General features: G+C 41.2%; 1 protein-coding gene across 6 annotated transcripts; it reads right to left on the bottom strand.

The window, feature by feature from the left end:
• Positions 1 to 1,995: 1,995 nt before the first annotated feature.
• Positions 1,996 to 54,116, bottom strand: LOC131426002 (uncharacterized). 6 transcript variants are annotated; one of them, XM_058588382.1, is made up of 4 exons: positions 53,299 to 54,116; positions 6,227 to 10,309; positions 5,280 to 6,150; positions 1,996 to 5,177 (listed from the first exon to the last, which is right to left on the bottom strand). In XM_058588382.1, exons 2-4 carry the CDS (start codon positions 10,294 to 10,296, stop codon positions 4,707 to 4,709), a joined length of 5,412 nt encoding a protein of 1,803 aa, XP_058444365.1. In that variant the 5' UTR covers positions 10,297 to 10,309; positions 53,299 to 54,116; the 3' UTR covers positions 1,996 to 4,706. The 6 variants fall into 6 exon arrangements, with proteins under 6 accessions (XP_058444365.1, XP_058444362.1, XP_058444361.1 ...); XM_058588379.1 differs by lacking the exon at positions 53,299 to 54,116 and adding an exon at positions 18,255 to 19,076 and having other exon boundaries at positions 5,280 to 6,147; XM_058588378.1 differs by lacking the exon at positions 53,299 to 54,116 and adding an exon at positions 18,255 to 19,075.
• Positions 54,117 to 58,115: the final 3,999 nt, after the last annotated feature.

Here is a 58,115-nt window from a genome sequence, read left to right as displayed (position 1 = left end):
GGCACGGTTCTACCACAAGACTGGGTTTAGTAAGTGTACATCGAACATGGTTTAAATCCTAGCCGCCTCACGACCGGTATTCTATATCCAAACATCTTTCAACAAACACTAGTATTCTCGCTCTATACCTATTTTTTCACTCAAGCAATGGGTAGGGGAGTATATTTATAAACACTTGATGTCTTCTCTACTGTGTCAGTGGCTGCCTGACTATCGTCAGCGACAGACCCTATGAAGGCTGATTGCTAGTCTGCCCTTTGCTACCTGAAAAATACAAGAATTCATCAAAATTCAAATTTGAATATTTAACATTGCGTTCAGGATTTGATAGAGCAAGCCAAGGTTTCATCACTGCCAAAACGATGAACAAAGCAATGTACCGTGAAGAATGCCTAAAGAAGCAATTTTGTGTGACTATTGAGTGTGGTATGTACTCTTAGGACTAATTACAGAAAATTGACATACTGTGATAAGATCTGTAGAAGCACTGACTCATCCAAAACCCCTCGGAAAAAGCCTTAAGGTCTACCAATGTAACCGATGATTTTGGTGAGTTTATTGATTGTGGTCTATGCTTTTTGTGTTTCCAAATCTAATCCAGTTTCCACTCTAACTGCTGTCGAACCGTTCGTTTGAAGTCAGTTTCGAACCTAGTTTCAACGTTGTTGAACTGAAAATCGAGTTAGTTTCGAATCTGGTTTTTGTATCAGGTTTGTTCAAACCCCCGTTGCTAAGTGCGAAGTCAACACAGTTTAGTGAAAAGTGTTTGTTTGATGAAACTACTCTGGGTCAGTTTCAGTTGAATCACATAAAATTGAATCACAAATGTTTTTAAATCCATAATGCATACAAGTGAAAAACACCATTGCATATGATTTTGCATACATGAATTATTATTGTATGCAAGTTTGAGCACAAGAGTCCATGAGTGATTTTAAAAACATCGATTGTTTCGTTGGCTGTGTGGCACGTAGCGCTGTCCTGTTGAAACCAAACATTTTTCATAAATAAATTTCATGAATCAACCTTTCAAATAAATGTGTATAATCATTGCAATCTATCAACCCGGTTATTTATTATTGCATTTTTTTAATTCCAAATTTTTCGTGGGACACTCTGCAATTAACTTCAAATTACTCGAACACACTTTACCCTATAACTCCGGAACCGGAAGTCGGATCCGGATGAAATTTAGGAATTCCATATGGGACCGTAAGACCTTTTATTTTAATCTAAGTTCATCAAAATCGGTTCAGCCATCTTCAAGAAAACCTAGTGAGATTATTTGACAACACACACATACACACACACACACACACACACACACACACACACACACACACACACACACACACACACACACACACACACACAGACAGAGCGAGAGCGAGATATTTTGTGATCTCGACGTACTGAGTCGAATGGTATATGACACACGGCCCTCCGGGCCTCGGTTGTACAGTCGGTTTTCACAGCGATTGCATAACCTTTCTCTATGAGAAAGGCAAAAAAGAAACACATCGACACAAATTACGCAACAACAATATATGAACTCACCAATGAATGCAAACAGGATCACGTATTTTATATTTGTGTACTAGCAATCTAATAAGAATACAACATACAAATTGCACTTTTGAAAAAGTTCACAGGAATCATAAAACCTACCACGCTTTTTGAGACTTTGAAGACAACGTATTTGCAAGAAGGGGGAGGAATTAAATGATCTTCAATGTTAACGACAGTGATAGAATTAGCAGACACAACAACAACGTCGTAAGAAAGCACCAATGGGAATTTACGAGAACACAACTGGCAGCCTAAACCTGAACATCGGTTCATGGGAACGCAACCACAACTCGGAGTTTAATCAACTCGTTATCCAATATTTGATTCGAACGCCGTTCATCGTCGAAAGGAATTTCTTTCCATTGGCCATCACGGCACATAACCATCGCCAGGCATTATTTTCAAAAGTTTATTGATATATCTCAATCATTGATCTCGTTTATTCATATATATAATATATAAGTAACTATGCTTTCAAGGTTTCTTAAGTTTTGTCTTTCTTCCACTTTGTCGTAGGGGGTTTGTTTTTTCTTCTTTTGAAATAAAATTAGCAATAATAATATTATCAATAATAATAGTAATAGCAATAATTTATGTAATTTTTTTCTCTTCCATACTTTCTTCTGCTGTGTGACCTTCTTAGTAGCCTTAGGTAAATGTTTGGTTTACCATCCAAAATAAATCTAACTATTCACAAAAGTCTACCACTCTGACCGTAACTTCTGAATCAGAATGTCAGTTTCGTTTGTTTGTTAACAAGTTTTACTCTGATGTGATTTCTTTTTTTTTTGTTACTCTATGTAGATTGGTGAGGGTGTGGGGGGGGAGTGTACGAGATAGTTGAGTTTTTCAAACGTGCAGCAACTCTGACTTAACGCTAAAATATGCGCTACATTACACAAATTACAAATGTCATTCCCATTTACGTTGTAGTAGTAGAAGAAGTAGTACTAGTTTGTTTGTTGTAGTTGCTGTCATTTCGCTATGTTTATGGTGGAACACTTAGTTCCTTCCTTGTTTTCGGGGGCTAGACTTTTGATTCAATAAAATGAGCAACCGTAGAGCGGTGTGTTATTATTTTTTTTTTGTATGTTTCTTTCTTTGACTTTGACCTCGCGTCTCGTTCTCCACGTTCTCATCAGATGGCACCTGAAGTTTAAATTTAAGTGTCCTACTGACCGACCGTTCGATTCTTCGTGTTCATTGCGTCCAATTCGACCAATGATTCGAATGGTTTTTGTTTTTCGCTAATATGTCTTTGGGAGCAAGCTGCTTTATCGTTTCCGCTTGATTTTACTTTTCTCTTAAATGTTTCGTTAAACGTTATACATTGCACATTGGTTTTATGCTGTTTTGCTGGTTCTTCTTTTTTTTCTTCGTACATGAAAAAAAAATGGTGAGATGCGCTTCCTGCGACGGAAGACGCACCCCTTTTGCTTTAATTTTGTTTTAACACTTTGGTTATCTGCTGTATTTTCTTTCTCCGCTAGTCTCCCAGTCGATAAAATCTAAAAGAAGGGTGCTTCAATAAAATTAAAATAAAACAAACAGAAAAACACTAACCTAAACTTGATGGTGCTCGATTTTTTTTTCTTTCTTCTAAATAAATATTCTACATATAAATTCTACTTATCCTAATAAAGAGCAGCAAAACTAGAGAGTGAAAACGGAGGTAAAATTTAACATCACTAATCGATGATGGCGCACTTGTTCAAGAGGCAAAAAGAAGGTGGGGAGCAATGAGGATCAGTATTTTCCTTAAACGCTAAGCAGAAATGTTTGTAGTAGTAGTAGTAGTAATTGTAGTAGTAGTAATAGTAGTAGTTTATCGAATCGTTTTCGTCAGGCTTAGCCGGATTGGCGATTCCGAGCTTACTTAGGCACTAATGTAGGTTGATAAAAATCTGTCAGTTTCATTTACAGGAGGCACATTTTGCTTTACACATTGCATTTAAAATAAACAAACCAAAAAAAAAGCAGGACTAAAACTTGGCTCTACTTAAATACAATACAATCTTAGCTTGTTTTGCTTAGCTTAGAGTAAAATCAGCCATTCACAATTGTTTCTTGTTTTTTTTTAAACGGTGTATGTGCATACTTTAAAATAAGCGGTTTGTCATAGCTGTTATATTGTATTTTAATTCTACACAATAAGGAAAAGCAAATCAATCAATTGATACGGGTTTGCTACTTAGAAATATTTCGTGGTTAGCAGTACACCTAATACGAAAGGAAATCAACAGTCTTTTAAATATTGGCCTTACTTTAAGGTTCATACGATAAACAAAAGATAACAGATAAACAAAGTTGGTGATTGGCTAAAACCTTATGGAAAAAAAAGGAATGTAATGCGTTTCTTTTTTAGCATGGGAAAATTTTGATTCTACGTACGAATGTTATTCTTTTCTATGTATGCTGTTCGTGCGTGTGTGTATTTTAAAGTACAAGTTGTCACACACCCAGCCAAACAACAAACAAAAAAAAACAGCTACTACTCGGTTTAAGCCACTTCGGTTTCCGTCGTCACGGATTAAAAGGCCTCGCTTCCCTTTTGCTACCGTATGTTACAGTGATTGTTTTCTATCCTAAAAATCTATCCGTTTCATCCCGCGGCGGGCGCAATTTACACTCCCTTATCAAGGCTACTGTACTTTTGATTTTCGATTTTTTTTTGTTTTCATTAAATCTAGGTGTTTTAAAAAAATTGCGTTTTATGTTTTGTTTGGTTTTCATTGGCGTTTCGTTTTGCAGTTTGGCGAAAGAAAATTCCATGCCTACTATTCGAGCTGTCAGCCAGCCATTTGAATGCGAGATGCTTGACATTGAAAACTTGCATGCAACCCCTTATTACGCATGCATAAACGTCTACAGTCTAAACGAAAATCACGGGAAATCTAAGTATGTACAATGCATTCGATTCGAAGATCAAATGTTTCGTGGATTGGAAATCATTCTTTAAAAAAATCGTTGTTTCTGTCGATTAAATCTTTAAGTAGGAAGGGCGGAGAGGAGGACCCAAATCGCTTCTTGACTCAATTGTTTTTGTGAGTTTGTAGGTTGGATAAAAAAATACGTTCAAGATAAAGTATGACTAGAGTTTGCTTTTGGATTCATGGTAATAAACCGGGGCGGAGCCCTCACTTTTCCACGCCCAGTAGCCGGGCCGCATCGGAAGCGGATCCGAGCAGCATTCGGTTCAGGATACCCTGGTCGCTGATGCCGAGCAAATTGCCGATCAAATCGGCCGAACTGCCACCACCGCCTCCCAGCAATCCCTTCGCGGAAGAACGGGTGATGGCCTGTGGCAACTGTTGTTTTTGCTGGGACTGTGGTACTGCAGGCGGCGGAGTCGGTGCCATCTCCGGTTCGTCATCGCTGAAGTCCGACGAGGCCACATGTCCATTTTTACCAGCAGCTTCGGCGACACCTCCGCCTCCGTTCAGCCGAGAGCACTTGTGTTTGCGCTGGTGTCGCAGCATACTGTGCTTCAGGGTGAACCGACGGCGGCACACGTCACACTGGAACGGTCGTTCGCCAGAGTGGGTGCGCATGTGACGCCTCAGATCTTCCGTCGACCAGAAGCGACGCAAACAGAAGGCGCAGATTACCTGTGATGGAAAAGAAAAATGAAAAAAAAACCGAATCAGTAAAAACTCCAGAGGATTTCCGGCAGTGACGAACGGTGGCGTCCAAACTGACCTGCGACCTACCTTCCGATTGGCGTAGTCGGGATACTTTCCACCCCGACCGCCTTCGCCATTGTTACCGCTTTCGTCGTCATCCGGCGAACCGGACGGGGCTTCACTTTCCGCTTCCAGGGTGACCTTGTTCATGAGCAGGGCAAATTCGTGCACGTGGGATTGCTTGATGTGATCCAGACAGGACACTCGGTCGGCGAAAGAACAGTCGCACAGGTGGCACTTGAAGGGAAGATCCGAATTGACGGCCGGGATCGTGGAGTTATCGTCCGTGGATGGTTCATCTTTGATTTTAGCGGCCGGTTCCGGTGACGGGATCGGTTCGAATTCCTCCTCCTCTTCCTCCTTCGCCACCGTTAACGCCTTGACTGCTGGTGCTGCTGGTTGGTGGTCCTCCTCCAGGCGGACAGATTGAGCAGATTGTGGTTTTGGGCTGGCCGGTCGAGATGATGGCGGTGTTCCTTTGGATTTGGCAATAGCTTCGGCAACGGCCACCGGAATGGGTTCCGGTTTGGGATCCAGCAGATCATCAATCGGCACCGGAATGGACATGGCCGATTCGACGTCTCCGTGCTTCCGCAACAGATGACGGTCACAGTTGGATTTGGTGGTGAACAGGAGAGTACACTGCGAACATTTGAACGGTTTCTGACCGGTGTGGGTAAGGATATGACGCCGTAGCGAGCTGGACCACGGGAACATACGCTGACAGTAGGGACAGCTGACCCGATTGGGAGCCAAACTGTAGGCGGATTTCTTCTTCTGCAAATGATTCGACGGATTCGGATCATCCGTTCCGGAGTTGTTGCTTTCGGATGCCGAGCCCGATGCGACCAGGCCTTCCTCGTCGCTCTGATCCTGCGACAACGGAACATCAGGTCTGCTGTAAAAGAAACCTTTCATTAATAATATTCCAACGATCTTCGCTAGTCTACCGTACAAAAGAAGTCGAAATTTACCTAAAATAGTTCTCGAATGCCACGTTGGTGGCGTTGTCGACCAGTTTGGACACCGACACCAAATCACTCTCGTCCGCACTACTTTTCGGTTGTTCCTTTTCCTTGTCCACTTCCTTCCGCTGTCGGATCGCCTGTTCGAGAATTCCCTCCGCCACAGCTTTCGCTGCTTGCTGCCGTTGTTCTTTGGTTTCCTCCAGTTTTTGCTTCAAAATTTTATGCTGAAACACGGGACTGTCATTCCTGGTAACCTGAACCGGTCGTGGTAATTCCTGTTCAGACTCGTTGCCTCCCTTGCTGCTCAGATCCTCCGGGTGATCTCCTTCGTCGATTTCTAGCTCCTCATCAATCACAAGCTCCTGTTCGTCCTCTTCCTCTTCCTCCTCTTCATCTTCTTCGTCGTCTCCCGCTCGGTGGTGCTCGCCATTGCCCGCCTTTACCGCTGAATGTTCCGCCCTCGACTGTGCCTGATGTTGGTGGTGGTGGTGTTGGTTGTGGTGCATCGGAGCTCCGGCTCCGAAAGGATTCTGCCCTTGAGCAATGATATTCTGAAGCATGCTACTCATTCCGGCCGTACCTCCGATTTCGCTGCCACCGTCGACCACGGGTCGGTGGTTCGGATGGTGGCCGGCAGCGGCTTTGCCTGACTGTTGGGCCAGAATTGCATATTTGACCTGATCGGAAATACCACCGAAAGCGGCCGCCATCGACTGATGATGCGGATGATGATGTTGATGCAAAGCCGACCCGGGGTTCGAAGTCACGGCAGAGGCTGCAGCAGCAGCAGCAACCGCCGCAGCGGCTGCGGCAGATGAATGTCCACGACCTCGCATCATGTGATGACCGCCACGTTGCCGTTGGGACCAAAATTGTGGATGTTGCTGTTTGATGTGACGTTCCATGTTCGAACGCAGTGTAAAACGCGCGGAACAATGCTCACAGGCAAACGGACGTTCGGTGCGATAGCGGCGTTGTTTTTGCTTCGGCATCAGGACGCCATTTTTGATAACCATCTTGACGGGACCGTTTCCCATCGGGATCGACGCAGACATGGACGACGGGGGAGGTGGTGGTGGCGGGGGAATTTGCTGTTGCTGATGATGCTGATAAAGTACTTTTTGCTGTTGTAGAGAATTTGGCAAACTTTGTGGCGATTGCTGAGCTCCGGAGTTTTTAGCCGATAGAGGTGTTGTGGTGACGAACGGAGCTGGTCCGGATCCGACCGTGGATTCCGTACTGCTCTTGGGTGATTCCGATGGCGAGTGGAACGGATTTCCGATCAGACTACCGCCGGACATCTGTGGCAACAGGGGAAATTCTTTGGGGAAGAAATTTTTCAGATCACCGAGAGCACCGGGAGCGCACAGCAGAGGATTCTGTAGGAACAATGGATGTAGGGGAAAGGCAGCGGCCGCCGGAAAACCGAACCGGCTGTACAGTTGGCTTAGTTGGAAGTAATGGGCCGGATCCATTTTGGATAGCGCTTCGCTGAAGAGTTTCTGTTGCATCAGCTGAAGTTGGTGTTGGTTTTTCTCCAGCAACGATAGATCCAGTTTTGGGATTTTGGCGGCCTGTTGTTCCTCTTCGTCTTCATCCTCCGCGTCATCGTCGCCACGTTCGTCGTCATCGTCTTCGGCATCGGAACGAGGATGATCCGAGTCTGCATCGTTTTCGCGGCGAATGATCGGTTCCGGTTTCTTGCTCAAATCCAACACATCCATGCTTAGATCGATCGGATGACTCGGCTCCGAAGGCTGTTGGGAAACCGGAGTGTCCGGTGTTTCCTTTTCGTAGTCTTGTTCCTGCGGCGGAGTCAATTGGTTAAGCTTTTCCAAACTTTTCACCTGAATTTTGGCCGGCGTAATCGGCATCGGTGTGCTGTCGATCTTAGTGACTAGACTCATCGGTATTGGCATCAGCATTTCCTTCAGGTGCGACACCGGAGTGCTCCGGTCGGACGGATGATCATCCACGTCCCGATCGAAGTCCCCGGGTGGCGTATTGAACATTTGCATCTTCTTCAACGGATCCTCACAGGACGAATCCTCCGAGGGATGATAGATGATAGCCCGTTTGACTTCGTCACGGGTCGCACGGCCATGGCGATTCCGCAGGTGGCGTTCGCAGTTCGCTTTCGTTGTGAAGGCATAATTGCAGAGGGCACACTCGTACGGTCGATCTCCGTTGTGAGATCGCATATGTCGAATCAGAGTCGCCTTGTCATTGATGATGTAAGGGCACATGTTGCACCGGTACGGTCCCGGACCGGCTGCGGATACGTGAATCCGGTTGTGACCCTTCAACGCCCGTAGGTTGGGAAAGACGGCGGCACACAGCCGACAGGGAAATTCACCACGAAGTTTCATTTTACGAAACTCCGCAGTGAAAGCATCCTGAGCTTCTTCTTCATCCTTCAGCAGCGGAGGGTACGGATCCTTATCCAACTGGCGGAAGAATCCCCCGGACGAGGTGACGTTGATAATCGACTGGATGTCGGCGAGATCTTTGTTGTCCTGCTGCGGAGGATAGTTGGCACCACTGTGGTGGTAGTAGTTTGGCTCTTGTTTTATCTCACGGGACATGATCGGTGAGGAGAACGATTTGTCCAACGATGACGGAGTGGTGGGTGCCTCGGAAACATTCGATGACATGTTCGTCGACATAGACTTATTCTGCAGGTCCAGATTGGCAAAGAAATCATCTCGTTTGAGGTCCTCCTCCGACGATGCCTCACTCGTTTTCCATTTGCGTTTCTCCGTTCCACTGGAACTGTAATCCGAAGCGCCACATTCCCGCACATGCATCTCCAGCGTTTTCGAACAGGGAAACGCTCGGTAACACTTGGTACATTCGAACTTCTGACTGGTCACCGGTGTCCGGATGCTCTGCTCGCAAACACTCTTCGCTATCAGTGGGAATTTTTCACTTGAAAAATCAACAAACGTCAAATCTTTGAAACCCGGAGTTATGTTTTGGTAGTTGTTGTTTCCGCACCGGTGCGCATTCAGGGCTTTGTAGCTTTTGAACACCATATCGCAGTGACGACACTTTGCCGGAATATGCGGATGTTCCCGGTCCATGTGACTTTCCAAACTGATCATACTGGAAAAGTCATTCCGGACACAAACCGGACAGCAAAACTTCTGAACCCCTTCGGTCACACTGCCGTCCAGGATGTTATTATTGATAGTACGAATCTTGCGCTTGTAGTGGACATTTTCGTCCGAATTCTTGCGCTTTCCTTCCCCTTCGTAGTTGTTGTTGTAGCTATTGTTGTTATTGTTGGACATCCCACTGCTTGCCCCGCTACTTCCGCCACTATCCGTAGAACCATCACTTTCGTAGCTTTCCCGTTCCGACTGTTTGTGGGTTCGCATGTGCCGATGCATATTGCCATTCGTCGTGAACGTCAGATTGCAGTACTTACAGTTGAACGGTCGCTCTCCGGTGTGCACCAGCACGTGGCGATCCAGCGACGATGCGGACGACAGAACCTTCGAGCAGATTTTACACACAAACTGACCACCTTCTCCGTTATCACCGCCGGTTGCCGATTTGCTGTTGTTGTGTGATCGGATGTGTTCCGTGAAGTCATGTTTGGTCGATGAAATCGTGTCACAAATCGGACACACATACTTCTTTCCGTCATTCGTTTCCCTTTCGTCATGATTCTGGTTGTTGTCAACGACCGCCGCCGCCAGATGCTGCTGCAGCAAAGTGTTCCCAGCCGACGCCGGATGTTTCCCACTGTAGTTGTTGTTGTTCAAACTGTGAAACTTCCGGCGCAACATGTTATCCATCAACTGGTGCAGGTTTTCCCTTCGGGCACTGTGACGGGCCTGGAACAGATGGACCGAACGGCGTTGATCCTCATCCGAGTCGACATTGTCGGAGTCGGCACTAGTCGTCGTGGTGATCGCAGATTTATTCAGTAAAATGTTGTTGTTGTTGTTGTTATTGTTGAGGAACGAAGAATTGTTCGCATCGGTGCTGCTGCTGCCGGTGCGGTTCGAGGAGCTTATATCCATCGCTTCCTGGGACGAGTCGGAGTGCATCGATAGACGACGATCCATCGCTGGTTGAGATCTGTCGGAGAAGCAAGCAAAAAAAAAGAAAAGAATATTAGATTGATTCGACTTCGACTTCGACTTCTGTTTGTCAAATCTCTCATCCATCAATGGCAAACCTAACAGAGGAAAAAAGAGTGACATCCGTCCATCGGTTCGGAGCAGTGCGCATTATCATCATCAATCGGGGCTCTAACGTAAAGATAATGAGACGTTCATCAGCCCTTCCCGCCGTCATGCCCCGTGCCACATTCTTTTCTCCCGTGATCAATCATTTATCAGTTCGGTGAAGGCTTAAAAGCTTCAAGTTTGCTCTGATAAGAAAACCGATGATGAGACGCAACAACTGTTGCAATCTTTCAATTTCCCGAACCAAGGGTTCTCTTTTGGGGCAGTCAAACCATTTCTAAACGGCGCGGCGCGGCTCGGCTCGGTGGAAAGAAAAGTGAGAGTCTCGAACGGTCGAGATCAAAGCCGAAGCCGCCCCACAATGGGCCGGAAGAACCCGGGACCCAACTGAAAGGAAGGAAGGAAGAGATTGTAAAAATTTAGATCATCAACCAACGGGCTCAGACAACGTGCCCAGCCACAGTCGAGCACACACGCACACACCTTTATTGCAATAACGAGACGACGGCCACGGCAACGGGAGAAGATAACCGAACACCGAAGGGTAAACAAGTTGTGTTGCTGATTCATCTACGATAAACGATCGAGGTGGTGACCAGGTGAAGACGGACGGTGGGGGCGATTTTAAACAAGAGCTCCGAAAACAAATCTATTCTGTCAGCCGGGTGAAATTGATGGTGATAAAATGTTTTTTTTTGTCAATCTTGTGACAACTCTTAATTGAACATAACTCCTGGTGACCAATGATTATTGAGTCTAATTTCGTGTTCCGATCGATTTGTTCAGCCCGAATTTGATTTTTTTATCAGGTTTTAGTTGTCTAGTATCGTCAAGAAAGAGGTTATGTATCTAGTGCAGATCAACGCGTCTGAAACATGTTAACTTACGTGCATCGTTGAAAGGCTTGCTTCAAATTCAAGACATTCTTGGAAAATCCACTCGCACTCGCACTTTTCCAGTTTTTTTGTTGTGAATGAGTCCTGATTCACTTAGATGACCAAAAAAACACATAAAATTGAACGACTTTCCTTGGAAAGAGTTTTTTCCCAACTATGAATTTGACAGAAAATGAAAATATGCTCCCAATACCAGAGAAACAAAAAAAAAAAAAGAGTAGGCGTCTCTTGAGTTGCATGTGAAGTTTTCTTCTTGATTGATTTGGCCAAGCGAAATTCGGTTTCGTTTTGAAAAATATGGTTGTTTGAACGTCAATATCAAAACCACACCAGGAATGTTTGAACTGAAGAAAAATAATAATAAAGAATATCAATAATCCAAAATATGCCGGGGAAGTTTTAGAAACTGGACAGAATTGGTAAAGCATTCGGTGTGCGTTTTGCAGGTGAGTTTTCTAATTGCTGAATCTGACTTTCATATTTTATTCTCAATATCTGACAGTTTGTTTAATTTTTTTTCTAATCGTGCTTATAGGTTAACAAATTCAATTCTACGATTATATCGCTTGCATAAAGTGAGCTCTAGACCTTAAGATGAAATGTAGCGGAATGCGCGTCGCGTTTTAGATCAATTCGATAGTCCTACGACAACAAGGCCTAACTGCAAATGAGAGCTTCCCTTTGTTTACCTTCTCTTTTGAATAATACGGAGCCATTACTGCAATTTCTTGAAAGTTTACAATATAACTGGAAAGCTTGTGGTCTTAACTTGAAAGTTTTGCGAAGGTTAACGGATCAAATATAAAATTAAGCCGGTAAATCGTGAAGGAATACGTAAACAAAGAGAAACTGTCATTTGCAGTTAGTCCCTTTTGTCGTGGGACAATCGAATTATTTCCAATTTCCGAATAACCAAAAACACTTAACTTCTTGCAATCAAATTAATCACAACTAATGTCGTTTTCGCTTGATGTCAAACCTAGCCCAGTTTTCACCGTAGCTGCTATCAAACCGTTTGTCTGGAACTAATTTCGAACCTAGTTTCAACGTTGATAGTACCCGTCATCTTTCTCCGGACAGGACCAGCCTAGATGCCGCGTAGTCTCAAGTGGCAAAAAACTTAACCGAAATTACAGGAGCTTCTGTTTTCCTTCAATTATAAGACTTTTATCAACGTTTCACATCTGATTGCTCTATTTTACTATATACTTATCACTTCATTCAACAAACAGTTTTTTTCCAAAATATTTTCTCATCATTTTTCGACTGTATTATCTCTATTCGATTTCCGGTTAGCTGCTGAGAAAAGTTTTATTTGGTATTTTTCAACTTCCATGTTAATGCTTGTCTTTCAAGATTATAATTTGATTGATAAAAACCAACTATTGCGAAGTCTATATTACAATGTTTATAACTTGTTTGTTTGATAAACAATTAATTTTTTTCTCGGTAGCCGGCTGCCCAGATCAACTAATATAATCAATTAACCATTTTTCGCGGTAAATGATGAAGTGGAAATAATAAACAATCAAGACACGCGTGAAATCTGTTGTCCGTTGTTTGGTGATTATAAATGATTTGACATAGTTTATAGAATATGTCACTACAATGAATCGTCTATTTTGTCTGAATCCTATTCACTCGTTTGTATTCTAGACGGAAATTTTATTTAGAAAAAAATGGGAAGTTTTCATTTGTTATGTGATAGTATTAAAAATTTTCCTTCAGTTTCCACGAAAAAATAACTGTGAATATAGAATTCCCGCACGGAACGACCGAAATTAGCTCTGCGCCTAATTCGTATTACTGTTTTTGAATTAGTTGATGTTAACAACAATATTTCCAAAATAAAATTAGTTAAAATTGAGAATTTGCTTTGCTGAAAAAAAACTCTTATTTTTAAAGAATGAGTTTAGTTGGCGAATATCCTGGACAAAAACCAGCAATATTTCAATCCAACACGAAATTCTTATTGACAACTAGTTTTGTTATTAAAATCAGAAAATTTGTTTCTATTTATCTATCACCATCATTACTGAAGGACAGCACAAAGAAAACAAACATGAAATTGGTTTTATTAACAAGTTTATTAGCCAAAAACTCAAGTGTGTCAAAGCAAAACAATCCATTAAAAAGCTAAAAAGGACAGTCTTGTTGAAACTGCTTGCAAATTGTTTTGATGTTTTTTCGCATGTGTCACGATATATCCATATATAAATTTCTAAACCGAGTTGTAAAAGTGACTTAAACTCTTAGTGAAAAGTGCATTTATTCAGAATTTGTGCGCATTTAAAGCGATTGTGCGAAATAATGTTTTTACGCGGAACAGTGAAGTAAGTTTCGAATGTTGCACTTTAATTGTTTATATCAAATGATGTTTTTTGTATCTTCTAACCTTCCGGGCTACGCCGTCCGGTGTAATACTTGTATTCGGTTTTTGTTTTCTGAGTGCTCAAAGTTTTCAATGAGAGAGTCGATTTCGCGAAGTCGAATGAAGAAAACAGCGATTTAGAAAAAAAATTTCAAAAAGAAGTTGTGTTTCACTTATGTCTTTTTCTCCAATACAACATCGTATTTATACCTGCCAATATAGAAAAGATTGGTAGATTTTTTTCGGTAGTAGTGTGCCATCTAGTGGCTAGTAGTCATTACGGTGTTAACGTTTTTTCGGTGACAGAGTGCCATATAGCTGCAAATTGCAGAAACCAATTCAACCATTTATGTTGGTTGAAAACGTTTTATTTTTCTAATTCAGCTAAAAAATTAGTTGAATGGAAATAAAGTGTGCCTTAGCTAAAAAATGACAGCACGTTTAATTGATAATTTCAACTAAAAAATAGTCATTTCAACAAATATTTTATTATTATTAAGGAAATCAGAATTAAAAAATCTAAATTAGCAAAAGTAAGATTTTTTTAGTTGCCTCAAAAAATAACTAACTAAAATCAGAAAATCAACTATTTTTTTCGTCAAAATGCTGATTTCGGTCTTTCCGTGCGGGACTTCAGTATATGATATTGTTGAAACGTTCATTCGCCTCTAACAATAACAAGTGTTGGACTAACATCCCTTCACATTGCTTAGGCGATCTTTTCCAAGCTAAAACTCAAGTTTTACTAAGTGCGTACCCAACATCGGGTTGGCGGTTCAATGCATAGGACGCTGGTCTTACAAGCCAGCTGTCGTATGTTCGAGTCCCGACCTGGAAGGATTCTTAGTATCAGTAGGATCCATAGTACTAGCCATGCAATGATTCTGTACGCTAAGAATCGGCTGCGTAGTCTGTTGAAACTGAAAAGGCCAAATTCCATGAAAGGAATGTAATGCCAAGACTTTGCTTTGTACCCAACACAGTTTCATGAAAAGTGTTTGTTTGATGAAACGAAACCTACCCTGGGTCATTTTCAGTTTAATTCGTTAAATTCAAGTTCTAATGACTTTTTGTTTTCTTACGTTGTGTTTCTTATAATTTTGAATTTCAATACAGAATTTTAATCTCTCGTTACAGATATTATTTATTTTTATCGTGAAAAATATAAATTTAAATGTGACAACCCTGATGACAATACACTGACAATGAAAGGTCAGAAATTTCATTCGAAATACACTCACTCAAACAGAGTGGAGAGCGTAACTAGAACCCGTGATCGCAACCTGAGTTATAAAACCTACACAAGGGACGATTCCGATCAGCTTTCAATGTATCATTTTCTGATACAAATAATCATTTTTGCGAATAAGCTCGTACGTAAGTAGATGATCTGGCAGGGAATTGACAGCTGTGGCACCGAGACCGAGGAAACGATGATATCGGAAGTTTAAACGGAATTCTTCCGAAATCGAATTTTACCACTTGTCAAGGCACATAAAGATCCGGTGACATTTTGGCCGAATTTTGTATGGTGTCACTAGCAGTGTAGCAATGCTATAATAACAACGGAGCTAGATTTGACTCCAGTTCAGGCCGATGGTTAAACTACTAAGCGTGTATGAAGAGGAACAAAGATGGGCAAATCCGTTCATTTCAATGAACCACTTAGAACTTAATAGCTTTTTCGAAAGAATTAGTTCAATTGCACCGTTGTTTCCTTCTTCTGAAGCTTTATACGTTTCTGCGAAAATAATATGAGAACCACAAATTATATTTTGTGATAAACATATTCCACAATAGTGAGTAGTTTTTACATGTATTTCTACCAATAATCATTGTCTTTTGTGTACATTTTTGAAAGTTGCGAAATTTGTATACATCCTCAAACGAATATAGAACTGTCATTCTGTAATAAACAACTCTAGTTCACTTATGCTCCGAGAAAAACTAGTTCTTTTGGATCGTTCGCGAACGGATTGCCCATCTCTAAAGAGGAAACTGGGAACAAAAGGTGCAGTCCTCAAAATGACAACTAAGATGAATGAATTGGTTGAATAAAATCGACAAAACAGTGAACGAATCCGTTTTGCGCAGCTTGGTGGGTTGTATAAAAGGGAAAAGTTCCTAGAATTCCTTCGGATCCCACGACGAATAATTTGACTGTTTTTGTTTCTTAAACTATAAGGAACTGTTTGTAGTTGAGTAAAAGAAGTTGAGTCCCACGAGTTCTTCCGTACACCGATTTTGCGACTAGAAACTACAATTACCTTCGTTCAGGTTGAAGAACTTGGTTCCAATCAAAATCCAACAGAACCATCTAGTTTTAGGTGTCCGAATTATATAATAGAAGTCTACCATATACGAAGGTGATAATTGCATGGAAAGCACATTTCAAAAACAGAATATGAATTTTCATGCCGTTCGTGAAGATGATTTAAATAATCAGAAATCTTCTTGCGGTCAATCAGGACCAAGAATATTTCTCATCAGAGATGCCAGGTAAAAATTTCAAGGATCTTCTGAAAGGGTTGAAAAAATTCTGTAAACTCGAAAAAAAAAGTCTGCGGACTCAAGTTCTATATAAGGAATAGAGCACGGAATTGCAGACTCTGTTTCTTATATCAATGTAAAATATTCACCTGCTATCCGTCAAGAGAAGCTGCTGTGGCAATGTGAAAGTGTACGATAAATCAAAATTCTCGCCTTGTAAGCTCAAAGCCGTGAAACGCGTGAAATGCATTTAAAATCTCCGGACTCACAAATCAACCCCATAAATCTTGCAAAGGCCATAAACCACTCCTCCAGCATATCCGGGGTACGGGGTCGTAAAAACACCATTACCATTTGAACGGAGATTCGTTCTGATCAAGATTGTAGATCTAGTGAAAATTTTACGATTGCATCTTCCTCTCGGAGAACTTCTATTTGTTATTCCGGTCTGGTACTCGGAAAGAGTGGTGTTAATTTTCGTTTCCCGTGCTGTACAGATTGAATTTTAATCGTACTTTCGTGGCACCGGAAGCTGCCTTTGGTCCTCGGAGCCAAGCCTCGACGACGCCCTCTCGTAATAATGATCCGCGGTAAATTTGCAAATCATGTAGCCGACTAATGCGACGCAAAACGGAACATTAGCGCAACCGATGGATGTGACAAATTAGAGTGGTTATATTTGTTTTAAACTGCTCACGAGTACCCGCCCTGGAGATGCCAACGACGACGACGACGACGACGACTACGAGATGAGTCACGCCCGGTACCTCTGAGCTGACATAATCACGATGGATGGCGCGCTGTGTCTGCTTGAATAATGCTGGGAAATTGCTTGGTACCGGAGCCAAGAAAGGCTCTTTGTTCAAGTTATTCGGAGTTCAAGGTTGGCCAATTTCACGTTGGTCCGCGAGAGGGGACAATGGCCGAAAATGTTCGGATCAGAGAATCATCCTGAGAAGGTTGCAGCCGAGGGAACGAAAAGAAAATCCAATCTTTGTTGGGAGGTTGCTGCCTTCCCGAAAAAAAAAACTAATTATTAAAATTATTCAGACTGATTCCCCGAACGTAAAGTAAAAGCTCCTCCAAGCACTGATTCCAAGACTCTGGGATGAAGCCTCGCAGAAACCCTGGGAGATGGAGGGGAGGTGCCGGAGCAAGAAAATACAAAAGGAAAATGATTGAAGTGGCATATAAAATTAATAGCAGTCACGCAATCGAATTTTTCGTTCTATCGTGTTTTTCCCGGCTATTCGCCTGTTGTTCGACACTCCGCGTGTATCTTCTCCGCTCCGCTCCGGTTCAGCACGAAGAAAATTAAACCAATCAGCAAAGTACGAACCCCGAAGATGATATTATCTGCTATGTAGATTTTCTAGTCTGTATGTTTTTTTTTCGGAGGAGTAAGGAGTCAGCGCGCGTACCTGGCGTTCATCGGCTTTGGATGGCTTTGTTTGTCCGCTGTTGCTATGACAGCACCGCCCCCCTTCGGTGGTGGTCGTCGGCTGGGACGGCTCCCGGGGGCGATGGGGTTGCTGCTGCTGCGCCTAGCAGATCTTCTCGACATCGGATGAGATAATGCGCAGAATGGCATCCATTAAACGACACGAAATCACAAACACACCGAAGACCTTTTCGCACCCGTTTGTCAGGACAGTTGAACACCAAAATATATATATTTTAGAAACAGAAAAAAAACCACACAGAACTGCTTCACACCGCTAAACTTTTTCCACCGAAGAAGAACGATAGTAAAACACGTTTGATCCCACCGGTGAGATCTTTGCAACTGACCTCATCTCTCGATCCGTCCAACGGAGCACGGCTACCAGAGCAAAAAGAGAAGAGCCAGAAGTTTCCTCCTCCCGTATGAATGTTTGGGGGAAAAAGGTACTCTCACACACACACGAATATAGCAGAGCACCACCACCACCAGCAGCACCATCACCTCCGTCGCCAACCACCGGCAGCAGCAAAAAAAAGGAAGCAAGAGAACAGAACTGGGAAAAAGATACACCTGCCATCCGCCTATCGAGGGAGCGCACTAACGGCTACATAACCAGAAAAGCACCCCGTCCTACCTCGTCCTCCTCCTCCTCCTTCTTCTGATGTTGCCTGATGTGCGCACTCCATTCCGTGTCCTCCCAACCTCCTGGCTATGACCTCGAACGCCCCCATCTCTCTTGTACAGGAAGAAGACAGCGGAAAGAGAAAACGACGTCCCCCTATGTTCGAATGACGACAACGGCAGGCAGGCAGGCAGTGTGTGCCGTTGTTGTTTTTGTTGTTGTTGATGGATCGTAAAATTGTCCGTTCCTGCGAGCACCAGCACCAGCAGCACTAGCAGCAGCAGCAGCAGCCCTAGTAAGAGGAAAAAAGCACGCACACCAGTGACTCTGATGTGCTCTGCGCAACAAAACTGCGGCTTGTCAGTTCGCGGCCTGACAGGACGGGATCCCGTGTGTGTGGGGACCTCTGACTGGATGACTGGCTGGCTGGCTCGCTGGCTGGCTGGTCGGCCTGGCAAGCTGCGATGGCGGCGTAATAAATCTCTTGCCAGTGTGCTTCTCCGTTGTAGGTTTTTGTCCGGCTTCTTCTTCTTCTGCATTGCTCGCGACGGGAATCGTCGTAGCAGGCCGTCTGCCGCGGGGGAAACAAACCAGGCTTCGACTTGGTTTCGTGGAAATCTATTGATCCGTTGCCATGGGTACGGCTCAGGTCACCACATAAAATGGAAATTGTTCACGGGACGACGACGACGGTTGACTAGAAGAGAACAAATCCCGGGGGGAGCACTGCAGAGTCGGGCATCGCGTTGGAGATTGCGTTGGATCCGGTTTTTTTTTGGGGTGCTGTGCTCGGTGTTGTGGCGTAGTTTTTCAGCTTCTAAATAATGAATCAGTCAAAAAGTCAAATTTGATTTTCAAAAGTCGCCTTGAAAATTCAAAAAACAAATTCCTTAAAACAAACTGAGTATTAGCCATATTTACCCAAAATCCCAAAACTACATAGTATTTGTTATCGAATTTTGCTACTAACCGAACATGACATAACCTCACTAAATGAGCTGATTTGTTGTATAATCTAGCGTTTGACACAGAAATATGAAGAATCGGCTTACGTAGAAGCAAAATGTGGAAAGAAAATCGAGAAACTGCGACAGTAAAATTGACCATGCAGCCTACAAAAAATTATGAAATTCACAGGTGACGCAAATCCCTGTATGACTCAGTTTACACACTTAAAAGTGGTTTTCTCCAGCTCGTCATAATAAACTGTCGAATTAGATCAGCATTTCTTCACAGTTTGTTCAGTTTTCTTAAAGGCTCTTTTACCAGACTCACTGAAATTATATTATGATATCTCGGTCAAGAGAATTGTCTTGCCGAATTTTGCTGAGCTCGTCGGTAAATAATAAATATATCGAAATCAACAAATGCGTTTGTCAGAGATTTCGACCAATGAGATAGTTTGTACCGAATCTCCGCGAGACACTTGTCATCCTAAAACGTCACTTGACATTTTTACATCGCACCACGGCGCCATTACTCGTGAAACGGAACAAAAACACAAACTTGTGTGAGGGAAAACATTTTGATTCGATATCGAAAAGTTATATAAATGAGATTCAGCGGCATACCGAGTAAGGGATGTCGTAATATCGATCGATTAATCGAGTAATCGATTAGTAACGCAGATTGAAACTAAAATTCGATTATTGAGCAAATCGAACAAATAAAAAAATCCCATAATAATAATCGAAAATTTAATCGAGTAATTGATTAATAACCTAGATAATCGATTAAAGTTTAATCGATTGGTTCAAAAATTATACTCGATTATTGAAGAATCGAGTAATTCCAAAAATCCGACATCCCCACGAGTAAGCGAATTGAAATTCTAAGAATCCACATTTTATGTATTCTTTTCTGTTCTTCTACAGGTAGAGACGTTGCGAAATCCGAACTAGAATCAAATCGTACTATTTTTAAGTTCAGATATTTTTTAGAGAGAAACTGTTACTTGCCTTCTGAAATATCAACCGAGATGTTTCTGCGACTAAAAATTTGTCCAAATATATATAGCGTATTTATATTAAATTTACTGTAAAATTGAGTCATTTTCGACGCTCGAATATGCCGGTCTCAGAAGACGTAAATCACGATTTTTACTAGGTGTTTGTGATAATCTGTTGATATATATTGAAATCATAAAATTACGAAAAAAATATATTTATTTTGTTTATTCGAAAATGTGACAAAACTTTTCATAATCGTTGGCCTTGATTACCACTTACTATTGGTAACAATAAAATAACCCAGTTACAATCCACCTAGTAGTGTAATGATACCATCCTCATTAGCGGCTCTTACACGAGAATTATTAATATCACTTTTAATGATTACTAAGTAATGACATTCCAAATTTGTATGGAGAATTCGACACCAACATTTCATAAGGTCACATAAACCAATGAGAGTTTCTTTTTGATTACTTTCTCTTTTGTTAATATCTCCTTAATTTTCACGTCTACCTACAAAATATTCATGTAGAATTCACGTTTCTAACAGTACCAAATATGTAGCAAACGTTTGTATAATAACGCAGATATAGTCGAAAGAGAAAGTAAACAAAGAGAAACTCTCAATTGTTTTAAGGCCCTTTTGAAATGTTAATGTCGAATTCATTATTACCCCCCCCCCCCCACCCCTTACACGTTAATTAAAAACGACATTACTTTTTAGTAATGACACTTTCAATGATCGTGTAAGGGCCGCTATTAACGACAACAGATATTGATCAGTGCGTTTTCACACTTAGGGATGTCGGGTTTTTCGAATTATTCGATTAATTCAATAACCAAATATTACTTTCGAACTAATCGATTAAATATTATCCGATTATCTAGGATATTAATCAATTATACGACTGATCACTCGGCATTCCGACATCCCTATTCACACTTCATCCGATACAGTCGAAAATACGGTCGAGACGACACAAACAAAGACAATGCAGTGTAGCGAACAATAGTGTATTTAAAATGAGCAAATACGATCGGCAAAAGCCTGAAACTTAACCTTCGTATTGATTTCAAGCGCTGCAAAGTTAAACCGGAGGGCAAGCGAACTTGAAATGTTGCTAAAAGAACGAATGAATCTAGGTGTGAAAAAGGTGTACGAAATACAATTCAACAAAGCTTGTAACTCAGTGTATATCATGTTTAGATGTGAACGAGATCAAACTGCATTCGTTTTGATTATCAACGAGGCGCACAGTGTCGAGTATGGCAACGTCAAATACAGAATCCCTGCGTACCATGACTTTCCCCACTTATTTTTGCTATATTTAGTTAAGCTCTAAGAAATATTAAAAATATAGTTCTTTTGCAGACAAAATTATTCACCAGACACTATGACCATGTGCGAAGTCAACAAGAATCTAAAACCAAGCGAAATCCAAAAAACTCTTCAGCTATTACTTTTAGAGCAAACTGTTCGTCGACGTTCTGTGTCACATGGTATGAATAGCTAAGTTGCCTGAAATTGCTCAAAAATTTTATTTTACGCATGGTATTTAGTTCTTAGGACATGTGATCTCCATCGGATAATCAATTGATGGAGACGCATGATTTTTCGAATGATTTATTTTTGTTAAAGTCTAATACCCGTCCACATTTTTTTTTAAATCTGAAAAAAAATACAGTGGTACCAAATTTAGAAGTGCGAATAAAAAATTTCGAAAATTTTGAACATTTTTTTTCACATGAAATACATTTTGAAAAATTCTGAAAAAAAATCAGAGGGGGTACCCTACTATAAATAGAAGAAAACTTGAAAACATAGCATTGTATGATGCATCAGAGCACAGAGGAGCACTGCAAACTTTTTGAAAGATTTGGCTAGCTGCCTCTACAATAGTTCCATTTCTTTCCATAGACAGAGAAGTGTGGCGGAATGTTTTCCTGATATCCGGAGTGTTACGTATGTGTCTATATATTCCATCCAATTCCATCTTACGTAATTTGTAGTCGGGGCGGGAGGTTTCCTTGTAAATCGCTAGTTACCTACGAGAATCAGTTGATTACTTGTCAGTTTTGTGAACAACCTACTGACTACGGGGAACCCTACACTGAAACAGGTATCTTCAACCAAAGACAAGGAACTTCAATAGATATTGATGCGAAAATAATTTCGTAATAGTCTTTCCTGAACCGGCACAGCCAAAACCGATTTTTTTGACCATCAACTGACAAGCCTTATTAATAGTAATAGTTTTGAGACTAGTTTTGTATATTTCGTGTTAAAGATTTCTATCTAATATGAAAGCATATTTTGGAACAGATTTTTCATATAGTTTGAAATAATTTCAAAATACAAGATAGCTGCTTTCAGCGTGAGTAATCTTCGAAATCTCTTACAATATGGGAAATCAGGAAAACGGCTGTCTCAGTCTTATAATACAACCGAATGTTGTTTACTGTCCGACGTTTCGGCCGTTGTGGGATAGGCTTTTTTAAGAAAAACAAGAAAATTGATTGTGTTACACTAACAAAAAAATCTGATTTCCCACAATTAGCATCCCAGTCGAAATCAAGCATAACCTCTTACAATATGGGTATCTTTGAAAAGGATTTGGAAAGAAGATGCTAGAAAATGACGTTTAAGGTTTATTTTTTTAAATCAAATATGGCCTCCTTCGGTAAGCTGGAAGTCTTTGAAACACCTTTCAATATTTTTTGAATTGTCGTTGAAAGTAGATAGAAGTTCAGAGTAGTTCAGACAAAAAGTTACCAACATGGATTTCCGTGCAGTGGAAAGAATTACAAGCGGGTAGCTCAAGCTTTCAAGAGGAATCCAAACAGTTTTTTTTTAAAAGATGTAGCATGTGGGTAAAACTTTTTGGTACAAGACGCGAATACGGTGGGAAAATCACGTGCACTGAAGCTCAACACATAGATGTTGACAAAACTGCATTGCTCTCCTTATGATTTACGAGACTAACATGAAAGCAAACTTCTAAATGCTTCCGGGACTACTGTTCTTCGCTGCCCATCATTAGTTTGACGATGGAAAATAGAAGACGTCAAAGCCTTGGAATTACATCTATTTGGTTTTATTTGACCTTCTGTTTCAACAGAGTTCGCAGCCGATTCATAGCGTACAGAATCATTGCACGGCTGGCCCCACGATCCTACTGGCACTAAGAAGCCTTCCAGGTCGGGACTCGAACATACGACAACTGGCTTGTAAGAGCCAGCGCCCTATGCAAGTATGCCAAAGTTATCCAAAAAATACTCGATTTGGCAGTTAATTTGCTCATGTGGAAAGCGGAGCATTCCATTCGTGACAAGCGGTACGATCAATAGAAACTTTTCTGGTTGGATTTAGCCTCGTGTCATCATTCGAAAGCTGTTTTGTTCAAGGTTAATGAGGTCAACTCTGTGCCAAAGGATTTAAATCACTGGAACTGCGGTCATCATGAAGCAGACGCTTCGGAAATTTCCTAAGGATATAAAACCGAAGGAAGGTATGAATGTTGGTCCAAACGTTGTACAAGACTCTATGAGCTTCAAGCAATAAAATATGGTATTGGCAAATTCGTTTTATTCGATAACAGTGAATATCCACGCATTCTGACTTTTTGGTTAATTTGAAAGTTGGTGCCGACTCTTTCCGAGTGTGGAATATTTGAGAAACCTGCATCTTGTTTGAAATGCGTTTTTCTTGAATTTCTCTCGTTCAGGAGACACTTGGCGACTAGCAGTTAGTCGCACAAGCTTTCAATTTAATCAGTATATAAGCTTAAAAACGGTTGCGAAACCCTTAAAGTTTAGACTACAAGGATATTACCAGGAAAAAAAACATGTTACTCTCATAGATTGTTGCCTTGTGGTTATCCTGTGCCCGTGTCACCCCTTAAAAAAACGTAATTAACGTAACTAGCAATCTACGCAAACAGTGAAGCAAGCGGAAAGTTTAGGAAAATCATTTGCCAACTTCCTGAATCATGCTTGGTGCCTGTCGCCACCTGGTTACGAGGTTTTACCTTGCACTGTGCCGCACCGTGTCCTGGGAAAGTGCCACCCACACACACACACACATGCGAAGGGAAACCCCCATGAGCCGAACAAAACTCAGAAAACAGCCGTCTTCAAATTCTGAACCGAAAAAAAGTAGAGACCAGTAAGGCTCAGAACAGAACGGAACATAGCAGAACCGGTACAGGTGAAACGGTGATCCCCTTCCGCACACTGATTACCGCTCCGCGTCCGCGTCCATTATATAATCATTCAACTGTGAAGAAAAATAACATTCCACATAAGCAGCACACACACACAGTAGACAGGGGCTGAATCTGCTGCTGCTGCTACCGCCGCCGTTCGGGGTTTGGAATATCAGCCAGGAGATACGGCAAACGACCTCGATTTGAGAGAACAAAGCAGGACTTTTCAGCCCCCGACCATTTCCGGTTGGTCCCGGTTTTGCTAGCAGCTTAGAGCTTTGCTGGTAGTGGTAGACGGCAACCAAACCACCCACGTTTCGCTCGCTAGCCTCGAAGGGTGACACACCGGAGACCCCTCCGAAGCTGTACATGTGCCATGCTGTGTACGTTCGGAAATCAACGGAAAAATGAAAACAGAGGAAACAGATACGAGAAATCATTCCGGTTCTGGGGACGCCGCCAGTGCCAGTGCCGAGTGTTTTCACCATCGGCAGTGTTCCAGTTCCTGAGCTCGACAGCAGTTCGAATCGTCATCATCATCATCACTCGGAAATGTACCGTCTGGATATGAGAATATGAAACCATCATGAGTTTAGTATGCATTTTCGGTGTTATCACCGTCGATTTTTTTTTCATTTTTCGTTGGAAAGGGGGTGGCTGAATCAGCCCTACCGAAAGTTCTCGGCAAACGGGACGGTAGATAACAGATACAGTTTTCAAACCAAACCAAACACGAACATGGGAATGAATCTGCTTTCGCGTGATTTCAACCCCTCCCTGATTCCAGTTTCCTGTGCTGTTACACGGGGCTTCGATGGAATCCTATTATCGGGTAGGACCGGGCGGAAGATAGAACAAAAAAAAAACGAACAGCCGCCATCGATTTGAACATAACCACGCTCGCTCTCACAAACACACACACACACACACACACACACACACACGTAAGGGCGGCTGGTTGGCTGGCTGGCTGGCTGGGCGTCCATGTCGTGATATCATGATATGTCAATATATCTTCCGTTGTCAGCTTGGCCAAACAACTGACGGTATATCTGTGCGCTTCTCGACTCCTCTTGGACACAAAAAACGGCAGCACAGAATTGGTTCGTTCGTTCGGTTGATGAGACATGCTTCGCAAGAAAAGCCTGTCACAGGCACACAACAACCAAGGAGTTGGGGGAAGCCCCCAAATGCTTTTCTGACGTCCGCGGCTTTGGGATTGGTTCCCGGTGTGCTCGAACAGAAGCCGCCTTGACAGCATTCCAACAAAACGCGGAGCTTGGGCGGCTAATTAGATTAAATGTGATTATAGTAGTAGGCCGTGCCGTGCCGTGCTGGAAACAACCAGAACAGAAAACAATCTACGAGCAGAAACAGAAGCAACCTTATGATCTGCGTCTGTTCTCTGTCCGGGCTGCTGTCGCGAGTCGCCCTAGTCTGAGTATTGATTTTCTCGTTGGTGCGCAAACAGAATACCGGGAAAACAACAAAAAAACGGTTACCTCACTCCTCTGCCAGTTGCGCTGAAGAGTGGAGTCAGGAGGAGTCTCCTCAAGCGCACCGAATGCTGATGCCACCAGTTTGTTGTGTGGTGCGTTGAGGAGAGTTTCCGAGGCCGCCCAAGCTTCTCGGAACGCTCTTCGGTGGAGGAGGAGGAGGAAAAAGAGACGACAGAAACTTGGAGTTCGTGGAAAAATACGTTTCCCTCAACTACGACCACGGATGAAATTAGAACTGTGGCAGGCCGGAAGACGGCCGGATGAAACTGGGGTGGATTAGCAACGGGGCTGTGAAGTCTGTCGCCCACGGCTTGGCAGTTAAGCAGGGATTAGCGCGTGTGTCGGATGCGGCCATGCGGCCAGGGTTCGTTATGTCTATATGATAGAATGGATGTTGACCCCGAGGAAAGAAAACGGGAAACTAATACCAGCTTCGTATTCCAGCATTTAAGGTTTGTTCGCGACATCAACATCGAAAAAAACATCGAAATGCATGAAACGTTTTTTGTCCTTTTAAGACCAATAATTCAATTGAACCGAATTTTTCATGAAACTTTGCTGAACAACTCAGAATAAGACTACATGTTGCGGTTGGATTGGATTTCAGCTTATTGAAATGATCGTGGTAATTATTTTTTTCAATGTCAGCTGTTGATTCGATTATAGATTTTTGAAAATTTCCCTGGAGCACTTTGATACATTGCTGATGATTCCTAAAACCGGACATCGCCGACAGTAAATTCCAGAAAAATCTGATAAAATTCTAACGGTTCGCGCTTTGGGAGTATTCTGAAGAAAGTGGATTTTAGTCGGAAATTTTGATTCATTTATTCATTCCAGCCAGTCCTTCTCCCGTAGGTTCAAAACCTCATTATTTTTTAAGTATCAACAGTTAACAGAACCATTATGGAAAGACATAATAAATTCCAGCTTTGACTGTCAAATTTGTTTATTATGTTTGAATACCTTGATATCATTTATGAAACTCTCCATGAATTATACTTATTTAGAAGAAATTTAGGCAAATATTGCCCAAATATTACACATTTAAAGGAGAAAAAACCTTTGTTTTTTTGCTTCAACCTCGTTTAAAAACTATAACCTGATAATTTTCAATGCTAAAAATACCAGAAAAACTTTCTGGCCCTATGTGCAGGGTTGGGAATCGAATTCAGGTCGGGTAGCATGAAGGGCATCACGCTATATCCGTCTCCGAAAAAAAGAAATTGATCCGATCAGTAAAACTGGAGACAATAAATGTCAAAGACAAGGTGTTTTTGAATTTTCTAAGAATTCATAAAAAACATTTAAATCGTTTGTGGCCATTTAGGATTTCTACAGTTAAGTTAGGAAATAATTATATTATATAGCGATTTGAAGAAATGTCCTCAAACCGAAAGCTGCCAACTTGAAATTCAATAATTCTAAACCTTTATTTTCTCGAAAAGCGTGGACAACGTGGTATGTATAATTCCTTCAAAAATACATGAGAAATGTTTTTCTTTTAGTTTAGTTGATTTTTTCTAGTGCGTGTAACGCATTGACTTCAAATTAACTGCTCATTTACTTTACTCACAATAAATGTTAATGTGAAAATGGAGATTAAGGACTGAGTCCAGTGCGTTTTATAGGGCTCACGCTTCAAATTTTTCTCAGAAACGTTGACGAATATAAAAAAAAACCCAACTGACAATCTCTAAGAAAATTAGTTCAGATTATTCTGTGAAAATTTCAGAATGATTCATTGACTTTAGCGGTCGGGAAAGTCTTTTTTCTGCGGGAAGAATTGCATTGCTGAAAACACCGTTTTTCAACTTGTTCATTGAATATCTCGTCTTCAAAAGCATGGATCAAAAATCTATCCTGACAATGTCTAGATAATTTAATTTAGATGCGATTAATGCATAAAAACATATATGTTGTCGCAATAAAAATGAAGTGAATGTTATTTTTGTGAAGGTAAGTCGATTTCTATGGCGGCGCAATTGTTTACTGTCCCATGTCCCTGGTAACGTAACGAAACACGAGAGAGAAATAAAATCGGCTCTAAAAGGCTGCCAAACAAGCGGTAGCTTTATTGGATTTTATGTGTTAAAGTCAAACTTGTAACCGAAAATATTCAAACTTTCTTGGCCACCCGGCCACATCGAGAGTCATTTTGCACATTTGCGAGAGAGAGCACGGAGAGAAATGTAATACGCACAGCGAGCCACGTGGTTTAACGCGACCTACTGGCCTCAGCCCGTAATTGTCATTTTTGCGAATTTTCCCCTTGATTCCACTCCAGTTTTCATTTCATCTACTCCAATTACTCTTTTTTGAGAACCTGCGAATGAACTTAATTAGTTACGAACAGAGATGTCTATCTCCTCTGTGTGACGAAGAGCAAGCAAAATTTCTCCCCTTGCACTGACAACTTCAACGAGAGCTCTTCTCTTTCACATTTATACACCACTGTTGTGTAAGTGTGCACGCATCATGAGTGCGTTTGTTTATTTCCTTTTACCTCTTCCACTGAATCGCACCAAAGTGCTAGAGCATTAGCTAATAAATTCTCTGAGGAGGATGCATATACTTTCACAGAGGTGTACACGCCGGTGAGCACTCTGCTGTATGGTTTTCGTAGATGAAGCGTGGACACGCAAAATCAGCAAAATAAAACAATTTATCGTAAAATTTTCGGTTTTCCTTGCAAATTTTTCATAGCAAGGCCAGATCTACTCTCTATAAATTGAAGTTCACAGAAGTGTTCGCTCACAATCACGCGCCAGTGGTCACTTGGGTGTATTTAGACGAGAGCGCGTGTGAGCGATTCATGCGAAGAGAATGTGTTTCACTCGCGCCAGCTGCTTTAACCACAAGCACACACTCAAATGCTGTCTATTCGACACTGAGAAGAAGTGCGCCTTCCTCTTTGTGCGGTGCTTCGTTTTTTTCATCCTCGGTGTGGCAAAAATCTGACTCTAGCGTGTGAAACTCTGGTGAAATGCCATCTCTGGTTACGAACAGAAAAAAGTCTAAATCAATAAACTCTGGTTGATATAGTTGCAACAGTTATGACCTATCAAACCCTAATTTACAACTTGAATCTATGATTTCTCGGTTTAAAACAATTTTTTTGTTTGATACAAAACTAACAATGTTAAGTAAAACAAGAAATATTCACGTTAAGTAAAACAAGAGATATTGAAAAGGCGTTCTATATTGAAGTAAAACATCTTAACGTCAAAATTAAAAGAACTTCTCCTCAATCAAATGCAAATATCTTGAAAAAATCTGAGAAATCTTCAAAAACCTATTAAAATCGTTTAATTTCAATTCTGCGAACTTAACTTGACATCTGCGAGATGAAGTTTACAAGCTTAGAAAAAGTTACTTAAACAGGAGTGAGATCCTTCTCATATTCAGTATAACGGGCTGTTCCTCGTTAAATAAGAGTAATACTTTAGATATTCAAAATTTGCATCTTGACGTAAAAAAAATACTCTAATTGAGAGTAGAAGCTATCCACAATCATCGATGGTAACTGGTAATAACTACTCAAATTTTGACGTTTGTATATGTGACCATTCGAAAATAAGGAACTATTCAAGCGTGTAATATAGTGACATACTTCACATGCACGGAACCGGAGAATTACCTTATTTTGAGTACTTTCCATCCAATCATGGGGATCCGATGGATAAGATAATCGCCCTTATTCTGAATAACGTCGTATCGTTTTTTCTCTCGTATTTCATTTGTATTCCCCATAACGCTAGCAAAATCAAAGGTAGCTATGATTCGATCGAACCACATTCGATCGAAAAATCAATACGTCGTTATTCAGAATAAGGGCGAATTCTAGATCGATAGGATTTAACTTGACTCCAAATGACCTATAGAAAAATATATAGCGCATTTGATACTTGATTAGACGATTAAATTATGCGAGAAAAATATCAATTTTAATTTTTCGATATTGGCTTTAAACGGTGTTGCATTCAACCTTCATTACTAGAAATAAAACAATTGAACTATGAAAAAACACGTTTCACGCATGCGCTTAATGAAACCAATTCCATCCTGCGTGACCTTCGAGTTCGACGGAAGGTGGTCATGTAGATTGCTGGTTACCGTCGATAGCCAGCAAACCACGTGTCAATACTGTCAGTAAACGGTTCACTATGGCAAGCCTTGTAAGAAAATGAACAAAAAGACACCTACAGACAAAGAACAGAATGAAAACGAGACAGGGAAACCTTACATCGATGATGATATTGCTTCTCTCCAACTCCTAGGTGAAAGACCGTATAGATTAAAAGCGGGATTAAATAAAACTATCACCCTTATTCTGAGTATCGACGTATTGAGTTTTCGATCGAATGTGGCTTGATCGAATCTTAGCTACCTTTGATTTTGCTGGCGTTATTAGGAATACAAATGAAATACGATATTCAGAATAAGGGCGCATTTCTAACCAATTGTGAGTTGTTCATTTCAATGTCAATCGCTCATCCTCACTTGAAAACATCAGTGCAAAAAAAAATCATCCAACCTGCTCCGTTTCGAATGACCTTGCCGGTGAACGACAAATGACAAATATTTGCTGAACAAATTTCACTTTGCCAACCTTTCATTAGCATATATCCATTCTGGTTAATGAAAAACATGCGATAGAAAAAAAAGAGAGAAAACGAGAAGGCAGACGAAAATCCCACGCCAGACGACTGGATTCTGGGGGAATGTAGCCGGTTTGAAACCTTTGTTTTTCTTTTGTTCTTCTGCCATCCGAACATTATCCTGGCGCTCATAAAAGCTTGTGTTTATGACTTAATTGTCCCATTCTAACCTTTCTTCCATTGAGTCAACAGCAATAACCATTTGTCAATCTCCATTGACAACGACCAACGGCGAATGGGGAGGATACTAGAATCAATATTTTCCCATGATTTCGTTTTTCGGGTTTCCGCCTTCTCCACGCCCGCACGGAAGCTACCTGGCTCCAGGATTTTTTTTAGGTCTTGGCGAAAATGCTAATTAGAGTCGCCTAACGGTTTTACCACTTGTTTTCGGGATTACTCTACTGCCGGGACCTTCTTTGTTTCATTCCGAACTGACCTCCGGAGTCCGCAGTGATCAATTTTGTAATGGTTTTATGTTGGGATTACTCGGTTCTTTGACTTTGACGGTAGCCCGCAAAATTTGATCAATATTATCATTCTGCTATTATCTGAAGGAGGCTCCCCATTCCGGGCGAAACAAGTCCAATCATGTCTGTTGTCTTGTCTTCATCTTTCCCTCCCGTTGTTTGTTATTTATTCCCAAAGCGTAGCTACTTATTTTCGGGCACATTTCAATTTCGTTGATTACCACTGGCTGGCTGGCTGACTGACGCGGGGTTGACGGCTGCGTTTGGTTGGCGGTGATGGCCAAATTTTTACACAGCAGGACCGACCCCTTCTCCGAGTTTTAGATGCTTAGATAACTTCCAGACCTTCATCGTCGGTGGTAGGACGGAAATGGTTCGAATGGAAAATCCTTTCGCTCGACTGTCAGTGTGGCATATTTCTGTCGGGGGGTTTTTTTTCCATGAAAAATGAATATTTACCCCATCCCAGTGCACACGCTGTCTTCTGTGTCGGAGTGGAATTGCGGTCGTTCGGCACCCAGAAAACCGGGGCACCACCAAGAATGTACGTACATAGGGAAACTAATTCGTTTATCTCGACTCCGGTATCGCACCGCCGTGGAAGAAGAAATCTCCATTTTGTTTTTAGTCCCTCGCCTCCTCACAACGACGACTGGCAGCTTTCATTGGTTCATTGTCGGTCGTCAGCAAATACACACAAACAGACGTCTCCCTCATGTAGCAGCTTCGAATAAGAAATACTCTCGCTGGAATCCGTTCGTTCTCCGACGCCGCATATGCCCTTCTTCGGCCAATGCTATCACATTTTCTCAAATGAAACCTGACTCTTCTTGCGTGTGTAGCAGCAGCAACCAAAAAAACACTGGCGACGGCTGCTACGATTTCCAGTTTTCGTTCTCCCTCTGCTTTTGCCCGAAACGTGTTTTTCTCGTATTTACTCCTCCTCAAGCAGCCAGCAGCAGCCAAAACCAACACACACACCAAACAAACCGAGCAATCGGGGACGACCCGGCCTACTACTGCTTACTGCCTTTCCGAAACACAGATTTCACATGTGTCATGTCGTCGCCGCAGTCAAACCAAGGATTGGTGCTGTGCTTAACTTTTACGACCTGAATTTTTCATCTTCCCACTCCACTTCCGTACACACACACGCGCGCTCTAACATTGGCCCCGCTCCTGTCAACAAAAAATCCCGTTCCTTCCACCGTTAGCTTGGTTACACATAATTTATGCTAGGTTGGAAATTCTTCTTCTCCCGGAAAACGGCAACGCTTTGCCCCAGCAGAAAGGAGCACGGTCCCGGGAGCTGAAATCCTGCTGCTGACGCCTACGGCTAGAAGCTAGGTCGAGGAAACTTTTTCTTCCAGAAGAAATAAATCACCCCACTAGGAAGCCAGCGCCAGTTCCACCACCTGTCACGTGTACCAATCCTGGGCGCAGAAACGGTACAACCGCCTCCACGTTCAATCGGTTGGAAGGAGGGTGTTTTTTTCCTCTCGGTGCATCGGTGAAGCCCTACACCAGAACACGACGAGAGGCAAATAAGACACCACCCCTCTTCGACGCGGTCGGATCGGAAAATCCTACGCCGCCATTCTTTAGAACCTGAGCTGCTGCTACTGCTGCTGTTGTTGTTATAGGCTCTGTCGAAGGTGATGTTCACTCCTCACCCCCACCCTCCCCAGCAGAACGTATTTTCCCATTGTCCTAGCGTGTCCTTCGGCGGCTCCCAGAAGCCGTGTCAGAGCAGAGCAGAACACAGAACACAGAGCGAATCATAAAATCAATATTCACCGACAAGAAGCGAGACGCGTCCCGGGGCTTCTTTCATAGCGTTGGCAGGGATGTAGCCGACGAGCTACTACGATTGGAGGATCAGAATTGGACCCTGGTCTCCTTCGCCCCCTCACCGCCCGGACGGACAGAAACGAAACTTTTCCGTTCAAATTTATGTGTATGCAGACGAATTGTTCTACGAATTTTTCATCTGCTTCCCGTTTTGGTGGGGGTGGTGAAATATCGGAGCCACCACCTGCTGACGTGTCATTTCTGCTTTCTGCTGGTGGAAACTTCTGCTTCAGGACGACGTTAGAATAAAGAAGAAGAAAAACCAAACGTCAGCAGTTTTATCACCGCAGCAGCTGCGCCATTCCCATCCGTTCGTCGCGTATTTTGGCGATGGCGGATGGCGAAATTCACGACGACGACGACGGAGCGTTTGTTTGAAGCGGAAAAACCACCGCCCGAGAGTCGGTGCACAAAGAAAATACCATCCGAAGGGGAACGTTTACGTTTTTTTCCGAGAAATTTATACCTCTGCGGTGTGCGATTGTCACTCCCGCGGTGTGTGACAACGACAGGAAAAAGGAGGCGAGGGGGCTGTAGAACCCTAGTCGGACTCCGATCCCGATGTGGTGCGCGAAGTTGCGATTCTTTATCGTTATGGAAACGAAGAAAACTTTTGGAGGAAGGGGTGCCGTTTTATTTTTGTTTGACAGCGAACTGGAAATTTTTGGGGGCTTTTCAGAACGGCAAGAAAACGGTATAGCGTTTCTGCGGTGAGGTCTGAAAGCATACAATGCCATGGTAGATTTGTACTTTTCAATGCAATGGAACTACTTAGACGGGATTAGAAATCAACTGTGCAATTTTAAGCAATGCGAAAATTTAAAACCGCTGAAAATTATTCAAATATGTTTTGCAATTATTGATGCAGTTTGAGCTGTTTCTAGCTGACTGATCGTTAAGAAACAGAACAAACTCGAATGGTTTCGCAAAGCTACTTTGTGTAAGATTGACTGAAATAACATCAAAACTAGTTTGAATCCACTAAACTGCAATTCTACGCATAATTGTCCCCAATAAAAACACATAAAAAATCCTATAGAATATGAGGCAATTATGAGTAGAGCGATGGTAAAGGTCTACGAAATAATGCAACATAATATCAAGAAGTCATTCTCAACGATTAACAAGTAATAACTGCACATATTTTCCATAAACTAAATAACACTTAAAATTTCTTTTTATGCTGATAAAACTGCGCTTCGAATATACATAGAAAGATTTAGATGTTGATAAGCATCACATGAAAAAAAAAAACAAATAAAAATCCGCTTAACGCATAAACAACGCTTATTCTTGGCAATCCGCATAACAAAAATCGCCCTAGAAAAATAAAGACTGTGTCAGAAAGTATGGACGCAACCAAAAACCGCTGCCATTTCGCAATGGTTCAGAATCTGTCAATTTTCATGGCTGCGTCCTGTTGTTTACACTCTTCTCTAACCACTTGTGCAGTTGTTTCTTCGTTTCCATTAGTTTGTTTCGAAATGCGTAGACTTTCAGCCGAACAACGTCGAAAAATTGTGTACAAATGGTGCACAGAACGCGGACTGTCACTGAGAAAGATAGCAAAAATGGAAGGAGTAAGTGAAAAAGCCATGCGAAATGCAATCAGGAAGATCGGTGAGGATAACACCTTTGAGGATAAACCGAAAACGGGTCGAAAAATGGTTTTGCTAACCCTCAGTTGGATAAACGTATACTGAAGGCGTTCGAGCAAAAGGAGGAGGTTTCAGTTCGGGATGTGGCCAAAAAAGTGAGCACTTCGAATTTAAATGTTCTTCGTGCTAAAGAACGTTTGAATCTTCGAACCTATAAGAAGCAGAAACAACCAAAACGTAGTCCGAAACAAGAAGCATCGATCAGGCATAATCATGGACGACGAAACCTACGTGAAACTCGATTACAAATCCTTGTCAGGACCACAATATTATACGCTGCGAGAAGGGCAAGTGTTGAACCAGTCCGAGACATCGATTGAAGTCGAAAAATTGGGTAAGAAAGCTATGGTCTGGCAAGCAATTTGTAGCTGCGGTAAGAATTCGAAATCCTTCATCACCACTGCTTCAATGAACAGCGAAATATACATCAAGGAATGTTTACAAAAACTACTTCTACCCATGATTCGAAGCCACAACGATCCTGTTCTCTTCTGGCGAGATCTTGCTTCTTGCCACTACTCGAAATCAACGGTAGAATGGTATACTACCAAAAATGTTCCCTTTCGTCCCAAAAGACATGAATCCACCAAATTGCCCACAACTTCGACCAATTGAGGAATTTTGAGCATTAACGAAGGCACATCTTAGGAAACATGTCTCGGCAGCCGAAACCATTCAACAGTTCGAAAAAGATTGGAAAAAAGTGTCAAAACTTGTCGTCAAGAAGTCTGTACGGAATTTAATGAGGAACGTTCGCAAGAAGGTTCGCCAGCTAGTCGACAATGGCTAAGTAGCAAATGTTGAGAATAATATTCTGTTGTTGTAGTCCAATATTATCAGTATATCGAATGAAATATGAATATCAAACACTTGTGAATTATTTACAGCGAAATCAAAGTGCGTCCATACTTTCTGGGACAGTCTTTAATTCACACATACATACAACCCAGTAAGAGAGGAAAAAGTCAACTGTTTTGCTCTCTGCGCACTGCTTCATTACATCCACAGTACTTCAATTGGTAGAATGGTTTCCCCAAACTGTAGAAGGTTTGGGAGAGAGACTCGAGTTCTTTCACGTTCATTATTTGATCATGATCCAATAAAGAATCGCCATAATTTTGAGTTAGCTTGATGAATGAAGTTTACTCCTAACATGCTTTCAGAAATTGCAATAAAAATTATGAGTTCGTTTAGTAAAATACTATAGTATACTAAATAATGAGAAAATGTATCACTAAAGATTCGTGCAATAATACGTTTTTTAGCTAAAAAAATCGGGAATTAAAATTTCAACAGGCCGATTTTCCATATGGGACTGATATGCCAGTATTAGCAGTTAATCTCGGTAAAGTAAAAATTACCGCTAGGTTATGCAATGAAAAAAACCACGATCAGCCGACGTTTACAGGATGACAAATCGTTCCTACAAATCGTATTGAAGTCTCTGCTTAACGCTACCGATATGCAGAAAACTACTGCACTGAACAAAAAAAAATCATCAAGATCGCGGTGGTTCGAAAATAATATTCTCGCCTTTTGTATGAGTGTGTTCAAGTATAGCGTGTCTGGTTAGGAAACAGCATCGAGCATGTACGGTTTATTGTCAAACATCCACAAGCTTTTTAAGCAAACATTTTGAATGCAGTGAAAATGCACGAATCTAACTAACAAAGTCGAACCGAAACGATGTTTGGACGTAGTAGACGAATTTCGCACCAATCTCGTTTTCGAAATAGGCAACACCCTTTCAGATACTTCGAGCCCCGAGTTCTCTTGAAGGGCCTAATTTCTGTTTCCAGTTTCAAAGAGTATCTCTATCATTTTTCTAAGCCTTTAATTACCTTGTTATAAGATGTAATGTGAATTCTACCATTTTTTCCATTGAAAACTGTTGAAAAGATAGCATAGCTAGTTTTTTGATAAGTTGTTCGTCTAATTTAACCAATCTCTTTCCTGTTTCGTACCCCATAAGCTCTAACTTCGTGTGAGCCTTGATTTTTTTCCATTGGATCACGAATCTACGATTTCAAATGTCTGGATCTAAGGTTTTGTATTTCCGAACACCAATGTTTTTGTTTTAGAATATCAACTAAATTGAAATGTTGAATCCTGTTACAGTGAAATCCGCGTTCTTCCTCCGATCACCGACCAATCGGATCACAAATCATACCCAGTCAGTCAATTATCTACCCACTCGCGAGTGATCCCTGCAGGGTTTAGAAATGACGTGCAGAACAACAACAACAACAACAAAAATGAAGTCATTTTCCCGCGCGCAAACACCCACCCAACACCCGCAGTAGTATGTGAATCGAAGCGATCAATTTCCTCGCCATTCGCCCGTCAACAGTCGGCACCCGGAGGACCCCGCGTTTTGTGGACCCCTGAACAAAAGAAGATAAAAATGACACCTCGCTGGTCGCCTTGCGTTCCGGCTGCAATCTCTTGCCGATTAATTTATCCGAAACAATAACATAATCGCGAAGCGTGGAGTCACAGTTGGCGTTGCTTCTGCTTCAGCTTCAGCTTCTGCCTGCCAGTCGTGAAAGCAGCTTGCTGTGGTCTAGTGTGGGAGCGGGACACGGGGGTGGGTGGATTGGAAAGAAGCGAAAAAAAAACCGCGGCCGGTTGAGCAAAAACAATCACGCGTTCAAGTGACGCGACAACGCGGTTGCTTAGGTTCTGTTTCTATAGCTGTTTTTTATGCTTCTATTTTTTTTTGCTGTTGCTGTTTTTATTGCTTTTCTTTTTGCTTCCAAATGTCCCGATCCCGTCAGAAAGGCGCGTAGAGATCACTTCTAATCGCAGCCTGCTCGCATGCAGTTGTTGGTTCGATCGCGATCGTTGCTGCGGAAAGCGGTGAGTTGGTGTGGGTTGGAGGGGGCAGGGTTGGTGGTGGCAGGAAGAGTGACGGCTAGTATTGTTTTCCGCCATCTAGAGTTTGGTCGAGCGGGCGGGCGGGCGATCGGCTGCTCCGTGATGTCGCACCGCGGGTGGCACATGTGTTGTGCTATTTTTTCTTCCTCCTACGCCGACCGCCATCCGCCATTACTATTCAAATGATGAAAAGCAATTGAAGTTACACCGATTTGGGAGCGTGATTTAATGGGCTGCTGCGGTTGATTCTGATAATCCAGTGGCACGGGACGGGTAGCAAGGGACGCTCTGCGGGTGCTCTAATGTGCTACAACAATAGCAATTATCAATTTGTATGACAGACGACGGATCGAGCTAAACGATGCGCGATAAAAATAAGCACATTGTCACCTTCGAGCGGATGACGGTGATGATGCGATTTGCTCCGTGAGCATCACACCGCGCTGCTGCTGCTCTGACAAATCTGACAAACCTAGCCGAATCACAGGCGGGCGGCTATTTCTGGGCGTGTGCACGATTAACGAATTTTTTGGTGACCGCCTGTCTTTAATCTGTTTCGTTATCCACGCAGTAGCCTTCAACGGGGTCGGTAGCTTCCGTGTTCATACACGCATACACTCACGCGCTAATGACTGCTTCTCCGCAACGACCGAGACGCCATCTTGTAAAATTCGATCCAAGAATTTTCAATGCGCGCGCAAGATCCGAAGCGAGGGAGACTTTTTATCTCATTATACGTACCGCGACCGCATCCAATCAGAGCAGCAGGATGTTGCCTCTCACCGACGGAGACGAAGGATGCGGTCAGAGTACTCGGATGGCGGGTGACCGGGTTTTCTGGGAATAATGGATTTTCCTTGACCCACCCATCGTTCCCCGTTCAGCACCACAACGACCGACTCATCGTTGGCATCGCGTGTTCGATCTCATTTGCGATGCCAATGGATTTTCCTTTTTCCCGTCCATTCTTTGTGTTCTGTTGACTGTATAGGCCCTGGCAGAGGGATGAACTCTATGGGATGAATAAGGTTCTACAATGAAAAGTACGTGGATTTGTGAAATGTAACACCCATTATGGACTGGTTGCATAATCGTGGATCACTTTACGTGAATTCGATTTAAATCAAAAATTATCCCATTTCATTCCACTATATTCAACAAATATTTACTATTTCGCCACTAATATCACGATACTAGAACATAAACAGATACCAGTGTTTCGGTTAAATGGAATAATTTTTCTTTTTGGATCGATTTAGTTCATTCCACTAACATGTAAATTGCTGTTTGAGTTCCCAAATGTTCTATTGAATAGACCTCAGTTTTCAATGTCAAACTGATGCTGAAAGTAGACAATTAGACGTTATAGAAATTCATAACCTATCCCTCATTCGATACAATCCATAAAGACATAATTTGTCACATAGCGGAAAATTTCATTTGTAAGCAATGCTGAATTAGCATGAATTTTACTAGTTTCAACCGTTATTTGCATTTGTTCAGCGAGTGCGACTGTATGAGTTGATGTGCTTCTGTGGCTCAATCGATAAACGGACGTACTTTGTGATCCAATGGTTTTCTCGGTTCATGTCGCGGCGGTCGCTAGTTTTTTTTATCATTTCAATGAATTTCATGTCATGGAATTTTAAAATCGCTCACATTATTACATGTTCTTAAAAGTAAATTTGCGTGAACTGGAACGTCGGCTCCATGTACAATGACAGAATTTTTTTCGAGGTCCACCATGTAACTTTTTTTTAACATGCAATGAAACACAAACGGTTCATCTGATTTCAAAATTTATGTCTTCATATTAAAGTACAATCCTTCCGGTTAATTGTGGAATATAATTCCATTCAAATGGCTGCCTCGGCTGGCCTTGCGGTACGGTCGGTCCAGTTTTTTAGTACATTTTCGATTGTACGCTGCTTTATTTCAGCTATGGCTGCACGAATGTTGTCCTTCAAGGCTTGAATTATCTGTGGCTTGTCCACATAACACTTATCTTTGACAGCCCCCAAAGATAATAGTCTAACGGCATCAAATCACAGCTCCGAGGCGGCCAAACGACATCCGAATTTCGACTGATAATTCGATCTTCGAAGACTGTGCGCAGAAGAACGATCGTAGCGTTGGCTGTGTGGCACGGAGCGCCGTCTTGTTGGAACCGAATGGTGTCCAAGTCTTCCTCTTCAAGTAACGGGAAGAACCAATCGCTAGTCATTGCGCGGTAGCGCTCGCCATTGACCGTTCATTTTCGAAGAAAAATGGTCCAATGGTGCCGCCAGACCAAAATCCGCAACAAACTGTCACTCTCTGAGGATGCATCGGCTTCTCCATGATAACGTGCGGGGTTTCCGTCCCGCAGATGCGACAATTTTGCTTATTAACATACCCGCCGAGATGTGCCGAGATGTGCCTCATCCGAGAAGATGATTTTCATACGTAATTTTCGCACACATTCCGCAACATTACCATGATTTTCAAAGTAAAACTGCACTATTTTCACGCGTTCCTCAAGCGTATACACAACCATTTTCGTTCAGCGGAAGGATAAAACTAATTTTCTGTCAAATCAGAAGTGACATTAAGGTTACCAATGTCGAAATAACCGCTAGTTAAAAAAAAAGTTAGATGGCGGACCCTGTATGTATGTATCATACAAAACATGACGAGGTTTTATGCCTGTTGGAGATAGAGACCAAATGAATTTCAGTTCCGGTGGGCTTTTCGCTGCTCCATAATAAAAAATAATAAATAAATAAGACCCTATTTGTTCGAGATTAAAATCGAGTTCAGATAGACGGATATTTTTTGTAAACATCGGAATAATCCCTCAGTATCACTTCGATCTTCGGAGGTCCCAGTCCAGTCAACCCTTTTGATTCACATGTAAAACCGCTTTTGACACAATTTGGAATGCAATCGACTGCTGTTTAACCCTAGAGGAGGATACATTTGTATTTCAGAATTGAATTTTTTTCTAAGATCACCAAATTTCAACGTACTATTTCATTCCAAAACTTTAATTTTTGGTTAAACAAATCGCTGAATTAGGGGAAACCGGAGCTAAACCGGACACTTTTTGGTAATTGAGAAAAAGCATCCTTTACAACTTGGTTTTAACCCAAGTTATCAATACCGTTGCCTTGCTTCAGCTTTCAGCTACAATCCCCAATTTGTGATTTGAAAAAAAAAAAATCCCTTAGTTTTCGTACCAAATCGCGAAGAAGTAACCAACTGAAAATTCAATATTTCAGAAACCACGGAAACAACAGAATCATAAAGTTTCACACAACAACGAAAACTGTAGAATGCCAAAAATCAAGATACCGTCATGAGCGTAAAGAAACAGAAACCATGCTCGAATTTATTGACGGACGGTTTCTACCTTTCATGAGACATAATTTTGCTCGCCGAAAATTACGCTCTGTCGTACCAAATAATTGATTTTGAAACTGGCTTTGATTGTTTCGCTGCATATAATGAACGTTTTGCTAAAATTCATGTAAGTTTCAAGAATCCGAAATCGAAAATCATGTGCCCGGTTGAACCCCACTCTTTTTTGTCAGGTATTTTCCGATAACTGAGTGCAAATTAACGGCTTTAACTTTCGGTGAAATGACCCATTCGACAAAACGACTTTCGGCGAAACGATATTCGATAGAGTGACTTTCGTTCGAAATGACCCGCCCCCCTTTGATAGTAGGAAGTGTTTGCTGCCGTTCTACGCATAATTGTCGCATACGTACAGGAAATCCCATAGAACATGGGACAATTATACGTAGAATGGCAGTTTAGCTGATTTTGCGTGCAACGTGTGCGTGTTAGATATTACAATGTTTTTAAAATCCTTTGTTTATATATTTATCGCCAATATGCTGCATTACGTAACAAAACTGAGGCTTCAAATGAACTGCTTCAATTTTTGTCTATATTTTCAATAAAAATCTTATAAGTTTTTCATTACGCATTCGTAAACAAACGCTTTACAAGAATACACATTGAAATAAATCCGAATTTTCAAATTCGGCAAATTTTCAAACGCTTAGTTTTTGGGTAAGTCCTCAGTAAGAATCAAAGTGTGGTTCGAAATTTCCTACTTTTCCCTAAATTATTACGAAATAGTCCCCTCTCATGAGTATTCTGTATTATTTCTGCAGTGTAATGGAAGTATAATTTTAATACAAAAAAGGACTACCGATTTATTTTGACCATAATAAATTTTAATGATGTTAAAGTGTCTTATTAAACTATGTAAAATGAAAAAGAAGACGCTGTACAAACATGTTGAAAGGGGTTCACGCAATGCAAAAACGGAAAATTTCAACATGGTTGACATGGAATGTCCCGGACAACCGAAAAAGTGAATGTGGTGAGATTTTGTTATGACGACACTTGATGCGTTTGAACAAAGTAAGAAAAGTGCACGCAATATACAGATCGTCACGACAAAGCTCATGCTTTGTTTCATGACAATGCAAAAACTCGTGTTTCGAAAATTGTAAAAACTTGTTTGTAAACGCTACAATGAGAAGCCACATTGTTCCATCCGATTGTCATTTGCTTCAATCCATGGCGCACGGCTTGCTAGATTCGTCTAGATTTCTCAAAGAATAGTTATATGATAAGTTGAGAAACAAAAAATAAACAGGAAAAGAATCTGAACCAGTCCCAAACGATTTAAAACGATTCTAGATAAAACTTTATCAAATAACTCAAATTAATTAAAACTGCTGGAATCTATTAATCAGAGTTTGAATTAATAAAAAAAAACGAATGAAAAGTTTAGTTTTTGTTTCGGTTATTTTTATTGTCGACCCCGCACTTAACTTAACTGAAATGACTCAACATTTTGGTTTGCTTCAAAAGTGTATTGAGAAATAAAAAGCTGTGAAGCATGGTTATATTCTATTTCATGTTTCAAATATGTGCATTCGGGTGGGACAAAATTTTTGATTTCAGTTCCATCAAACATAGAAAGAAAGTATGCCAAATTTTAGCTAGATTGGTGACTCTATTTTTATGCGCCCAAAATTTAAAGTTTGTGTGGATGTAAACTGGCTTTTTACAAAAATATCGTCCAGAGAGCAAGCTTTAGATTTGAAAAATCAGCGCATGTATTATGTTGTTCGTAAGAAATTAAACGAGGGCGAACTGCGAAACAATCCGATAGTTGCAGAAAAAGTTATCAAAGGAAAACATCTAGCATCACTGCTGCTAGTGGTAGTAGTAATATTATTTGATTTTCTTTTAATTTAAATGGCTGGTCACTGAAAAAAAATAGTTTCATAGTCAACTGAGTAACTATCGTGAAGACATCAAACAACTCAGATCAACCGTTACGGCAAAATAAAAGAGCGATAGTCATAACGCATCACGATCACTAGCGGCAGTGGTGCTAGTTTGCCTTTAATAACATTTTCTACAACTGTCGGATTGTTTGGCGGTCTTCAAAGGTTTGCTTCCTCGTTGGATTTCCTATGAAAATAATAGATGCATTGATTTTGAAAAGTCTATAGGTTGATCTCCAGTCGATTTTTTTTGTCATAAAAAGTAAATTTTTTCATACTAAATCTCACACAAACTTTAAACTTCAAATGCGATAATATAGTTTCAGCAATCGAACTAAAATTTTGCATAGTTCTTATGGGATCCAAAAGATGTAAATTCATAAAATATTTTCATATGTAAAGTAAATAACCGGGATCACGTAAAATCAAGTATAAAACCAAGGTTGGCTTTTGAAATTTGGTATCCGAAAATCAGATCCAATTGGGTTAAGTGACACGTTACCCCAATTAAATGAAGGTTTCCGTATGAATTTGATTGGATGATTAGCTATCAGAAAAAACAGAAATAATCTATGTGAGATGTGAGCCGTCCCAAACCAATTGAACCGATTTACTGAAGGGTGCCCAGATCAACGGGTGACGGATCATGATCGTGTTGTTATGTCCCCCCCCCCCTCCCAGCACACAAACAGACAGCTGTCAAAGCTGTCGTGGCGTAGGCTGTCAGAAATCAAACCAGCCGCTAAAACCGTCTATTCTATTTTGGACGCGTGTTTTTTTCGTTTTATCAGTTGATTTGATTTCGTCGCAGTCGGGTGACCAGAAGCAAACTCGCCTACCATTTGTAAAGGAATTCAATCACACAATCGCTTCGATAATTCGTCGGCCGAGGCACAACCTCGATAAGAGAAGAGCAGGTAACTGCAAGTGTTGAAATGTCAGATAAGATGGCTGCACATGGCCGCAGATGATTCAAAGGTTTCTCTAGCATGGTCAAAAATAAATATTTTTTTTGTGAGAGGTGAAAATAAGCTGCGAAATCACCTTGACAACGGCGGAGCTCCGAAAATCACGACTCACGACGAGTTCTGTTTTATGAGTACCCGAGTAATAAAAGTCGATACGATGACGACGACGACGATCGCAAAGAAGATCACACCGTTGCGCATCGCTTTCCCCCAACCCGTTCGACATCCTCCCGCCCGCTGCGTTCCACACATCACATCACGACCGAAGCTGTAAGATTCTACTAAAACACATACACTCGGCAGGGTTTGTCGTCGTGATGAGCCCTCCTACGGGAAGAAACAAGATGGCGCGGGGATGATCGATCGATCGTGATTTGCCGGTTTTCTTCTCTCGCGAACGCTGCGCTCGACTTCTGTGGCGCAGCACGGGAGGAGGGGGGCTGGAAAGTGGATTGAAATTTCGAAATAAAATCACGTTTGCGCGTTGGATCCCCGCGGGCGCACTGGATGGGATCGCGTGGACGAAGAAACGGAAAAAGAAAACAGCAAAAAGGAAAAATAACATAATTCAAGCTGGTTCCAAAAACCCGATGACGATGGCGAGACTTGGGAAAGGATAAGCCTGTCGTTATTTTTTTCCCGGGAGACGCCGAGGTAAATTTATGATCTGCAGAGTCACGATTTCGTGGTCGGCGGTGGCGGTGGGGATCTTCTTTCGGATGGAAGGATCCACTCCAGCGTATAGCAGCAAGAGGTGAAGAATCTGCTGGTAGTTACGTTTTCTTACGTTTTTCGGTTTTTTTTCGGGCCAGAAGACAAAGACCTTCGGTCCAATGGTATCCGAAAAAAAAAACGTTAAAACGAGGGGATGGTGTTGCGTGAAGAGAGAGATGGAGATGCAGAGGGGACGAGAAGCTTGATCCTCTCTGATGCGTGAAGCGAAAGAATAATAATAAATGAAGGAAATTTATTTTCTTCTCGTCCCATACCTTCGACTATTTTGCGCGAGTGAGTGATGGTATTCGTTTTTTTTTCTGATCTTACGTGCCTCGGCCGGCACAGACAAAGAACCACACCGCAGTTCCCCGGAGTTCATCAGACGAGAAGAAGTTCCTTCCCAATTTTTGACTACATGACGCCCGGTGTGCTGTGATGATGATCTTGTGTTCGTAAGCTCGGTAGACCGGAAAGAAGACTCGCTGGGAACGCCAAGCTTCTCCTCGGAGTCGGAGTCTCCGGAGCACTCCGGATCGCTTGACTGAGTTTTTCTTTCTTCTTCTCGGGAGCCTCGGGGAAGTGTTCTCCTGTCTGTTGCTGTTGCGACTTTCAATAAAGACCCAAGCTGGAGCTGGAGAAGTCGTTGCCGTGTAGCAACCAGTTGATCATCACCGTCGCATTAACATCATGATACGGTTCGCTGACGGCGGGAGATTAAGTTCAAAATGGTTTCCTCCTCCTCCTCCTCCTCCTCCTTCGCCTCCTCGGGTTTTTGCAAACGTTCCTCTGCGCGCGCACACACACGGGGTTCGACTGGACGCTGCCAGGGCTTCGAATCCGGTCGCTAATTGGAGTGGAATTATTTCAAATATTACCTTGCTGTTTTATTGCTCCGCGCACCGGTGGACCTTTCTTTCCCTTCGATCGTCGCGTTGGTGGTTGGAAAAGCAAAGCGTGCGGATAAAATGGTTCAGCGCATCTGCAGAAGGTTGCCCACCTTCAGCAAGAGATCACATGATACAGCAAATAACTAGCCGCTCATCAGCAGAAAAAAAACCAGCCAAGGGGAAATAAATCTTTCCACTCGGATGGCCATCAATCGTCTAATGCTTTAATCGCAACCCTTGGAACTGCTCTCCAATTCGGATTCGATGTCACGCAATAATAACTCTCAAGAGCCGCACAAGGCCGCGATAACGATCCAAGCCACGATAAGAGTCTTCTCAACATTTTTTTTAGAACAAAAGCCAAACCGAAAGAAAAAATGCTGTCACCGCAAACCGCAACTTACAGCATAGGAAAAAAATATCGATCGCGGCCAACGGTTTACGATACTGATGACGACGACGACGACGACGATTAGTGATGAATTAGAAATTGGTGCTTTGGAGGAACTGATAGCGAACCCGCTTCACCCATTCCCGGATGTGTGCACTGCGGGATGTGCTCTGCGTGGTTGAATCTGAACCAAACGGTCCCGTCGCGTCCCGCAGCAAAGCGCTTTTATCTAAAGCAAACACCGAGAGGTGTGCTTATCTCGAACAGGCTCAAAAATCCCCGACCATTTGGGTTCAGGCATCAACATCATCATCGTCATCATCGACTCGGATCGATTTCGAAATCTGTCGCAGACGCACACACAAACAAACAGTTTTTTTTTCTGGGAATCGAAACCGAGGCGCATCACCTGCCTCAGGGTTTATCTGCAGGCCGCTCTCCACTCGATTCGATTAACGCGCAAGCTGCGCAATGTTTGACGTTTTCTTCGGGGACGGCGATTGATAACTAGATCGAAGTTTTGTTTGTGTTCTGTGTGGCGACCGAGAGAGAGAGGGAAAGATAACAGCGCCTACTTCGATGATGGGATATGGGATGTTGTTTGCTTTGCCTCCTTCCGACTTGACAGCACCACCGTCACCGTCAGCCGCGGAGGTGACTGGCGGGAATATGCGCACAACTCGTCAAAGTTTCAGATGCGAAGAACAAACCTCTAGCAAACTGATATTGACTTTATGTCCCCACGAAAAGGGGGTATTTGATGAAAAAGGGGCTGGGGCTCACTCGGAGATTAATAGTGACTATTTTCTTTCTCCGAACAGGACCATGACTAGAGGCCGTGTGGAATCCGGCGAAATAAAGGCCAAGAATAGATTCACTGGATTCCTGTTTTCATGTCGTAAAAGGCGACAATTGCAGGATTTTACGATTACATAATTCAAATCTGGAAACTCTTTTTACTAAACTGTCACTTTATTCAACCAACGCGTTTCTTCTGTGGAAGCCATTTTCAATTAGAATTTAACCGGCCTATGTTGGGGTCTGGCCGGCGTCGATACTGATCCTTCTATTCTGATGCTACCAGAATATTTACATTGAACAATGATTTACCAATCCCAGAACTGATCATGTAAAAATTTTCTGTTCAATTTCAATAACGGAGTGCAGCAACCAAGGGTGGTCGGTCAAGCTCAAGCTGAAGTAAAGGGTGTACTCGATAAAAATGGTACATCGAAAATCTTAGGTAACTTTTAAACCGAAAAATTTAGTAAATTTTATTTATAGTGTATTGTTTACATTTGTCAAGTTTCATAGTTATGTATGTGCCGCGCAATTATTGAAGTTCGCGAAAAAAAAACGCGTAACTTAGGAAATCCGCGTAAAGCTGCGTAATCTCGGAAATCCGCATAGAAAAAAATCCGCATAATTTCGGAAATCTGCGTAAAAAATGCGTAACGCCTAAGATTCCGCATAAAAAACCACGAAAATCTGCGTAACTTCGGAAATTCACGTGGAAAAACTTCGCTTATCTTCGGAAATTCACGTAAAAAACAGCGTAATTTAGGAAATCCTCTTACAAATCTTTCTCCGGACAGGAGAATAGATTCACTGGATTCCTGTTTTCATGTCGTATAAGGCGACAATTGCAGGAGTTTCTCTTTTTTCAATTTGCCAAACAATACTGAGTAGAGACGTCACCTTACACAGTCAAAACAACCTGTCACACAATAGAGTAAAATTTCAATCAGGAAGTTCGGTGAGGATAACACCTTGGAAGATAAACCGAAAACGGGTCGAAAAAAAGGTTCTGCTAACCCTCAGTTGAATAAACGTATACTGAAGGCGTTCGAGCAAAAGAAGGAGGTTTCAGTTTGGGATGTGGCCAAAAAAGTGGGCACTTCGAAGTCAAATGTTCTTCGTGCTAAAGAACGTTTGAATCTTCGAACCTATAAGAAGCAGAAACAACCAAAACGAGTCCGAAGATTCTTGCTGGAAATTTGAACTGCATAATCATGGACGACGAAACCTACGTGAAACTCGAATACAAATCCTTTCCGGGACCACAATATTATACGGTGCGAGAAGGGCAAGTGTTAAACCAGTCCGAGACATCGATTGAAGTCGAAAAATTTGGTAGGAAAGCTATGGTCTGGTAAGCAATTTGTAGCTGCGGTAAGATTTCGAAACCCTTCATCATCACTGCTTCAATGAACAGCGAAATATACATCAAGGAATGTTTACAAAAACGACATCTACCCATGATTCGAAGCCACAAGGATCCTGTTGTCTTCTGGCCAGATCTTGCTTCTTGCCACTACTCGAAATCAACGGTAGAATGGTATACTACCAAAAATGTCACTTTCGTCCCAAAAGACATGAATCCACCAAATTGCCCACAACTTCGACCAATTGAGGAATTTTGGGCATTACCGAAGGCACATCTTAGGAAACATGTCTCGGCAGCCGAAACCATTCAACAGTTCGAAAAAGATTGGAAAAAAGTGTCAAAACTTGTCGCCAAGAAGTCTGTACGGAATTTAATGAGGAACGTTCGCAAGAAGATGCGCCAGCTATTCTACAATGGCTAAGTAGCAAATGTTGAGAATAATATTCTGTTGTTGTAGTCTAATATTATCAGTATATTGAATAAAAATTGAATATCTAACACTTGTGAATAATTTACAGCGAAATCAAAGTGCGTCCATACTTTCTGGGACAATCGTTAATCCCTATTGAGAAAACAAATCTTCTAAAAAAAATTCCCGTTATTAGCACTTGCTACGGAAACAGCTTTTTGTTATAAACTTGCTGGGGCTTGATGATCGGGATAGAAGACTACATGGTCCGTGTGTATGCGCTCTCATTGACCCACCAATTGCCGCAAAACGTAAATTGACTCCACTAGCTCAGTACGAGTGTAGTGGCAAGATGCTAAATTAAACCAAAACAAAATTGACTCTTTGTACTTCTTTTTGAATAGCAAAAGAGGGCAGTATTACGGTTGTAAACCGTACCGTTGATTGTTCCGGAATTGGACAGAGGAGGGAGCATTTATTTCACCACATCCGCAAATTGCCAGGCAGATCAGGAACTTTTTTTTTGGTAAATTTTGGTAATTACTACTTTTGAACATAAAACTTAGCCTCCGAAACCGGAATGTACTAGCCCCCAAAGATGACAGAAATCGGCCTAGGGGTAAATTTTGTCATCCATCACGATGCGGCACCATTTCGTGACCAACTTCGTGTAAACCCAAGCAACCAAAAAATCCACATTTACATCTTCCACTCTTCACTTTCTTGCTGCTGAAAAGTACGGGCGGGTTTTTCGCGAACTTGAAAGTACAGAACTAGTTCACTGTGAACTTTCTCGCTACAGAGAAGCTGAAAAATGTATTCTTTCACGTTGAATTAAAATGCTGAGGCGCTGCTCGTGTAGAGATAATACTTTCAGCAAGAGCTAACAAAAAAAGCTCACCTTTTGTACTATTTATGACAAAAAAAAAAAGCAAATTCACTTGAAAAAAACATTTCAAAAATGGAAAAACAGTTTTTACTCTGTCAAACTTTATTTATTTTGAATTGAACATTATACTTGGAACGCACCTTTCTTTTCGCTCTCACCCATCAAATTTCGTATGACCGATTTTCCCTGTATTTTTGTTTTTACACAAATTCATTTCAACACCAGCCAGGTTTTTTTTTATACAGAGTCCGTCTTTAGAATAACCCAGAATTATTAACTTGGGCAATGTTCCGGTGCGATTGGTGGGTTCAAATCTTTTGGCCGTTGGATCGGTACCAGCACGTTTCGAGCATAGGGGCAGTATGTTAAATCCAGCCAAAAAAGGTTGATTCTTTGTGCTAACTTTTGGCAAGAGAAGCATTCCAGGACGCTCTCCCGGTTGTAAGCCGTATCGTTTATCGTTCCGACTTAGACGAAGGACGAAGTGCTATTTCACCACATTTGCAAATTGCCTGCCAGATTGAGAACTTCTCAGTAAGTGATTTTTGCAGTGATGGTTTCACTTTTCATTCCGGTTTGGGGCAGTTTTGAACCTAGCTCCATAGCTATCTGAAAGGAAAACACCGATTGAAACTTTGGACTTTTTAGCAACATCTCGAGTTGACATGTTTGATGTTTGGGCGGCTTTTGAACTGTTATATCACTTTCCGGGCCTATTTTTCGGACACTCATTATCTTCTTCCGGACACTCCGATGCTCTTAAAGGACCGCTCAGAGCTTTCTAGTTTTATCAAAAGAACTAGCATTATTGAACCGTTCTTTTGTACCTATGAAATCGTGCACGTTCTTCTAAAAATTTGAGAGCCATAAATTACATTTTGTAGCAAATAAATTCAATAATAGTGCATTTTTCATGTTTGCCAATAATTCTTCCCTTTTGTGTACTTCTTCAAACATCGCGAATGTATGCAGCTTTTATTATACTACTAAAACCTGCGCCCGTTCGAAAATACGCAGGTACTGTGTACACTTTCTAAAATAATTCGAATTTGCTCATTTCTATTGAAAAAGAATAGAGAACTATCATTCTTTAAATAACAACTCTTGTTCACTGATCTTTCTAGAAGAACTAGTTCTTTCGGACCGTTCGCGGACGGAAAAGTAAATAAACGGATAGTAAATAAACGAGCTACGTTGTGTGTTCGTATTTTTCGCGTTTTATTCAAACAATTTCTTAATGATTTTGAAAATGATATATGCCCGATTATTGACGACATTTCTGGACTACGATGAGATCTTTTTTACGCCGATTTCCAATGTTATTCGGTTTTCTGACGCGGTTTTCCGAAGTTACGCGTTTTTCTACGCAGATTTTCGCGATACGTGGTTTTTTTTTCTACACTGATTTCCGAAGTTACGCATTTTTTACGCGTATTTCCGAATGTACGCGAACTTCTGAATCTACGCGATTTCTTACCACGCAAATCACTGCCGTTCTACGTATAATTGTCCTATACGTACAGAAAATCCCATAGGATATGGGACAATGATGCGTAGAACGGCAGAACACCAGACAGGAATGATCACACGCAAAGACTGAAATCAGCATTTTGGCGAAAACATTAGTTGGTTCACTGATTTCAGTTAGTTAGTTTTTAGGACAGCTAAAAAAATCTTACTATTGTTAAAAAGTAAAAATACTAAAATGTTTGATGATAAGTTTTTTGAATTCATCAATCAAACGCGCTGTCATTTCTTAGCAAAGACACGCTTCATTTTTATTCCACTAATTTTTTAGTTGAAATAGCACAACACAATGCAATTCTCAATCAATATGGTATTCATAAATTCAGTAATATTTTTTGTTGAGATATTGATAGTTGTTTTTAGCAATAATATTTGTTAATTTTGGTACTAGTTGATTGTACTTTGGTTGACAGTTGATTTTAGCAATAGACATTTTTCGATTTAGTAATATTTCCACACAAATTTTAACTACATTCATCTATTGATCTTAACCACCACTTTTGATAATCCGTGTAGTTTTGCTTTATTTCAACTAGTATAAGGAAATGTACGAAGTCTAACTTTATCGATCAATATTTCCAGAGACTTAATCTAACAGTTAGTAGCTAGATAACGTTGTATAAAGTCTTCTGTTGAATCCGATGCAGTAGATCGATGTATCGATATTCTAAACCATTCGTCCCTACGACATCAGATTGAATCGATTAATTATTAATAGAATTAAACAAATGACAACAGACGAACTAGGTGGATTGGATCTCAATTCTTTTCAACAGAAAGGGAAGTAATCGAGTTCTTTGAGGATGTATAAAAATTAACCGCATACTTCGGAATGGTGATATGGGTGCTTTTTTAGGAGTTTTTTTGTTTTCAAAAGAGATTACTCTGTTGTCAGAATGTTGTTTTGAGAGTGTAAAGTAACGTCTCTACTCTGTGTTGTTTGGCAAATCATCACTAATAGCCAGAAAAATGCTTCCAAATCGTGGAATTTATTTTCAAAACCAGTGTTTATTAAAACTGTTTATAGCGCAAAATTCTTTTCAGTGATGAGGCGCATTTTTCTTTTTGAATGAGCAAAATTGCCATACTTGAAGCAAAGATAATCCACACACCGTTCAAAAATTACCGATGCATCCCGATAAATGTACTGTTTGGGGCGGTCTATGGGCTGGTGGAATCATCGGTCATTATTTATTTTAAAATGGAAAAGGACGACGCGTTACCATGAATGAGAATCGATACAGAACCATTATAAATTAATTTTTATTTGCCGAATCTGCAAGATATGGATGTGGACGAAATGTGGTTTCAACAGGATGGTGCCACTTGTCATACTGCGGCCGAAACAATCGACTTATTGAAAGAACATTTCAACGACAACATTATTTCGAGAAATGGACCGGATGTGGATTATGTGGATTTTATTTTATTTATGTGAATAAACCTGCTACGATTCATGCATTGGAAGCCAATATTAAAAGTGTCATTGCTGAAATGCTAAAAAAAGTGGTCGAAAATTGAACTTCCAGAATGACCTTTGTGAAAAATAGTTGTTACAGGCATATACCTGAAATCATATTTTAATGTTAAATACCAAGAAGTTATGAACTAAATAAAAAAAAATGGCCATTTAATAATTTGGTTTTATTTAAATTCCAAATCAGCAAGCTCTTCAATTGTAATTGTCTTAGTCCATATTAGATAAGAGAATATAACATGTTACTAAAATAATTTTGTTTTTAAATTTTGCGCCAAAAAATATGACCAACTTCACGGGAACTTCCCCCATTTGGAAAATTCTGAGCGCAAAATTTAGCAAACATCCTAAAACTATAAAAACAGCTGAAGTTTAGGTAAATTTACGAAAAAAAACAGTTAAATGTATTGTACAAAATTTGATGGATGTGAGTTAAAAAGAGCCCGGGTTGGCGGTTCAAGGCAATGGGGCACTGATCTTACAAGCCAGCTGTCGTATGTTCGAGCACCGGAAGCCTGGAACGATTCTAAGCGTCAGTAGGATCGAAATACTAGCCATTCAATGATTCTGAACGCTAAGAATCGGTTGCGAAGTCTATTGAAACTGAAAGATCAAATTCCACAAACGGAATGTAAAACCAAGATTTTGCTTTAAGTGAAAATGAATGTTAGCAAACATTCGAAATGAGACACGAAATTCCGACATGTTTGCCGTAAGGAATCTAATTAATTCTAATTAGCGCAACAACACCAACAACAACAAGCAGAAAAAAACGGCGTTATCGCTTATCTCGATTCGACGAAAAAACGCAACACGGTTTTGGTTTGGAGCAACTGCAAAAAAAATAGCTCAACAGATGACAAATCATTTCTCATTATCGGCCAAATACTTCGGTGGTTGTGTAGGAGGTGGAGGAGGAGGACGAGGAGGTGCTGCTGCGGGTGATGACTGGAGGTGCCATCATCAAGCACATACGTTAGAGAAGACTGCCAGCAGACCCGATGAGCTAACGCATGACGAGCAAAGACTAACTACGTGACCCTGGACGGTTTCGCTACCCGCGCCGTTCACTGAGTTTCCCTTTTTTTCTCCAAACCACACACAGTTTTCATACGTAAACCCGTATGAAGAGACCGAAGTTCGAAAAATAAACTTACCTTGAGCTCTCGGCTGTCGACGCTGTCTACGCTTGAAGTCTGTGACTGCGAGACTAGTGAATAGCTCCTTCGTCAGTCAGTCAGTCACAATTTCGGGGAATTTCTGTTTCCCTTCTGAGGCACTAGGTTTTTGGAAATGGATTCGTTTTTTTTTGCAGTCAAACACAACTTTCACAGATTCCGAAAAATGAATCTTCAATTCAATTCAAAGGCACATTTTCATCACACAGCGCTTCACACATAATCCCTTGTGTCATTCCGGCACTGTCAGCAGCCGCACAGGCCCACTTCGATCGACATTATTTCACTTCAATTCACACTTTCAAATTTTAGTTGATTTTCGTTGTATTTCAAGCACAGCACTAGTAGTTTCGCGTATTTTTTGTTTGTTTGTTTTTTTCCGCCCACACACTTATCCAACAACAATTCCGCCAATTCACGTGCTAGGGCTAATCCTTTCCAAGTTTTTTTTTTGTTCCCACAACGAAACACTCATAAAATCGAGAAACGAAAAAAAAAGACAACAACCGAAAAAACGTTTGTCACGTACCAACAATATTGGCGCATGTAGCGATCGTCCTTGCGCCCACCTCGGTGTCCTCGCTGTGCTTTTGTTCTACATGCGGGATCGATCACGTCCTCCGTCTCTAGATAGACACTACACTTCCCGTCGTTGAACTCGATTGATGGAACTCTTGCTTGCTTGCTTGGTCGCGGTTGGTTGGCTGATTGGTTGGTTGGAACCGCCGAGGAGAAGAGATGTTTCTTCCACGACAGTCTTGGCAGATATGACTACGAGAAATTGAGAAAGAAGTTTCTCATGCTGCTGCTGCGGCATCGCCTCCTTCGATATCTTGCACCGCTTCTCAATGTGCGCGCTCGTACTCGCACAATCGCGCAAACACTCGCACACACCAACACCAACACAGATACTCGTCTCGTTGGGCTGTCGGACTGCGCGCGTCGTCTCCGCGACAGCAGCACCAGACAGCGGACGATGGGGATCACAAACCAGAGAAAAATATTGTAATCAGACGCAAGAACGAGCGAGAGCGAACGGTTGAGCTGCTTTCGCTTTTCCCAAACTCTATACTCTGCAACAGTGGAGTGTGGATGATGATGATGGTGAGGATGTAGTGTTGGTTGATTGGATTCTCTTCTCTCACCGTCGTCGTCGTCGGGAGCGCCCAATGTATGTGTATTTCACCGTCGTATCACTCTCACCAGGTGATTCCAATCATCAGGAACATGATGCACAAGAGCTAACGCAAGAGTACACTTTGTTTTTTTTTCAAACGGGAGAGCGCGAGAGAGGATCAGACCTCAAGGTGTGGTGAATATCGGTACCTTCCATCACCATCCAATCCAGCACATACCGAAGTGGAAGTGGTGAGTTTTTCCGATGTTTTGTTACTCTCTCTCTCTCTCTTTCCGCGGGTGGATGTTGTTACACAGCACACTTGTGAGTGAACGGGAATGGATGGACACTTTTCGCATCCGAATCCGTTTGAGACCAAACAGAAACAACAACAAAAAATGAGCAACAAAAATAACGCAAACCAACGAAGACGAACATTGACTGCTTGCTTGCTGGTTTGCTTGGATGGGGTGTTGTTTACCTTTTCCGCCTGCTGCTTTGGTACCTATGTCTATGCCTATACATAATGCTCCTCTATGGGCATCATGGTTTTTGTGTTGTTGCTGTTGTTGTTACTGTTGTTGATGTTGATGATGACTCTTCTGCTACCACCGATGCGACTTTATGCTTATGGGGTATGGAGGTGCGTTCGACTACCGGACTGACTGACGGGGAAGCTAACCGAGTCGAAGAAGGCCGCAAGGGAAAACGTGATAATTGCAAGACATTACGCTTAGACGGTGATGATAATTTTTCGTTATTGGACCCTGCTTACCGTAGAGTAAGTTGCTCGGCCGTCGATGCGGATATCGTTTCGGAAAAATTTAAAATGGGCTGGCTAACGCGATTGTATGTGCGAATCGTTTGGAGGTTGTTTTGGAAAACGGTTGGGGTTTGTTTTTTTTTTTTAGAGATACTAGATAAATCGGCAAGATTTTAAATAATCATGTTATTGGCAAAGAAGTGTTAAAATCAAACACAAACACATAAATGTTTTTCTGTTGACTATTTTCTGAAAACGAATGTCATTAACCTTTCTACCGTTTTCATGTGAAAAAGGGATTTGCAATTTGAAACAGAACCCGACAAGTAATCACTTTTCTCAAAAGAAAATTGCGCTTCCTATTACAATTGCTTTCTGTTATAAATAATATATCCTTCGCGACCACTATCGAATTATTTATTCATTTGGAAAAGTATTCTCCCTTATTAGATATGAGGTTACTTATCTATCGTTTCAGTACAATTGACACATTTCGCACCCACTTGAATAAAGCACTTTCTGACCATGCAGACTTTGTCACAATAAGGCACAAGTCAACGCATACTTTGTTTTTTTCCGTAATTTTTGAGAATTGTTTTTGAAAAGAGTCAAACATTTTTCGTCGTTTTTCTTTAAATAAATGTAATCGAAAAACGACTAATATTTAAGAAAAGTATTAGAGCAATTCCATGCGAAATCGATTGGCTGTTGACACGACCTTTTCCAATTGCATGAAACTGTAGCAAACAAAGTATTTTTTCGCCGATTGAGAGATTTCTTTTCACTCAAGGCTAATTTTTGAAAAGGGCGTATGTGTTTTAAGCTACATTATTTTGCCGTGTGGAATCCGGCGGAAAAAAATGAACTAAGAATAGATCCACTGGGTTCCTGCTTCGATGTCGTAAAAGGCGACAATTGCAGGAGTTTCTTTTTCCTTTCAGTTATCAGATATTTTCAATGTTTCACTTCTGATTACTCTATTTTACTAAATTATCTCTTCATTCAACCTGTCAATTTTCGTCTAGCTTCGGATAAAAGTTTTTATGGATTGTTTTCTCCTTCCATGTTTTTGATTGTCTTTCAGGATTATAAATTGAATGATCCGTTGATATTATAACGTTAATAACAGAGATAACATATATCGGTAGATTGAATAGTAAAAAAAAACATATATTTAAAACAAAAAAATAAATATTTTTCTCGGTAGCCGGCTGCCCAGATCAACCAATATAACCAATTATTAATTTTAATAAATGATCAAAATAATAAAGCGGAAATAATACAGAATCAAGACGCGCGTGGAATCTGTTGACTTTCATTTGGTGATTCAAAATGATTTTATAACAACTGTTAAGAGTATGTAAATGCAATGAATCAACTATTTTGTCTAAATCCTATTCACTCGTTTATTTTGTAATTTCATTTATAAAAAACGTGCTTAATCTACCTAGCAGTGAGATGATACCTTTTTTTCAATCCGCATGTGTTTTTTGCGTGAATATTCTTCGGTGTTTCAGTTCTCATGACATTCTTCTAATGTCCGTCGTTTTAAATGGCAATTTGAGATATTAATCACTCATTACTCTGTAATGTCGAAACTGAAAATCGGATCGAATTTGAATCTAAGAGTGTAACAATCGATTAAACATTTCATGATGAGTCGAAGTAATGTCCACTTTAGAGTTTAGGGTAATTTAAGGCACTTCCAGAACCGGTATTCAGGAACCAGCATAACCCAAACCGATTCGTATGGCCATATGACGAATAAATTGCAATATTCTTGAGTCCAACTTTAAAACTTTTTGGGATTGTCATCTTCTACATCGCTTTGAATTTAAAATTCATCATCCTACAATTTCAAAATCGGAAGTCAGAATTGGAAAAAATTTGGATTTATTTTAATTTGAACTTTTGTTTATGAAATTCGATTTGGCTTTTTTTGAGAAAATGATGAAAATGAATGTAGCCGAAGTCAGACAAATTCTCCTTAGTAGCTGTATAGTTTACATTTGTTTCAAAATGTTTGAAAATCAATGTAGACATCTTTGAGGAATCGTAGTGCGAATTAAATTTTTGAGTGCCTTCCGAAATGAAAACTGAATACACCCAAAAATGAAATAAGTTTATTTGGTTATCGATTATCCTAATCTGCTAACCCGATAAACCTGATTAATTTATGTGAAATAGACATTTTTATGCTAATCACCCTGTATCTCCGAAACCGGAAGTTGGATCTGACTGAAAAACAAGATGTTTTATAGAATCTTAAAACTTTTCATCTGAATCTTAGATGATTCTTAGATTTCATTAGAATCTTAGATCGGTTCAACCATCTACGAGAAACATTAGTTACACAGTTTTAATTTCGTTTCACATATCATCCTGTAGTTCCGGAACCAGAGGTCGGAACCAAACATAATTCAGAAACCTTGTTTGGGAGTATACGACTTTTCTGAGCCATCTCCGAAAAAAATTGAGTGAAATTATTTGTCCCTCGCATTTGCTAATCTTGACGAACTGATTCGAATGGTATATGGGTGTTAAGTTCTTCCTGCATTTATTGCTGTAAGTAGCTTAAATCAATATAATTTTGGAATTGCTTTCAACTCGAAAATGCTGCCATCATCTGGTTTACATATGTCATATTCGAACAATTATGTTGCCAAAAAGGACCGTGCTAAAATCGGTCCGAGGCAAAATATCATGCTGTACACAGTCTTTTGGATACTTAGAAACAAATGTATGTAACAGTATAAAAATCGTGTTTTATGTTGCTCCCAAGCATTTCTTTGCTAAACAGCGCTCAAAACTTCTACTGATGGATTAGGGGAAAAAGTTGCTTAGACAAAAATTTCGATATCTCCGTAAAAAATAGACGGATTTTAACAATCTATGGCTTGTTGGATAGCTATTACC

Source organism: Malaya genurostris, chromosome 1 (genome assembly GCF_030247185.1).
Source record: "Malaya genurostris strain Urasoe2022 chromosome 1, Malgen_1.1, whole genome shotgun sequence".
Taxonomy (NCBI): Eukaryota; Metazoa; Arthropoda; class Insecta; order Diptera; family Culicidae; genus Malaya; species Malaya genurostris.
Note: the sequence above shows the minus strand (reverse complement) of the source record. Positions and strands in the feature narration are given on the sequence as shown.

Bases quoted from the DNA above. Each gene is read 5' to 3' on its own strand.
- LOC131426002 (XM_058588378.1), bottom strand. From the start codon at position 18,781: ATGCAGAAGAAGAAGAAGCCGGACAAAAACCTACAACGGAGAAGCACA. The intron at 10,310-18,254 runs GTAGGACGGGGT...CTTCTCCGACAG, and splicing joins AGGAGGAGGAGGAGGACGAG to ATCTCAACCAGCGATGGATC. The intron at 5,178-5,279 runs GTAGGTCGCAGG...TTTCCATCACAG, and splicing joins CCGACTACGCCAATCGGAAG to GTAATCTGCGCCTTCTGTTT.